This window comes from Elaeis guineensis, chromosome 13 (genome assembly GCF_000442705.2).
Source record: "Elaeis guineensis isolate ETL-2024a chromosome 13, EG11, whole genome shotgun sequence".
NCBI classification, from domain to species: Eukaryota; Viridiplantae; Streptophyta; class Magnoliopsida; order Arecales; family Arecaceae; genus Elaeis; species Elaeis guineensis.
This window is the reverse complement of record NC_026005.2, coordinates 44,334,020-44,406,108: the sequence shown is the minus strand read 5'-3', so window position 1 is coordinate 44,406,108 and position 72,089 is coordinate 44,334,020. Positions and strand designations below refer to the sequence as shown.

Here is a 72,089-nt window from a genome sequence, read left to right as displayed (position 1 = left end):
ACACCTCTTTCTTAGAGGCCAACCCAAAATCCAAAGCTTGTGCTGCCCTATGCCTCCCCCTTTGTTGGATGATTTTTCTATTCTCCTTAGACCCCTTTTTATAGCCTTCATAGTCTTTTCATATCAAATCTCCTTGTTACCCATGGAATACATTATGTTACAGGACTCCTGGCTGCTTCAAATCTCTCAAAATCGCATCCCAAATGCATCCAAGTGAAAACCCATTTTCTAGCTGTCAGATCTCGATCAAATGCCCCAGATCATGCTAAAAAATTGTTGCCCAATGCCCGATCAAATTCGGAATCAATGTTGGCCATTGGATCGTGCTAGATCATCATTCTAGACTGTTGGATGGTGCACAAGATTTCTTCTATTTAGTTCTCCCAGCTTGCAATAGGTTTCGATCGTCTGATCACGCATAAGATCTTTTCCAGCCATCCGATCATGCCAAATAAGTGGGCCACCATCGAAATATATGAGAAGGAGCTTTGCTGGCCGTTCAATCAGGTGTTCTGATCCATCTCGGCCATCGATCAGTGCAAAAACCTCTCCTGCCCCTATGCACCATGACGTGGATCGGATGAACTATTCTGTGGACCGCACCCCATTTTTATGGACCAACCAATCAGTCCATGGTATACTGAGCGGTTTGGTGGGCCAATTTGGACTTGGTTTATGGGTCATTTTGGGTTGATTTTAAGCTAGATTTGAGCCTATTTTTGCTTAGATTTGTACTTGCCTTTGGGTCTTCATTCAGGATCCATTTTGAGTCTGATTTGTTCCTAATTTTCTTTCTTTTGATCTGTAAATTGGGCTCTTTATATTGATGATCATCTTTTCTGCAAAAGATAAATAGAAGCATCAATTTCTAAAAAATCAAGATGAATTAATATATATTTTTATGCTTCTTATTAATATATTTTCAATACTTATCATACTCTCCAACTTGAACTTTGCTCGTCCTCGAGTAAAGAAAGGATTTAGGGCCAAGTACCATTTAACTTAGAGTTTCAAATTTTATCAAGCAATTTTTAAAAAAGTCAATGATATTTAGTAGAGCGTGAGTGAGTTATATCATTGGGATATTAGTACTAATCAATATAGGAGTTAAACCAAGAATACTAAATTTTTTTTAAATTTTTTCTAAATTGCCTCTTATTTTTATCTCAAAATCATCTATCTTTTATATGGACAAGTGTATTGTTACTTCCATTCTTCATTTATTGATTTTTTTATAAAATAATTTATTTTATAAAGAAATATATGATTACCCTATACAAGTCCATAAAAAGTAAACTCTTCTTTGATGGTGGTAGGAGGAATTAGAAGTACTCAAAAAAAAATATTTATATTCAAAACTTAACTATTGATTGAGTTTTCTTAATACTTGATCCCTTGATATCTCACAAATTCTCTAGTTTGTGCATCAATTTATTTTTTAAAAAATATGCTTGATTCAATTCAATTCTTAAGCGTAATTGGATGTCTAAATACTAAATACTAACTTATTCAAAGATTTATTAATTTTTTTATTATTATTCTCTCTCCTAACTTAATCGACATTATCCTTAATAGAGTAGAAAAAATAAAGTATGACAAACAAAAAGGAGGAAAAGGAGAGATGTCACCTGATCCAGATGTGTACTTGGTTTAGCCTAGCCTTCATAATTCTACTTGAAGTTAGTTCTCCCCTCAACTTAGTCCTAAAATTAAAAAGAAGGTAAGCTAAACATAAAAAAAAAATTCAAATATAAAAGCTGGATTACCTCCCAACAAGCACTAAGCTTAACGTCTTTAGCCAGACACAATGCAAATTCTCTCATCTACCTAGGATCAAATACTGGATTGAAAAATTTTAGTAATCTTTCAAGCAGGGCATTCACCTCCTAAACTTCGGTTTCTTCAACAGGCTCATCCAAAAAATCATCTTTCATCAAATCTATAAGGAGGAATCGACTCAACTATCTCATCTATCAGATCAAAATAGCTTTCCTCCTTTTGAACATTCTTCGAGGCATTAAAAATGTTGATTCTCACCTTTTGATCCCTAAAAAAATATTCATGGCTCCTATTTTACAATTGATGTTGGCATTGACAGTGACTAGGAATAGATGACCTAGAATTATGGGATTCTGATTCAGCTCTTGAGATGGTTTTATATCAGGTATGAGAAAGTCTATTGAAAAATAATATTTATTTACTCTAACTAGGACATCCTCAATCAGACCACATGGCATCTTTACAGATCTATCAGCTAGTTACAAAATAATCGATGCTAGCTCCTAAATCTAACGAGGCTCGATCAAAAGTGATGCCTCCTATAACATATGAAATCAAAGGAGCATCAAGATCTTTCATTTTCTGAGGCAATGGATTCAACAGGATTGTACTTACATCCTCAAACAGCATAATTCTCTTTGTGGTTCATGACTCATGCTTGTGGATGTAAAATTTTTTGAAAAATTTAGCATAAGCTGGAATGTGCTGAATCTCATCAAGGAGGGACAGACTAATATGAACTTACTTAAACAATTCCATTAGCTCCTCGTTGCATGCTCCTTGCTTTTTGTGGGAAAAACCAACGTCTAGGGCTGAAAGGAATGAGACTTTAGTTTTATATATCTTGGATAATTTATCTGCTCTCTTCTTTTCTTTATCTTTCTCACTCAAATTGGAACCAACATCAATACTAATTTCAAGCTCAGATTCTTCTATGTGGTTAATCTTAGTACTAACCTCTTCTTCTAAGTTTATATTTTGGCTAGCATCAGTACTAGCCTTTCTCACTTGATCTTGGTATAGATCCTTAAGAATCCTATCGCTTCTAAACTCAGAAATTGCTTTGACATTATCAAATTAGAGATTCTTAGGTGGGACATTAGATTGATGACTAGGTCCAGGTAGTTGGTGGACATTAAGTGGATTATTCCTGGGATTCGCTATCAGTTGGCTCAATAATTGACCTATTTTTCTTCTTATGGTGGGCTCAGCTAACTATCCTATTTGCACTTCTAGCCTAACAATGGATTGCTGTTGGATCATAATCAGTTGTTGAAGCTGAGTAAATCTATCGCCAGCTAGATTGATCTGTTGAAGAGGTGGGTATAATGATTGATTATGATATGATGGCTGGATAGGCTGACCTCTATTATAGGTATAATTCTAGTATTGAGGCTTATTTTGAAAGTTTTGTACAGAAAAAATTTGGATCTAAGTCTGAGTCTGTTGGGATTTTTAAGAAAAATTAGAATGGTTCCTTCAACCTGAGTTACATGTGTTTGAGAATGGATCATTAACCGACTTGGAGTAGCCTTGTGCAGCTTGGACTTGTTCTTAGATGAAAGATGAAAACTGTGCAGCAATGGGACATTCACTTATATAATGAGTTAGGCTAGCATAGATAGAACAAATCTCTTGATAATTAGAAGGTGATGTGTATTATACAGGAGATTGTTGACCTAGGGCTAGGATTTGATCTAACTTCTGAGCAAGAAGGTCAATTTTATCTAACTTCTAAGCTATCAGGTTCAAGTCAGTCTTAGAACTAGAGTCTGAATATTTGATCTTAAAGATTTCTATCCATTTTTGGTGAGGAATTGAGCTTTATAGGAAGATAATGAAGTATGATTGATCATGTTTTTACTCAAGATTTCAAACAAAGCATAGACTTCATCCTCACTCTTGCTCATGAATGCACCTCCATAAGATACATCCACCATCTATCTATATTGATCTCCTAAACTCTCATACAAAGTTTAAACATTTTGCCACTTAGATAGATCATGGTGTGGGCATTTTCTAAGAAGTTCCTTAAGTCTCTCCCATGACTCATGAATTTGTTCTTCTGGAAGCTGAGCAAATTCAATGATAGCTCATCTCATGATGTTGGTTCGATCTATAGGATAAAATTTCTTAAGAAACTCATGTTGCATTTCAGCCTATGTTTGGATTGGTCTCTCTATTGTGCCAAATCTATGCTTGGCGTTGTCCTTTAGTGAAAAAAAAAAGGTCAATCTAAGTACATCATCGATAAAATTTTGGATCTTCACTATAGAACATATTTTAAGAACTCATCTAGATGCTTGTAAGAATCTTCATTGGTATCTTTATAGAAAGATGGGAGTATCTAGATTATGGTCGACTTGATCTCATAATGACTTGCAGAAATATCAGATAAGTGGATACAAGTCGATGGATTATAGGTGGAAGAAATAAAGTATTCCTTCATCTACCTAGGTAGTTCTTCAGGATTTTCAGCTATTTGATTATCAGGTTGAACGTGAATCAACTGTTCAATTTCAGGATTGGGTTCAACTAGATAAAAAAAAAAGAGATCTCCTATCATGCATGTACCAGTGCAAACCCTAATGTGTGTGGTTCAGATTTTTTTTTTTAAAAAAAAAGGAGAGAGGAAGAAGAAGAGAAAAGGAAGAAAGAGAGAAGTTATAAAGAGGAGAACCCTAAGAGAGACCTAGACCTAGAGATAATAAATGAGAAGAATTAATTATGGTTAGATGTGAATTGCAATCAAGTTAGCACAAAGTGGACTATCTATCCTAAGGTTATCCTAAATCTTGATAGCTTCTAACTATTTCAAGTGCATTGTCCAGCACTCCATGTGTGAATCTAGCCAACTAACTAGCTAGGTAAGTGTAAGGTTGGTGGAGGTTCTCCTATTGCTTTTCTTAGATACTAACTAAGTTGGTCAGATCAGTGAATGGAACTAATTAAATAACCATCTTCCTTTGGGATGTAGTCCCTGAACCACTTTCCTAGATACCTATTGATCAACTAGGCCTAACCCAATTCAACTTTTGGGATCATTTGTCCTATTGAGCTCGAGTTCCTTAGGGGCTGATGTCTAGTTAGTTTTAATTTAGAGGCTTGGGTTAATGAGGGATGCCAGTTGATTATTTTTGAGCTAAGAAAAGGTGATGAAATTCCTATCTTATCTTGTTAATGGGTGTTGCCCTTAAGTTGATTTGAGATGAATATGCATAATCAATTTCAAACAAGGAGTTCTATGCAACTAAATTAGATGCATGAAACTAATTAAACTTAAAAGGCTCACCTTGTCTCCAGCAATCACCAAAAATTAAATTTAAATGATGGATAATCTAAGCAATTAAGGTTTCTACTCTTGTCATAAAATTTTGATTAGGTTTAAGTGGATTATTTTTAAGTTAATTTGAAAAGAAAGTAACTAATGCTAAAAAAAAAGGGTTAGGATTGATCTCACCAAGTAAAATTGAAAGCTTTTTTTCTCCCTTTTTTTTCTTCTCTCTTTTTTTTCTACAAGAAAAATAAGAAAAATTAGTAAGTTGTATTTACAAGAAATCAAAGAAATCAAAATTTTTAATATTTGTACCTTCTCCGACAATGGCATCAAAAACTTGATATTGCACAATGTTGTCGTTAGGATACCGTGATTATCAGTTTAAATTAATCTGACTTTTAAAAATTTAAAATATGTAGAAAATAATGAGTCGGTTAGATTCCATAGAGAAGATAGTACTTTTTTGAAAACTTTGATTTTATAAAAGAAAAAAAATATTTAAGAAAGTAATTAAAATCAAAAAATAAAAATTTAAAAGTATAAAAAAAATTTGGTACTAAGATCTACTATCTACATCTTAACTTCTACTTGCAATAAAAATAAAAAATAAAAATTTAAAGTGCATAAAAATAACTTTTACAGTAATTTAAATTCATAATTCAATTATAAAAAATTTAAAAGAATAAATAAATAAAATAAGATAAACTGTAACAGAAATTTAAAAGAACAAGTAAATAAAATAGAAACTATAATAAAGATTTGGAGTAGATTAGCACAGTCTCATTGAAAAAATGGTTGATGAACTCTTCTTTATTCAAATTTCTCAGAGCATGCTGGGCTTCCTCTTCTTCTTCCCCTTTGGATCCGATCTTCGAGATGGTGTAGGTGTGGAGATGGTGCAGAAAATAAAGCTCTCTTCTAAGCACCTCTTTCTTAGAAGCCAACCCAAAACCAAAAGCTCGTGCTACCCTATGCCTCCCCCTTTCTTAGATAATTTTTTTATTCTCCCTGGATCCCTTTTTATAGCCTTCATAGCCCCCTCATATCAAATCTCCTTATTAGCCACAGAATACATCATGTTATAGGACTCCTGACCGCTTCAAATCTCTCAAAATCATGTCCGAAATGCATTTGATGAAAACCCATTTTCTGGCTGTCGGATCTCGATCAAATGCCCTAGATCATGCTAAAAAATTGTTGCCCAATGCTTGATCAAAGTTGGAATCAATGTTGGCCATTAGATCATGATAAATCATCATTCTGGAGCATTGAATGGTGCATAAGATTACTTCTATTTAGTTCTCCCAATTGGCAATAAGTCTTGACCGTCCGATCATGCACAAGATCGCTTCCAACCGTCCGATTGTTAGGAATTATGTCCTAAAGTCAATTGACTTATTATAAATAATTAAATTTTGTATATAAATTATTGATCAATGAATAAAATTATTTTGGCATTTTCATCACAAGGTATACATCTTCGTTATTAGAACTCTTATGTTGTGATGAAGTCCTTAGAACTATATTATGATCGATAAAGGAAGATTTATCGAATAGTTCTTAAACAAGTTCATGACCAAATGATATGTCATTAATAGGATGATGATATTTATCGAGTGTACGTCATTGTGTGCTATATAGATTGATTGTTCTTGTAACCAAAAAGTATGAAGACACTAGTATGTCATACAGGTGAGATGTAGGAGTACATCATCACGGAATAAGTGACTCACCTGCTAAGTACTCTTCTGTCAAGAGCAGCTCACAAATCATATGGACATAAGTATTCCTTAGACTTAAGATCATCATAGTGACTTACAAGCAACTCATTGTACTTTGATGTCGGACTACCTATATTTCTAATACAGTGACGAAAGGCTACTGGGCACAGTCAAATGCTTGTGAAGTTTGTGTATGGATCAAAATGTAATTGATCTCTCCGAATTATAAGAGTTAATGCATCACTGTATTTTAATTTAGTAAAACTTTGGCCAGGATAATCCATGTGATGGATTTAAAAGATTGAAATATGATGTGGATGATTATTTCAAGATTAACAGTTAAACCCTAGGTCATTTTGAGTATTGGGGTCAAAGGGATAAATTATGCGGTAGCCATATATCGAGGTTCTTGAATATTATTTTGTAAATATTTGATTTAGCCGGACATTGGGTATCATTGCTAGATGATTACTTCGATTAGTATAGGAAGGAGTTCTTATGCTACCAGCTTAGTGTGTGAACCTATGGAGTCACGCACAAAAGTCAAATAATGTAGAAAAAAATTGATTGAATATTTATATATTCAATTTGAAAGTATGAGACTTGATTGAACATGTAAATTAATTTAATTAAAAATTAAGTTGTAGATCATACGGAATTAAACACTGACTATGTTCAGCTAGCACTGCGCCTGAGGTGTGGGTTTGATTCTAGGGATGAATTAAATCAAATCAATTATCCAAGCAATAATAAGAGATTTGATTTGAGTTCTAATTATTGTATATCAAATCTAACTTAATTGGACTTAATTTTATTAAGGCTTAATTGGGTTAATTATCCAAGATAAACTTGGATAAGAATCCTAATTGGATTAGGGTGAGCAGCTTTTTTGAAATTGATTCGAATCAGATTTGAATTGAATTCGAATTGATCCAAATCTGAACCAAATCTGATTTGGTCTACTTAGTCACATGCCTCAGCTATTCTCACCATATGGGCCGATCAAGGTGGTTGGGAAGGGGTTGGAAATAGCTCCCTCTCCTTGGGCATGCGGCATTATGAAGGGAGGCGCATGTTGGCGCCTCTCCTACTTGGATTAGGATTTCTTGTACTTTAGGGAGTTTGGATTTGATTCAAATATGAAGAGTCCTATTTCTACCACCTAAAGGAGTTTGATTTGATCTAGGACCTCTTGCCTATATAAGAAGGGGTGTGAAGAAGAGAAACAAGGAATCAATCAACCAATCTAGGCGTGAGAAAGGCTCAGGCATCCCCTCTTTTTGGGCATCACTTCTCCCTGGGTGTCTCTCTCCTTCTTAGCATCCTCCCTCCCTTTGTGACAGTGTGTGGGCTGTTCCAAAGTCTTGAGATCAGATCTCAAGGGTTCTTCTCCTTCCTTTCTGAAGAAGACATTCATCCCTCTTTTCTACAGAGTTTGCCGTGCATGCGAAGTAGAGGATCCACGCATCTGGATCTCACGAAGCATATTGATCGAGGAGCTTCTTCAACCTTGATCTTTTTCTACTGTAAATTAAGGTGAGAATTTATAAATACTATAAAAAATTTTATTTACTAATCTATTCTTTCCTCCCAGCATCCGATGCAATCGAACAATTTTTTTCTTCAACTGATATCAGAGCCAGCCCTATATGTCATGATCGCATAGTCAAATTTTAATTTTTTTTGATTTTTTTATCTAATTTTGAATCAAAATTTTTAATATAATTAAACCTTGGTCTCTTCTAATATCTCCTATATATTTTTTATCTAGTTTTGACCAGAATATCGAATCGAAATCAGTCCCTAAATTCGGACTACTAAAAATCTATTCTAGCAAAAATTTTCTATACAGATTTTTATGCTGATTTAATACCTGATTATGCATGGATTTAAATCTATTTTGATAGATTTTTTATGATATAATTCAATTAAAGAATTGATATTTGAATTAGACTCAGATCTGAATTTGTTTGACTAAGTTTCAGATCTGATTTCAGTATAAAATCAATACATGTTTGATCACATCTCTAACCAAAATTTTTCTATACAATCATATATATATTTGAAATAAATTTTTTATATTATTTTAGATCTAAATTAATTAATTTATATGTTGTATAAAAATAAATTTAGATCTGAAATAAACTTATGCATTGATCTAATAAGATTAGATGCACATCATATTTGTATGATTTTGTGCATGCATAGATTGTATGATAATTTATATGTTCATGTAATTAGTTTTTAAAATTAAATTTCAGATCTTAGTAGCTCAGTACTCGAATTGAGAAGATCACCAAGCCATCTGGTTAATAAGAGTAAGTAGGGTTTAAAAATTTTCTTTTCCTATTCGATGGGATACTCTTATGACATATAGGGGTGCCATTGTGATCAAGTCTTATGATGAAGAATAGTAAAAAAAATTTTAAAATTATTTTGATCATGAATATGTTTAGATTATATCTAAAGTAATTTATAGTTAATTATAATTTAATAAAATAAATTTAGTAATAAAAATTAGATTTTATGATCTAAATTGTATGTTGCATATGATGTAGAAATCTAAATTTTTATGATACATATGATGTATATATAAAATTGATACATGTTTAATTGTTAAACATAGAATTAAAAAAGTAGATTTGAAATATATGGTATACTTTACTTAAAATTCTAGTAGAATAGTTCTACAAAATGAAATACATATTTTACATACTTAATTTAAAATTAAATTTTAAAAGAATCTAAATTTGAGAATTAAAGATATTTAAATACCTCATAAATCGATGGGCAATGGGTTAGCATGAATTAGGTCATGTAACTGAATTAGACTTAGGATTAGAAATAAATATAGATTAAATAAAAAAATTGATTAAATCTAATAAAAAATTGTATTAGATTAGATCAGAATTTCTCTAGATCAATCTCAACATTGTAGCTTGATCAAGTTCATATTTTTAACCATACCAATTGGACCATGATCATGGCTCAATGGTTTAGTCCTAGTCTTTTGGTTGATTGAATTGAAATAAATCTACCAATTGATGTCTAAGGCAAGTTTGGTAATATTACAGGGCAATTTGATTGGTGATTTTTAATTGGAAGTCTGCTTACTTGGCCATTTTGATGGTGTTTAAGACAAACTGAAGCTGACCCTCCCACCGATCTCATTTATCTGACCAATTCGGTAGATCATGTTTTGATTAGATCACTGATTGATTCGAGCTGATCCATGCCATTAAGGTAAATCAGTGTGACTGATTTAGATGTCTCTAGACCAGCTTGTATCAAGTCCTCTTCATGACTTGATGAAGTCAGTGAGAGGATTTATGACTCACAGGTTAATCTCTTCTCTTATTCTTAAATCATTAAATCAAATCCTCTAAATTATTAGATCCTTAAAATGATATAGTTATAGGGATAACTAGTTCATAGCCTTCCATTAAGGTGAATGATAATACATCCAATATTCTAAATAGGCATTGAAGGCACCACACATCTGGTGTCTATTGGGTATTGAAATTATCATTCATCATATGATCACCTTGTTGTGTCCTTCAGATTAATGGTTAGGTTGGCCGAGCCACACTCAAGTTTGGGCTTCATTTGTTAGATGCAGTTGGTGTAGTCATGTTTATGGTTGAATCTAACCAAGATTTTTAATGGAGGTGCCACACACATACTGAAGAGATGTCAAGGGTAAAACCTAATTGCTAGAAATTATTTAATGAAATAATTGGTTAAAAATATATCCATGGATGTAATAGGGTTGGCCAAGCAACATTCGAGCCCGAATGCAATCTGTGTGGATTTTAGTATCTGCTAAGAAATTAATATAATTTTTTGAATTGGAGGTAGAGGCTATCAATTCGTATAAAATAGTGGAAGGACCTTTAGACTAAAGTCCATATCTTTAGGATCAAAATAATTCATATACTAATAGATTTTTTATTTTTTTTTCAATTATGGCCAACACATTATCGCTCTGATCGCTGTTAGACAACGACAAGCTTACTGAATCAAATTTTGATAGCTATTATCGAAAGCTAAATATCGTCTTAGAGCACGAAAGGATCCTGTACATGCTTACGGATCCTACACCCAAAGAATCTATTGCCAATGCACCTCATGCTGCAAGAGACACTTATATGAAGTGGCTCAATGACTGCATTACAGTGTGTTGCATCATAAGGGTAGCTATGAACGATAAACTTAGCCATAAGTTCGAGGATGTGCAATCCAAGGAGATGATTCAATTGTTGAATAAGTCCTTCGACATCCTTGAGGATGCTGAGAGATATAAGACCTCTTATGCTATGTTTAATACCCATATGCGAGAAGGAGCATCAGTCACAGATCATGTATTGTACATGATCGAGCAGATTGAATGTTTGAATAAATTTGACTTTTCATTGCATGAACAGTTGGGCAAGGATGCTATCCTTAATCTGCTACCGAAGTCCTACCTATCCTTCTTGAGTCATTATAGAATGATTAAGCCTACAGTGAACTATCATTGTTTGCTATTATTGGTGCAGACATTCGAGAAGGACCATCAGCTCCAAAAGGACACTACAACAAAATAGGTTATTAGCGATAAAAATTTTTCGTCGCTAATAATCTATTTTTATCACTAATAGTTATTAGCGACTAAATTTTTATCGCTAATATTTCATCGTAAATAATCACATCGTTGATAATATTTTACAATAAAAAAAATTTCATCACAAATAATCGATTATTTACGATGAAAAATTTTCATCGTTAAAAAAATTTATTTTTTGAAAAACTATTTATGATGAAAAATTTTAATCATAAAAAAGAATATTTGTGACAAAATTTAACATCGCTAATAAATGATAGATTTATAGTGATGAAAATATTTTCATCACTATTAATTTAATTAAAATTTTTTATGAAAATCAAATTTTTAAAAATTTTTAGTGATAAAAATTTTTTATTGCAAATATGATTTTTTACAATAAAAATTTTTCATCGCTAATTTACAAAAACATTAGTGATGCAAATTTTTTGTCGTAAATGTAATTATTAGCGACAAAAAATTTTCATCTCTATAATGTTAATAATAATTTTTTTTAAAAATTAAATTTAAACAATATTAGCGATGTAAAGCTTATATCATAGATACAACAATTTTTGATATAAATTTTTGTCACCAATAAATATCAATTATTTATGATAAAAATATTTTTATCGCTATTAATTTTATATAAAATTTTAATATTTTTAAATTTATTAAAAATTTTATTTACGACCAATTTTTCATCATAGTAAAATATTTTTAGTGACCAATATTTCATCAAAAATAATTTTATCACTAATAATTTATACATATTTTTTTAAAAAATAATTTATAAATTTATATTTTTAATTTATATTTTTAATATTTTTTATAAATTAAAAATAAAAAATAAAAATAAATAATTTACATAATAAATCTATAAATAAATTTTATTATTTTATTATATTAAATTAAGATTATAAAAAATTTAAAATAAAAATAAAAAACTACATAAAGAGGCTGTCAAGTGTCAGCATCTGCAGAAGGAGAACGAGCTGAGAAAGGAAAGTGCTCGAAAGAGCTCGGATCGGCCTACTGCTACCTCATCAGCTGTATCATCCGCTCCATCTGTGCCATCTGCTCCATCATCTGGATTTGGAGCCGCTGATGCTCATCAACGCATGTAGCCAACTCATGAGCTCACTGTCGATCTTTAGTAGCCTGCCTCTGCACCTCCATCAACCGAGCATCACAGACAGCATGGATGTCAGCCCTAGATGAGTATGAGGATGAGGAAGCAGTGATTCCATATCCTAGACCCCTAACATAACAAGATCTCATACCAAGTACTTGATCACAGATCTCGTCATCTGTGGGTGCGGTTGAGCCCTTAGGAGTAGGCTGGGATTCATATATGTCATATGGTCCTAAAAATTAAAGTTATAGCTATTTTAATTTTGTAATAAAAATTAGACTGTGAATGAAAAAAATAATTGAAAAAACTAACAAAGAGCTCTTGGCTCCCCATCGTCCACTCTCTTGTCCGTTGCTGGTGGGTCTGTTGGTAGATATCGATCCTACTAGGAAGCTCGCCACTCTCAGCATCTCTCTGTAATTTGAGAATAATTAATTAAAATTTTTTTAAATAGCTAAAGAATTATATACTAATTAAAAATTACTTACCATCTGCTCCATGTGACGAGCGAACGATCTTGAATCCCCATATTGCGGTACAGTCTGTCTCGTCTGATTTGCGGCATTCTGGATACATCTTCTCTATACAGTTACCAGTCAAATTAGTAGATAATAAATTTAATTTAAGAATAAATGATTCAATCATTAAACTCTAAAAAAAAAAAGAAGTTTGGATGTGTAATTTGATATGCCGGATCTTCGTAATGTTGGCATCTGACAGTCCAATCATCCATAGTGATGCTGTCATAGGGCCGCTGCCACACTGCCTCCTCCCTATGATCCTGCATCATATGGTATCAAGCTGATGGATGCAATGGCAATAATCCTGGAAATGTAAAGATAAATGAGCGTCCATGGCTCGCCGAACGCGATCCTCCTCAAAATCAATGATGTCAAATATACCCTGCCAATAACAAATATTAGAAGAATACTATGTAAATTAAATATTCACAGTATAATTTATTTTACCTGTAAGTAAGTGTAGAAAATCTCTCTCTAAGTCGGTACAATGTGACGCCAATCAAAAAGCATCACGGGGGCATAGCTGCGGCATATGATGTCCAGCTTGATCTGCCATAGCTCACACCATCCCCTAATGGGCCTAGTGTAGTTTGGTGGTATCTCGATACGAAGATGCTGTCTCGGGTGCTCACATCTCCAATGCTCTAGAGCAAGGTTCTTCGATGGACCTCGCTCTCACCTCACTACCGATGAAGACTGGCCTAAAATAATAATAAATAAATATTAGTATGATAGCTAGCCAAATAAAAAAATCAAATTTTATTATATAAAAAATATAATAATATCACTCAGACCCGTCTCACTCGAATCCACCTCACTTGGACCCGCCTCACTGGGACCTGCTAGTGCAGGATCCTCTGACAATGGAGTCGGTGCGACAATGAAAATCGATGAAGGCACCTCAGCCTCTGGGGTAGACTGTGAACGCCAACATCGTCGTTTATCTCCTGATGCCATATCTGTAATTCTTGACATATAAATGAATATAATATTGAACAATAATAACAAAAAATAAATTACATTCTAATGAATAGAATTATATCGCATACCATTATTACAGGAGAAGATTGAACAAAAAATATAGATCTACTCATCAATATTCGTATCTTCCTCGATGTGTAGATTCTCCTCCGAATTATAATAATCGATATATGTGTCGTCTTCTATCTCATCATCATTTATGAACTGATCGTCGTCTTCTGACTCATCAAGATTCAATACAAAATCAACTTCAACTTCATTGGACAGCAGATCAGCCCTATTCAAAAGTGCCGTTACAAGTTCTTCATTAACAAGAAGCTCAGTTAATGTTTGTTCTTCTAGCTAAAAAACTTTCTCTTCATGTAAATCCGAATTTTCATCTATCTCTAATCGGGTTGGTATGTCATATACACCTCTAGATATTATTTTTTATACAACATGTCAATTACCTCGATACTTTAGATCCTTCAAATATATTACTTATTTCGCTTGAGTTGCTAATATATATGGCTCATTCTGGTATCATGTTCGTGCAAAATTTACACTGATAAAGTGTGGATCGATATGAATACCAATCTTTTTATTATTAATATACCACCATTCACACTGAAATAAGAATACAGAATTACTGGACCCATACTTCAGTTCTATGATATCTATCAGTACACCATAATATTCAATCTCTTCTTCTCCTTCATATCCTATTGTAGCAATCCCACTATTCTGAGTCCGTCGTTGCATCTCAAGCTTCTTTGTGTAAAATCTCATTCCTCTAATGATACATGATGCGTAGTGATTAATCCTTCGATCGGGATCACATGCTAAATCGTATAACTCATCGATCGTACCTATTTTTTTATTGAAATACTTATATTTCATTTACACTATAACATAAAAAATTATGTTGATTTAAATAATAATTTTTATAATTATTATAAATAATGTATTACTAATGCAACTTACAAAATCATCAAACCATTTTGCAAATTTTCTCCTATATCGATTATCAGCATGCGTATTATTCTCTCTACATAGTATACTCTTGTGCTCACTACAACAAGTCATAATTTTTAATTTTACATCGATATGAAAAAATTACTTAGAATATTAAATAGTATGCTAAGATGATACTTACTCAATAAAATTTTTAATTTCTTCATAATTATTTAGAACATAAAAGTATGTCTTGGATAGCTCGTTCACGTCCATAAATTCATATCTCCTTGCACCAATAGGTCGAATCGTTTGTTTAAATATAGACAATGTCAGTTTATTGTCACCCCATTCATGATCTGCATTATGATCTGTATGATTGAATCTTATTTCCATATCATCAAGATAGATCGAGCAGAGTGTGACACACTCCATAGTTACATATGCTTCCGTTAAAGACCCTTCAAGCCATGATTTATTGCGCACATATTTTTTTAAGGCACATAAAAATCTATAAATAAAAATAAATTTAAATTTTAGAATTGTATTTATATCTTATAATTGATATGATAAAGTATGTATAATTTTTTTACCTTTCAATAGGATACATCCATCGATAATGTACCGATCCAACCAAAAGAGCTTTCTTTGAAAGATGTACAACCAGATGCACCATAACATCAAAAAATAATAGTGAAATTTTTTTTTATAACTTATAAAGAATGAGTACGATATCCTTCTCAAATCTCTCAAACAAGTTAATCTTCAATTTTTGACAATATAATTCTCGAAAGAACACTCCCAGCTCAATCAATACAGTTTGAACATCACCATCCAAATAGCCATGCATGACCATAGGAAGCAAACATTGCATCATCACATGAGAGTCATAACTTTTTATGCCAGAGATATTGCCATCATTGTTGTCAACACACCGCGATACATTTGAAGCATATGCGTCAAAAAAATTTATGATTTTGAACCATCCATAAAAATTCTTTTTTTCCTCACCAAACAGTGAATAACATGCAGGTAGTAAAAAAAATCTATCACCTCAATGAACTAAATGCAACTCCGATCGAATTCCCATTTCTTATAAATCAAGATGAGCTTTTGTATCATCTTTTATTTTTTCTGAGATATTCAATACAGTACCGATGATATTATCATAAATATTCTTCTTAATGCGCATTACATCCAGATTATAATGAAGTAGTAGCTGCTTCCAATATGATAGTTCGAAAAAGATACTTCGCTTCGTCCAATTCAGCTCAGCTTCAGTATGCTTCCGCTTGCGAGTACTCAATATTTTTTCAAATTGGATGTTTTCAATGACTTCAAGTTGTTCTAAAATTTTTGCTCCACTTAACTCCTTAGGTGACGGACATCGGTCGGACTTACCATCAAAATATTGATTATAATGGATCCTCCAAGAATGATTACTAGGGAGAAACCGCCGATGACCTATGAAGCATATTTTTTGTCCATACTTTAAATATAAGGAGGATGCATCCTTGTTGCATATTGGACATGCCAGATATCCTTTGGTACTTTATCCAGATAAGTTTTCATATGCAGAAAAATCATTTATGGTCTATAAAATCAAAGCATGTAATTTAAAATTTTTTTAACTCACAGAATCATATGTCTGTACTCTATTTTCTCATAGCTCCTTCAGATCATCGATTAACGGTCGTAGATATACATCAATTTCATTATCTGGTGCTTTTAGACCCAAAATTAATAGTGATATAAAAATAAATGGTTCTTTCATGTACTTTCAAAGTGACACATTATATATAACTAACATCATAGGCCACATATTGTAAGAGGTATTTCGATTGCCAAAGGGATTAAATCCATCTGTCGCTAGATCAAGCTGGATATTACGTGGGTTACTTGCAAAGTACGGATGCTTTGCATCAAAATTTTTCTACACTACAAAGTCAGCCAGATGGCTAAATATGTTCTCCTCCAAAACCCACTGCTCATGATGCCATCTCATTTCTTCAGCTATCTTTGTAGACATATACAACCTTTGAAGTCTTGGAATCAATGGAAAATACCTCAAAATCTTTTGAGATATCTTCTTTCTTTTCTTATTATCGATTTTGTACCTACGCTGACTGTATTTTGGATATTTAGTTGCCTATTCGTTATCCTTATGAAATAATATACAGTTATTTTTGCATGCATGTATAGGAATATAGCCAAATCTCAATTTTTGCATGTATATTTTTGCTTCAGAATATGATTTCAAAAGTCTCTCTCCATCGAAAAGAGCTGCTTTAATCGATATCAAATTTTGATCAAATGACTTCTGACTCCATCGGTTCATGATTTTAATATGAAGTAATTTTATCAAAAATTTTAATTTGGAGAATTTAATACAATTTGGATAGAGTGGCTCTCGTGCATCCATTATAAGCTTTGCAAACTATTTAAAAGTCTTTTCTACCTCAAGTCGGATATTGTGTTCATGATTAGAATTGCTTTCAGATGCAGTAGTATGATGCATACATTTGAACAAGCACCCTGATGTAAATCATCCAATAGTTCTCCTATACCACTATGTTCGACAGGTCCAGCAGCATCACTATCATTTTCAGTATTATTATCATCGTGCACCACTTCATTCGGATCATCCTCCCCATGCCATATCCAACAAGTATACTTTTTATCCATACCATAATATAGCAGATGTTCCTCAACAAGTGTTATGTGATGATATACCATATTGACATATCTCTTGCATGGATACTTTATCCGACTAGTACTGTTAGCCTTATGTCGTGCAAACTCAATAAAATCTCGAACTCTTTTTCGATATTCAGGCAAAAAAATATCTATAGCACTCATCCAACTTTTGTTGATATCCATCTAATAACAAACATGAAAATTATTAATAATAAAAAAATTTTTAGTGGTATTCATCCGAACCGAATCCTGATCCGAATTTCGGATTGAATCACTATCCGAATTTCAGACGAAATCCCGATCCGGATCTAGACACGATCATTTTATGCAAAACAACACATATTAAAAAATACAAACTGAACAGTAACACAGAAAATCTCCTTTCACCAATTTAATGAAGCAAAAATGCATGATCTTATCCATTTCAAATCATTACTAATAGATGTGGCCCTATCCCTTTCAGAAAAATAATAATCTTATTATTATTATTAGTAGATATTTTATCTCATTATTATGAAAATTTTGACAGCATCTCTCCATGATTTTCCAAGTATACGACGTGAATATGGTACCTACGCACCTTATCTACCATATATCTGAAGAATGGTGGATAGATAACTACTGAATATCACATAATGAAACAAAATATCAACTATTAACAATAATAAGATTATTATTTTTTAAAAAAATCTAAATACGGAACATCCAATAGTCGATCTCGATAAAGATTGACTCTTGAACAAAAATCTACGGCTCAATGTAATTAAACTACCATCTCTGAACATACATTCGAAGATGAATTTCTAATTTATCAAAAAAGAGTAACTCTACATTGAAATTTTTTCATCAAAAATATCAATAGAATTTTTTCTAAAATTAAAATATTTTTTATATTTAATTATAATAAATAAAAGTATATAAAATAGCATATAAAATAATTAAATTGTAATAAGCAACAGCAATGTGCATTGTGCTAGTAGAACAAAAAATTATTTATAAATTTCGACAGTAACACTAAAAAAATTATGCAACAAATATAATTAATCAAATAATTAAATAATTTTATTAATATTTTATTTTTTTTATTTTTTTACCTTTTTTTCTTTTTTCTTCTTTTTTTCCTTCTTTTTTTTTTTTTTCCTTTTCTTTTTTCTTTTCCCCCTCCTTTCTCTCTTCCCTTCCTCCCTCCCCATCGCCGCCCCCTCCCCGACCTCATCTTCGCTGATCGACACCCTCCCCGACCCCATCTCCATCACTGCAGGTCGCCCCTTCCCCGACCGCATCCCCCCCGACCCCATCCTGCCCATCTCTGGCCCCAGACCCCCTCCCCGCTGGCCGACAACCTCCTTGTCGGCCGACCCCCTCCCCAGCCCCGTCTCCTTCGCCGCCATCCCCCCCTCTGGCCCCATCCTCCCCCTTCGGCCCCATCCCGCCCCGCCCCCATTTCCATCCCGCCCCCTCCTCACCGGCCGACCATGCCTCCTCGTCGGTCGACCCCTCTCCGGCCCCATGGCATCGCCGACTGCCCATGGCACCCCCCCGCAGATGGCTCCACCCCCTGGTGGCCCGATCAACACAAAAAAAAAAGGTTGAAAACCTTACCTCCGACATCTGATGGATGGTAAACGGCGGGCGGCACAGACGGCAGATGGCGGGTGGTGCGGACGGTGGACAGTGGATGATGGCGGTGGAGAGGGGCTTACCGACGGGAAGAGATGGAGGGGAGAGGGAGAAATGTGAGCTCGGGAGAGGGAGAGAGATCAAGAAAAGGAGAGAGGGGGAGGGGGGAGAAAAAAGGGTTTCGCATGGTTTCACCTGAAGAGACATCGATGTGATGTTGACTGAAAGCAGAATTATTAACGATGCAAATTTTCATCATTAATAATATTATTAGGGATGAAAATTTGATTTTTGTCACTAATAACTTCAAAAAAAAAATCTTCGCTAAAAAATTTTATCATCAAAAAAATTATTTGCAATGAAAAAAATTTTCATCATTAATTACGTTATTAGTGATGGAAAAATAATTTTCATCCCTAATAATTTCCATCAAAAAAACTTTTTTTCCTATTTTTTCACTAAAAAAATTATTTGCAATGAAAATAAAATATTTCATCATTAATTATCTCATTAGCAATAGAACATAAATTCATCGCCAATAATTTTCATGAAAAAAATAAAAAAATTATTTAGAATGAAAAAATTTTATCATTAATAATGTTATTAGCAATGAAAATTAAAATTTTATCACCAATAATTCTACCAAACAAATAAAAAATCCTCCACTAAAAAATATTTTCCTTTTAAAAAATTTTGCAAAAAAAATTATTTACAATAAAAACTAAATTTTAGTCGTTAATAATCTTATTAGTAACGTAAATATAATTTTCATCAGAAATAATTTTTGTAAAAAAAATTTCCCAATAATAATTTCATAAAAATTTAATTTTAGATTTTTTTCACTAAGAAAATTTTCTATCAAAAAAATTTAACAACAAAAAATGACATTAAAAAAATATTCATGGTAAAAAGTAAAATATTAATAAAAAATTTATATAAATAGTTAATTTATGATTTTTTTAAAAAAAATTACATACATAAAAGATTATGTACTACATAATCATGTACTGTTGGATGAGAATCATTTTTCTACTGATACGCTACAGATGTTAACTAACAATCTTTGTTACACGTGAATTAAATTTTGATCTTGTTGTTATGCTTTGATAGATATCTTGTTTGGACTAATTTTTAGGGTGATCTATTGGCCTCAGTTTCTATATAGAGTCTGATCTTTCTGATGGGGGATCAACATCAATTGGTGGATCCAGAGATCGACTGCTGTAGTGCATCATCTACCGTAGATTAAGGATAGTATTCAAGAAGTTATATTTTTCTGTTAAAGATGTTATAGAATTTTATTGTCACAAGGGATTGTTGGTCAAACTTTTTTTAGATGATTTAGAAGTAAATGATATAATTTAGTTAATCAAATAGTTGATAAAGTTTTATTCTTTTTACAATTGAAAGTTGATATTTTTCTTGAATCAAATTTCTTGCATTAAATTTTCTGAGGTGGTTTGCTCCTGAATCTTATAGACGGTTGATTCAGTTGTGGGTGAAGAATTTTATTGCATCATCCAATAAAGTCTGGATATTGAGAGTGTGATTCTTTTTCAATATCGAAAGTGATTTTTTAATTATTATGATATTTTTTTTGTTTCATCATAAATAATATATAATTTTTATATTTTTTAAATTTCTCATTTTTTTCATAATATTAGCGATAAAAATATTTTTATCATAAATAATTGACTATTTATGATGAAAAATATATTTTCATTGCAAACACTGTATTATTTATGATAAAACTTTTCATCAAAAATAATCTTTAATTTTTGTATTTTTAAAATTTTTGAATTAATTTCAAAATATTAGTGATAAAAATATTTTCATCATAAATAATCTACTATTTATGATCAAAATATATTTTTATCATAAATAAATTTTAATTTTTAAATTTTTAATATTTTTTATATTTTTTTAACTATTAGCGATGAAAATTTTTTATCATAAATAATAAGGTATTTATGATAGAAAAAGATTTTCATTGTGAATACATAATTATTTATGATATAAAATTTTTATTGTAAATAATCTATAATTTTTAAATTTTTTAAATTTTTGATTTTTTTAAAATATTAGCAATGAAAATTTTTCATCATAAATAATAAGTATTTATGATCAAAAATATTTTTCATCATGAATAAGAAATTATTTATGATATAAAATTTTTATCATAAATAATCTATAATTTTTAAATTTTTAAAATTTTTGATTTTTTTTTGAAATATTAGTGACGATACATTTTCATTATAAATAATTTAGTATTCATGATAGAAATGGTTTTACATTGTGAGAACTAAATTATTTATGACATAAAATTTTCATCACAAATAATCTATAATTTTTAAATTTTTATTTTTTTAAAATATTAACAATGATATATTTTCATCATAAATATTTAGTATTCATAATGAAAATAATTTTATGTCATAAATACTAAATTATTTACATTATAAAATTTTTATTACAAATAATTTGTAATTTTAAATTTTTAAATTTTTTGATTTATTTTTGAAATATTAACGATGATACATTTTCATCATAAATAATTCAGTATTCATGATGTAAATAGTTTTACATCGTGAATACTGAATTATTTATGTTGTAAAATTTTTATCACAAATAATCTATATTTTTAAATTTGTAATTTTTTTAATTTTTTTAAATATTATCAATGAAAACTTTTTATTGAAAATAATGTTATTTTCAAAAAAAAATATTTTCTATCATAAATAATTAAATAATTTTATCATTTATAATCTTTTTAGCAATGTAAATTTAAATTTTATCATAAATAATTTTTATAAAAAAATATTTCTCCACTAAAAGTACCTTCTCAGGTATATTTATAAATTCTAGCAGCCTTGGGATATGTTCATGCTAAACAGGATTTATAAAGATTGTAGATCTGTGCAGAAGAATGAGATGAATATGAGACAACCATGATATGGATCAATTTGATTTTCTTTGATCACAAAAATAAAGCAAATTCTCTAATATTCTACTCCAATCAAAAATAATTTATAATTAAAAAATTTAACTAATTAGATTTATTTTTTTTAATGGCAACACTGTCATGAGTTGATCGAAAGATTTGAATGGACACCCAAACTCAAATTTAATCTGCGAGCGGCTAAGACCCTTGAGATCTGATGCAAAAGGAGAATCTTTAGGTGATATGTTGGCCTTAGTTTCTATATAGAGTCTGATCTTTTTTATGGAGGATCGACATCAATTAGTAGTTTCAGGGATCGAACTGCTGTGGTCATCATCTGCCGCAGATTAAGGACAGCGTTCAAGAAGTTATATTTTTCTCTTAAAGATGTTATAGGATTTTGTTATCACAAAGAATTATTAGCCAAACCTTTTTAGGATGGTTTAGAAGTAAATGATATAATTTAGTCCATCGAATAGTTAATAAAATTTTATTCTTTATACAGTGAGAAGTTGATATTTTTTTTAATCAAATTTTTTGTGTTTAATTTTTTGAGATGGTTTACTCTTAGATCTTAAAGACGGTTGATTCGAATGTAGGTAAAAAATTTTGTTGCATCATCCAACAAAGTCTAGATACTGAAAGAATAATTTTTTTCAGTATCGAAAGTCATTTTTTTTTAATTTTTAATTTTTTTAATTATTAGCGATGAAATTATTTTATCATAAATAATGAAGTATTTACAATAACAATTATTTTTCATCATAAATAGCCAATTATTTATGATAAAAAATAAATTTTTATCACAAACACTAGGTTATTTGCAATGTAATATTTTCATCATAAATAATCTATAATTTTTATATTTTTTATATTTTATTATTTTAGAAATATTTTTGATGAAAATATTTTTATCATAACTAATTGAATATTTATGATAAAAAATAATTTTTTATCATAAATAATTTGTAATTTTTGAATTTTTAAAGTTTTTATATTTTTTTCAAATATTAGCGATGAAAACTTTTTAATGTAAATAATTGAGTATTTACAATGAAAATTTTTTTTATCATAAATACCCTATTATTTTTGATGTAATATTTTTATCATAAATAATCTATACTTTTTAAAATTTCTTATTTTTTAAATATTAGTGATAAAAATTTTTCATCATAAATAACTAGTATTTGTGATGAAAATTTTTTTTCATCATAAATATTAAATTATTTATGACATAATATTTTCATCATAAATAATCTATAATTTTTAAATTTTTAAATTTTTTAAATTTTTTATTTTTTTTAAATATTAGCAATAAAAATTTTTCATCATAACTAATAGAGTATTTATGATGGAAATCTATTTTTACCATAAATACTTAATTATTTATAATATAATATTTTTATCATAAATAATCTATAATTTTTAAATTTTTTATTTTTTTTAAAATATTAGTAATGAAAACTTTTCATCATAAATAATTGAGTATTTATGATTGAAATATATTTTTATCATAGATATTTAATTATTTATGATGTAATATTCTTATCATAAATAATCTATAATTTTAAAATTTTTAAAATTTTTTATTTTTTTAAAATATTAATGATGAAAAGTTTTTATCATAACTAATAGAGTATTTGCAATGAAAATATATTTTCATCATAAATATTTAATTATTTATGATGTAATATTTTTATCATAAATAATCTATAATTTTTAAAATTTTAAAATTTCTTATTTTTTTAAATATTAGCAATAAAATTTTTTTATCATAAATAATTGAGTATTTATGATTAAAAATATTTTTCATCATAATTTCTTGATTATTTATGATGAAAAATTTTTATCATAAATAATCTATAATTTTTTAATTTTAAAATTTTTTTATTTTTTTAAATATTAATGATGAAATGTTTTCATTGAGAATAATATTGTTTTTGATGAAAAAATATTTTTTATCATAAATACTTAAATTATTTATGATAAAAATATTTTCATCATGAATATTTGAAAATTTAAAATTAAAATAAATATTTTATTATTTATGATAAAAATAATCATCATAAATAATAATTATTTATGATGAAATTCTTTTTCCATCACTAATATAAAACTATTTATGATAAAAAATTATTTTTATCATAAATAATTTATTATTTATGATAAATTTTACTTTACATCATAAATACTAATTATTTATGATAAAAATATTTTTATCATAAATAATTTCATCATAAAAACTTTCTTTTCTTGTAGTGGGAGTTAGTGCATATTTTAGGAGGATCATCTGCAGATCGTCATTCTTTTAAGAGAAGAAAGAAGAAGAAGATGCAAAAGATTCATGCCACCGATCCAAAGTCAAAATAGAGCAAAAAGTCAAAAATCAACAAGAGCTAGGTAGAATGCTTTTTCTACAAAAAGCTGAATCATTAGAAGAAAAAGTGTCTTTCTTATATAGCTTCTTTTAACCCAAACAGACTAAAGAATAAGAGAAGCAAGCAATCTGTTGCTTCACAAAGTACTTATATGATAACTCCTTGTAATTTCTCTGTCTGTGATACTATTACCTGGGTATTGGATACTGAAAGTCTAATTAATATTTATAATTTATTATAGGGACTATAGGTTAGTAGGATGTTTAGAAAAAATGAGCAGTTTCTGAACATTGGAGATAGAAGCCTTATTCTAGTTCTAGCCTTAGGAACTATGCAGCTTGTTTTCGAGTCTAGTAGTGTCATGATAGATGGTGTCATTATTATTATTTTTTTTATGATGAATGTTATCTCTATAGGCTTTTTGGCCAAACTCAATTTTAAATTTTTAATAAAAGATGATTTTAATGATATCATTATGAATGATACTAAAATCATACGAGAATAATTGAAACATGGCATATACTTACTATCACAGGTATAATGTACATATCGAACAAACACCCTCGGATAGATAATATCAGTGATTCCTATATTTGACATTATAGGTTGGGTCATGTGAATAAGAACAAGATAGATAGATTAATCAAGGAGGATGTCTTTGAAATTAATGATTATGAATTATTACCGACCTGTGAATCCTGTCTTCTAGGTAAGATAACCAAATCATTTTTTAAGAAAAAAGGTGAGCGAGCCAGTGATGTTCTAGGTCTAGTACATACTGATATATATGGACCTATGAACATAGGTGTCAGAGGAGAATATAATTACTTCATTATATTTACTGATGACCTATCAAGGTATGGGTACATCTACCTTATGAAAATTTCTATCTATAAGATTAAGCATCGATAAATTGAGAAAAAGTCAACTTGATTATGTAGAACTATCTTGGATAAATTTAGTTAAGGCTAACTGCTGGCAACTATTTATTGTCTTTTGGCTCATAACTTTCCTACCCTAGATGCTATACCATGTCAATGATATTTCATGATGAAATCATGCAAGGATGTGAATCAGTTGGCTGCTTTTTCTTGTTGCTACTACTACTCTTCCTATGATACTCTGCTGATACTCATCTAAAACTATCCTTAAATCCTAGGTTTCCATCATAGAAAACTTATTTCTTGCATTTAGTTATATATACCATCCATAATAAAAGGAGATACATAACAAAAGAAGGGATTTTAGGTTGCAGTATCAGGGGAACTAGTTTAAGATAGGGTTTAGTTTCAACCAGGTTGCATCCTCTTTAGCCCCTATAGTGTGCCAGGCCAAACATAGCATGCCAATGACTCTTTTCCACAAATAACTATGTACCATATTAATTTAATTATGTGTCATATTAATTTAACTATATACCATATTAATTTAACTATGTACCATATTTAATTAGCTATATATCATATTTAGTTAACTATGTATCATATTAAATTAACTATATACTATGTTAATTTAACTGTATGCAATATTAATTTAGCTATGTGCAGAGTTTATTTAACTATATGCAGTGTTAAATTAACTGTATGCGATATTAATTTAATCATGTATAGGATTAATTTAACTATGTATCATATTGATTTAACTATGTACCATATTTAGTTAACTGTATATTATGTTAATTTAATTGTATACCATATTAATTTAACTATGTACACTATTAATTTAACTGTATATAGAGTTTATTTAACTATGTACAATATTAAATTAACTATGTATGATATTAATTTAACAATATACAGGGTTAATTTAACTATGTATCATATTTAGTTAACTATGTACCATGTTAAATTAACGGTATACCGTGTTAGTTTAACTATATACAGTATTAATTTAATTATGTGTAGAGTTTATTTAACTATGTATAATATTAATTTAACTATGTGCAAAGTTAATTTAATTGTATACCATGTTAATTTAACTGTGTATCATATTTAGTTAACTATGTACTATATTAAATTAACTATGTACCATATTAATTTAATTATATGCAGTATTAATTTAACTATATATAAAATTTATTTAACTGTATATCATATTAAATTAACTATATATGATGTTAATTTAACTACGCATAGGATTAATTTAATTATATACCATAATTAGTTAACTACATATCATATTAAATTAACTATATACCATCTTAATTTGACTATATGTAGTATTAATTTAACTGTGTGTGGAGTTCATTTAACTATGTACAATATTAAATTAACTATATATGATGTTAATTTAACTGTGTATAGGATTAATTTAGCTGTATACCATGTTAATTTAACTATGTATCAAGTTTGGTTAACTGTGTATCATGTTAAATTAATTGTGTACTATGTTAGTTTAACTATATGCAGAGTTCATTTAACTGTATGCAAGGTTCACTTAATTGTGTGTAGTGTTAAATTAACTGTATATAATGTTAATTTAATTATGTATAGAATTTATTTAACTGTGTATCATGTTAATTTAACTGTATACCATGTTAATGATATTTCATGATGAAAATTATGCAAGGATGTAAATCACTTGGCTGCTTTCTTCTACTGCTACTACTACTCTTCCCATGATACTTTATTGATACTATACGATGTTAATTTAACTGTGTATATGATTCATTTAACTGTATATTATGTTAATTTAACTATATACTATATTAATGATATTTCATGATGAAAATCTTGCAAGGATGTGAATCACTTGGCTGCTTTCTCCTGCTGCTACTACTACTCTTCCCATGATACTCTGCTGATACTCATCGGAAACTCTCCCGAAATCTTAGGTTTTCATTGTAAAAAACTTATTTCTTGCATTTAGTTATATATACCATCCATAATAAAAGGAGATACATAACAAAGAAGGGATCTTAGGTTGCATTCTCAGGGGAACTAGTTTAAGATAGGGTTTAGTTTCAGTCAGGTTGCATTCTCTTTAACCCTTATAGTATTCCAAGCCAAACATAGCATGCCAATAACTCTTTTTCAAAAATAACTAAGTACCATAGTAATTAAACTATGTGTCATATTAATTTAACTGTATACTATATTAATTTAACTGTGTATCATATTTAGTTAACTGTATATCATATTAAATTAACTGTGCATCATATTTAGTTAACTGTATATCATATTAAATTAACTATATATTATGTTAATTTAATTGTATATAATATTAATTTTACTATGTGCAAAATTTATTTAACTATGTACAATATTAATTTAACTGTGTGCAGAGTTCATTTAACTGTGTACAGTGTTAAATTAACTATGTACGATGTTAATTTAATTGTGTATAGAATTTATTTAATTGTGTATCATATTTGAAAGAATCAATATATGTTTGGAAGAATCAATACATTTTTTGTTATAGATACCTTGTTATTTCAAGATATTCAAGAATTTTTGAATTGATAAAAATGCTTGGAGAAGGCCAAAGTTATAATTTCATCAAGTTGGAGATCAAGATAATATTTTTCGAAAGCCTCAAGAGCATTAAAGAAGACTTCAAAATATGTGGAGGTAATTACAGAAGTTTCGAAAGCTAAAATTTTGGAGAGAAATCTATCTGGGTAAAATAGGACGGCCCCTACGTCGACCCTTTTAGAAAAGGGGTACTGGCACGCTGTTTTTGGGCTGGCACACAAAAGGGGGCAACCCATGGGTTGACCCCTGCTGTGCCGCAAGCCAAAGATAGAAAGTTGTTGTTTTTGTTCTATCATAGGGGCCGACCCATAGGATGACCCTTGTGCATAGGTCGATCTTTGAGATGAAAATATGCATAACAGCTAGTTTTCTAGCTCATTTTTTGTGTAATAATGAGCGAAATGAGTTGACCACCTCTCCAAAGTGCATTCAACTCTCCATTCCATCTGTGTGCAGTATTCATTTAACTGTATATTATGTTAATTTAATTGTGTACAGTATTCATTTAACTATATATCATGTTAATTTAATTATGTACAGAGTTTATTTTACTGTGTATAGTATCTATTTAACTATATATTTCAGCCATTTAAGTGTGTACAGTTGCAAGTTTCCAAATGTATTTCAGAATGTCTTTGCTCAATAAAATGCAAGTTCCCAAAATATAAGTTCATAACAAAATGCAAGTTTCCAAAATGCCTTTTCTCACAACACAACTGCATTCCAAAATAGTTACTCAATAATCTCATTACAAGTTTTTCTATTGTGTGCTTCTTTCCCACATCATCCATTTTTCAGAATTCTTGATGAATCCACCTATGAAGCTCTTCTCTTCTTCCTAGGCCTGCCAGGATGAGTCTTGGTGATAGGAGGTAAAATATGTATCTCGTCTGAGACACTCTGGGTCATCTCAATATCTAAAATTGGGTTGATAGATTCTGCATATGCTGCTCTATATATATCGGCCTCAAAATAATTATCAGTGGAGTGATACAAAGATCTATCAGCCATCTCAATGCATGCACATGCATGCTTACATGGCATCCAAAAGATTCGCCATTCGCTACAAGAGCAAGTGCATTCCTATAGGTCAACCTTACATAAGTACTTTATATCCTTTACATTGTAAATCATGATGCTCGATGTAAAGATGGATAACTTTTGACCTTCTTCTATATTTTCTGCAACACCTTTTTCGGATCGGGGCAAAGATGGGTTTACATATTGTAACCTCGAATCTATCGATCGTACATCAATTTTATAATTTGGAGTCTTATATGGTCAACCATCTCAGGAATAGAAAGATACTGAGCCTTCAGAATTGAAATGTTGAAACACTCTGCCACATTAGATGTAATGATACCCCAACGCGGACCTGGAAAGACTGCATTTGTCCAGTGCTCCGACTTTGCATGCATCATAAAGTAACTTGTTCTTGGAGTTGCTACTATAAGTTTGTTGATTAGTTTTTGAAAAATATTCAGGTTTGGAATATATGCAGTAGTATTTAATAAATCAACCAATCTCTTCCTTTCAGCTACACAATAATGGACAAGCACCTACATGTACAATAATGAAAAGATAGCAACGACTTAATAAAATCAGATATTTTGAAGATGTAACTTAAAAATTTAGAAGAATATGATGCATACCTAATTTTTATAATTATCTTTGACATGGTGAATGCAATATGAGTAATAGCTATCAATAAAATATTTCGGCACTACTTTTATAAGTCTCTGATGTCTATCTATCATAATAGTAAAATGATGCCCATGATAGTCAACACAAGACTCTAAGACTTCTTTCAATATTCAATAAAAATCAATCCCAATTATCATCATTTTTATATAAACAATAGCATATGTAATGAAGAATATATCATTATTCACATCTTTGCCTGTAGCACCAAGTAAAACTCCTCCATCCTTATGCTTAACAAATGTTGCACCATGAATATCAGAGGTCTACAACCTCTTATGAAACTATTGATTGAGGCTTTAAATGAAATGAATAGCCATCTAAATCGATCTTTAATGATTTCATACATCGCTATACTGTCGGAGTTAGTCTAAAGAATGGCATCACAATACCACCATATCCTTTCATAAGATATTGACCTCTCTCCATAGATCTCCTTGATAGCAACCTCTTTTTCATGCCATGCTTGATGATATGGCAATTCCACACCATATTCATGATGAATATCTTTTATAATATCAATCAGCCTATATAAAGGCATATCTTGAAGTTTTTCCTTGACAATATTTGAAATCCAATGTTTTGAAGCCTTGGGATGCTATCGGTTTTGCAACCCTACTCTGCATGTATGTTCGTTGTTCATGGTTTTAATTGCAAACCTATCTTAATTCCGAAGGTGAGAAGTATGAATATTCCATCCACATCTATTATATGCATACTCGATGGTCACACGCACACAATGATTCTTGACAAACACAAAATTCCTACAATTTGCAATGCAAAACTTGCAAATTGCAGCATGAAGATTTTCAACATCCTTAAATTCTTAACCTACACCCTCTATGCAGCTCTTCCAAGCATCCAACATATTTTTTTGACTTGGTTCATCTTTAATCATAGCTCTTGTTTCTTTGACAACTCAAATAAAATTACTCGTGCTAGCAAATGATGATAAGCGAGATGAATCAACTATTTGTTCATTTTTACAACAACTTGTATGTGCAGCATTATGGATTGGATGGCTATCTCTACAATATAAGAGGATTATTCTTTCATTATATTATCAATCAATTTTGAACTATTACATACATCATAAGTACTATATTCATGCTACAACTACATATAAATGTGCAAAATAACTAATTAAAAATAAAAATAGATATATAACTTGCAATTAAATTTTGCATTATCTCATATTGATTACTACTTGAGGAGATTCAATCGAGGATACACAATGAGATACAACCATCTTAATTATCGTAGCTTTTAACTTCAAATATATTTTATATATATTCCTAACATCCTTATCCACTATGAGCTTAACAAGCATTCTTGAATTGCTAGCAATATAGAATTTGATTTCTATCATTGCAGGGGATAGATGCTTCCATCTCTCTACTATTTTATTGACAATGTAATCGAGGGCTGAGTCTTATGAAATTAAAATAACATGGCCCTCACTACCATAAGAGCATATAGTCATGAAAACTAGATTTTGATGTTTTTAGAATCCATGACTATTAGAAAGCTAGATGAGGTTGTTTAAAATGCTAGATGAGCTCCTTTAAATCTTTTCGACAATAATGAAGAATAAAATATCTGAAAAACCAGAATAAAATTCCTTAAAACCTGATGTTTGTATCAGAATATTTTGATATGAGAATAATAAAATTTGGAAAGGCCAAAATGAGCAGAAAAACCCTCAAAACCTAACTTGCATTTGAAGCAATTTGAGAAGGTCATAATAGATAGAAAATCCCTCAAAAAGTGAATATCCATATCAAAATATTTAGACTTGAGTTTTGTCAAATTTGGAAGGGCGAGGATGGACAAGAAATCCCTCAAAAAATGGCCTTCTACTATTTTTTCTAAAAAAAATAGAGGAATGTATTGTAAAGTATGGAATCAGGATCGTTTTGTAAAATAGACATGAAAGGATACTTTTGGCATTTTTTAAAGTCATCTTGTGCCAAAACTGATGTGTTACGCTAAATAGAGACCAAAAATTATAGTTTTGATTAATAGAGAGTTTTTGTTAGAGTGGTGTCAATCGGAGGATTGGTAATTAAATACCCATAAAAATTAAGCTTTGGATGGAGAACCCTTCGATAGATGAGAGCATGCTAAAGTAGAAGTGGAAACTGGGTTCTCTTGTTAAGAAAAGATACTGTAGCACAAAAATGTATTGGGAGAGATATAAAACAAATAAAAGTTATCTATAAGTGTCATAGAAAAAATCATAGGGAAAATCCAAGCCCATACGAAACCTAAGAAAGTTAGGAGTCTATTTAGAAGGTGAAGGTTGGATGATATACAAGTTCATGGAGTTTAAATTTTAAAGTGTGGCATGTTTTCATGTATGAAATTATTCAACTTCTTACAACTTCTGGTAATTTTCAGCCCATAGACTTCCCTATAGCTATAAGATATAATATGTTTAATTAGTGTGTTGTTAGATTTATCTATTATTATAACTATTATGGAAATTATCTACCATTTGAACTGACCTTCCTCTCCTCGATCATGATCGAGCACTCAGCAACAATTCAACATAATCATCACCTTGGATGTCGGAGAGAGAAATCCAAGAAATTAAGTTGGAGTCATGACTTTATATCATCGACTTTTGTCCGACCATTGGCTCGGACATTTACTGATCTCAGGATTGGGATCACACTGACGACAAGAGATGAGGTCCCATGACTGATATAGGGGAAGATAAAAAATATCCTAAAATCTTGGGCATGAGTACTGATACATCAAGGGTGGAACTCTAGCTCTGTACCAATATTAAGCTACCAGCCTATTTAGCCATGAGGGTGATTCGTTGGAATCTCCCAACAACTTCTAGAATGTGAATAAAACTAACAACTGACATCTATGACTAACAACCCTGATTTGCAGGATAGTAGGTAGATCTCTTATCCTAATAGCCTATCAGATCAAGGCCTAACAACCTAGAGAACTAGGGCCTAACGGCCTACCAGATTCAAGCATAATAGTCTACCGCTCCTTCTCTATAAAGAGGTAACAAGGGACCCTCTAGATAAATTCTGCTCTAGAGAAAGAACCACCCACTCTCTTGCTCTCCCTCTCTCTTTTCTTTACTATTCTCAATTTTCAACTGACTTAAGCATCGGAGAGTCTCCTGCTAAAAAATTTTCGATGAGAGTAGACTTACCCTGCAGGTTATCCTTGGTGCTCCAGTCCTTGGGTTGAAACCGAGCTCCTGAGTCAAAAGGAGTTCGACCTCAACTACATCTCAGACTGGAGTCTTATTGCAATAGTTTGGCACTAGAGGAAAGGCCTAACTCTATTCAAAGAGGAAAGAGAATATAACAAGAATAAGAGTGCATAACTTTGCCATCTCATGCCGGCAATCCTCTTACTGTATCCAAGGTGGCACTACCCGAATGTCTGTTGCTGCATAACCCCTTGTCTCGATAGATGCACAGTAGTTTGATGCCTTGGTCCAATAGATCTAGACATTGACCAACATCATGTAGTAGCTCCAGCAAAAGACGGAGTGGCAGTAGTCTTAGAAACCAAATCCACAGGTGGCTCCTTCTTGATATAGCTATCGGTCTCACCCAAGGAGCCCAGAATCAAGCCCCCGATGAATCCTTCACCATGCTCCCACTCCTGCTCTCCATTGATCACCTTCTCATTGGAGCCAAAGGAAGAAAGACTGATGATAGTGATCTCCCACCTCCTTTAGTGGAGACTTGACTGTGGATTATTTCCCATGGCCCAAAAGGTCTCATCAAGAAGATCTCAAGCAAAAATTCAAGAATTTGAGAGCCATCTTAGTGAGATCCAAAGCAGGAGATAGAAGAATGATGATGACCTTAGCTTCAACTCTCAGCTTTCCTTTTCCTATGCCATTTTGAGGGAATGAATTCCAAACTAATTCAAGATGCCTTAGATAGATCCATACGATGGCTCTTCAGACCACCTCGACCGCTTGAAGGGCTACAAGGCCCTCATGATGCTCCAAGGTACTTCAGATGCCCTTCTTTTCCTCACTTTTCATGCCATCCTCAAGAAATCAATGCAAATGTGGTATTCAAGATTCTAGCCATAGTTCATGCATTTGTTCGAATAGTTCAAAAGGCTATTCGTCATTTACTTTGGCAACAATCAAGCTCAGCCGAAGAACATTGATAGCCTCTTCTCAATCCAGCAAGATGATGGTGAGTTACTGCATAGCTATGTGGTGTGCTTCAATGTCACCATGCTTGAAATACATAATTTTGATGCATCAATGGTAATGTCGGTGCTCAAGTGAGGACTATAGAATAATTACCTCATCTTCTCCCTCGATAAAATATTTTCAAGGAACTATGCTGACCTGCTGGTGCAAGCTTAGAAGCATGCATATGTAAAAGAAGCCCAGATTGCATGAAGTAGGTTGAGGAGAAAAAGATCCCAGCAAAAAGTGGGGTTGGAAGGAACCTTGCATGGCCTGGATGGAAGGAGAGTCCTCCCAACCACCAAAGAACTCCAGGTCAAGGAGCCCACCTCAACAATTCAACAATTACACCCTCATGTCTACTCCTTAGGCCCAAATTCTGATGAAAAATTAAGGACCAAGGGTATCTTCATCAGCCTCAACTGGTGAAGGCTCCACTGCTAAAGAGTAAGAGAAAGTACTATTACTTCCATCATGACCATGATTGCAGTATCGAGGAATGCTTTTAGCTCAAGGATGAGATTGATGTCTTAATTTGAAGAGGCTACCTCGATAAGTATGTTCGGAAGTGACAGGATCAAGCACTCGAAGAGCTACCTTGGCACCAACTCAACAAAGAGAACAACAATGATCAACCAATAGCTAGTATCATCAATATGATCTCTGGCTTTGTAGGCGGTAGGGGGCAGAAAACTAAGCAGAGGGGGTGAAGAGACAATGCACAGGGGATGTTGTTTCTTTTTTCGATGATGATCTCCAAGGAGTATAAACTCCTCGTGATGATGTTGTCGCCGTATCTATAACAATAGCAAATTATAATATAAAAAAAAATTTATTAATAATGAAAGCTTGGCTGACGTGTTGTTTTATGATGCCTTCCAAAGAATGAAATTGCCTAGTAACCAACTTAGAAAAGTTAGTACTCCCCTGTTCGGATTCTCTAGAGACTCAGCAATTCTAGAAGGAGAGATAACCTTACTTATGACCATCTGGTAGGAGCCTCAGAGCAAGACCATGCAACTCGCATTCCTTATTGTTCGGATCCCCATCGCTTACAATGCGATCTCAGATACCCTAAATTAAATGCCTTGTGAGCTATAGTCTCCATATATCACTTGCTTGTGAGGTTTCTAACTAGGAACGGGATTGCGAAAGTCCAAGGTGACCAAGTGCTTGCTCATCAGTATTTTTTGACAATAATAAAGGAGAAGTGACCAGTGGAAATCCTATCGATTGGAGACCACACAGAGAAGACAAAAGAAGCATGAGGTTAGCCAGCCAAGCAATTTGCTGCAATTCCATTTGGGGATGATCCAAGCAAAATAATTCAGCTCAGAGTGCAGCTGACATCGAACTTTCAAGATTGGTTGATGATGTTTCTATAGGCCAATAAAGACATCTTCATTTGGTCAGCATCTGATATGTCAGGTATACCTTCTGACATCATTGTTCATTGGTTGAATGTGGATTAGAACCATCGCCCACTATGACAGAAGAAGAGGAGCTTTGTCCTAGAGTGACAATGGCCAATTGAGAAGGAAGTCAATGAATTCTAAATAGCAGGATTTATCCAAGAAGCCCATTATTTGGAATGGATTGCCAACATCATCATTGTGAAGAAGGTGAATGGTAAATAAAGAATCTACATCAATTATATCGACCGCAATAAAATATATCCAATGATAGCTTCTCCCTCCCAAGGATCAATCAGCTCGTGGATGCCACCTTAGAACACAAACTCTTAAGCTTCATAGACACCTCAAGTTACAACCAGATTCGAATGGCACCCGAGGAAAAGGAGAAGATTGCATTCATAACCTATAAAGGTTTGTGCTGTTATAACATGATGTCTTTTGGATTAAAAAATGTAGGAGCCACATACCAACACCTCGTCAACAATATGTTTAAATATCAGATTGGGTGCAATATGAAACTCTACATCGACGACATGTTGGTCAAGGGCACGAGGTTGATTGACAGATCGTCGACCTAGAGAAAGCATTCAATAAGCTGCAATGCGACCAAATAAAGCTCAACCCAAATAAATATGCCTTCAATATGATCTTGGGTAGGTTTCTAGGGTTCATGGTTACTTAATGCGATATCGAAGCAAACTTAAAGAAAATCTAAGCATTAGTGGAGATGAAGCACCCGAGCATGAAGAAGGATGTGCAACAACTGGCGGGTTGTGTTGCTGCCCTCAGTCGATTTATTTTGAGATCAACCAAGAAGTGCCTCCCATTAAGGGCTTCGAGTGGTCAAAGGAATGTCGAGCTACATTCAAAGAGCTCAAGCAATACCTCGGATCACCCTTGCTACTCTACAAGCTAATGACAAGTGAGAACTTATATTTATTGGTCTCACCTACTATTGCTAGTTTGGTGCTCGTCTGAGAGGATGTTGGTATCCAAAGGCCTATTTACTACACCAGTAGGCTCCTCTAGGATGCAAAAATGGATACTCAAAATCTGAAAAGATGATCTATGTGTTCATTACCACTGCACAGTAGCTCCAACCATATTTTTAAGCCCATTCGATGATCATCTTGACAGATTAGCCCCTAAAGAAAATTCTTCAAAGGCTCGACATCTCTAGACAGATGGTGAAATGGACAAATGAGCTCGGGGAATACAATGTCTACTATCATCCTCGACTAGCAATGAAAGCTTAGGTTCTGATCGATTTTCTCATGGAATGTACTATATCGGATAAGAAATTGACTTTGGTACTATCTAAGAAGATAGAACCTCCTTGTTTGATCCTTTATGTAGATAGAGCCTCAAATTCTCAAGAATGTGAAGCTAAGCTCATTCTTGCAAGTCTTAAAGGAGCTAGATAGAGTATGCACTTCGATTCGACTTCGGCATCTCTAATAATGAGGCCAAATATGAAGCATTGATTACAGACCTCAGCACTGTCAAAGAGCTCAGGATAAAAGATCTAAGGGCTTCACCAACTCACAGCTTGTCGTCAGACAAATTCGAGGAGAATATGAGGCCTGAGGATCGAAGATGGCTCGATACTTGCAAAAGCTCGAGCTCTCGATGACTTTTTAGAATCTAAAGGTGCAACAGATACTAACATCAAAGAATGCTTAAGCAGATGCATTGTTTCACTTTGCCAGCTTGGGATACCCTGATCTCAATAGATGAGTCTTTAATGAACATCTACAAAAGCCAAGAATCAAGGAAGAAGCAACTGTCCTGTAAGTCGGCCACAAACTAAGCTAGATGGATCCTTTGATTAGTACCTCCTCGATGATATTTTGCCGACCAACCTTGTTGAGACTTTGGGGATCAAGCATCAAGCCTCTAAGTATGTCTATTTAGAAGGGAAGGTTTACAAAAAGTCATTCTCACTGCTTCTGCTTCAGTGTCTATGGCTAATTGAGATAGATTTATGTGCTTCAGGAAGTCCACAAAAAAATTTGTAGTAATCACTTTAGGGGCAAGTTATTAGCTTACAAAGTAATTTAACAAGAATATTTTTAGCTGACCTTACAATAGGATATTGTTGGAATTCGTATGTTGGGAAATGCATGTGTATTTCAAAATTTTATTTTCTAAATATTACAGTGGAATAGTAGATTAAAATATTTTTAATCTATATCATGCATGTATAAAACTATAAATCACAAGAATCTACTTCATATGCTGAAATTGTACATATGTTGAAATTTAACATATGATTGAATCACATATCTGTTTCATAATTTTTTCTTCAAATCTGGATCTGAAAGATAAAAGACTCTCTTTTAGCCGTGCAAGTATCCAGCCTCTACGGATATCCACCTAGGATCAACTTGGAATAGTCCTCTTAAGATTGAATTTTTTTCTCTAAGAAAATTCAGTCTGTGAATATAAACGAAGCCTAGATCGTAATCAACTCTTTGATCTCTTTTCTTGATCTTCTTCTTCTTTTCTTCTCTAGTCTTTCCCTCCTTAATTTATGCTGCTACCAGGGACTAGAAACTAGCAAAGGAGGTGGATGCCCAAGGCCCTTGTGGGCGTGGAGAGGTGGGACACCCAAAGGAGGGGTGTGTGGGATGCCCAAGGGAGAAGAGAGGGGAGGAGAAGAGAGGGCATGGAGGGTTCCTTTGTGGCGTGTGGACTGCTGGTTTGGATGCCTAGAGACCTTAGAGGAGGTTCCTTTAAATAGAAATAAGGATTGAATCCTATTCAATCTCATAATACAAGTCCTACTTGCATTAGGTTTCCTAATAACTTAAGTTATTCAACTTTCTTTAGGAATCCTTTTAGGCACCAACTCTTGGAGCCCTTGCACCCACATAAACACACCCCAAAGTGCACCTAAGGGACGCTCTATAAAAGGTCTACACGCCCTCTAAAGATGGGACATGCCTAATTTGATCCAATCAAGGTGGCGCCCCAACTAAACTATCAAGGAATATTAATTAAGGACTTGCACCCTTAATTCAATTGATCCAAAACTTTAGACACCCAACAATTGGAGTCTAATAAATCTAATTCATTTAGATTATTAATAGATAATTAAATTTAAATTTTTTTATCAAATAAAAAATCCAAACGTAAAGAAAAAATTAGATCCAACCATGTGCTGGCAAGGTTACCTTGAACTCAATCGAGTTTTTCTAAACCCAATTGACACTTTGTAAGTTCAATTGCTAATTCCAAGCCTAATCTCTTTATTGTGTGACCTCATAAGTTTAATTCTATCTGGTAGTGAAATATACAATGATCTCTATCAAAGTATCATTCAAACTCTTTTCAATAGATCAGAACAATTTCACTCTAACTCATCAAGGATTATCGATCCAGAACAATCCTAGTGAGCTCTCACAATCCACCATTGACACCTAGCAGTATGTAGTGACAATCCAGTAGAATCAAAAATGAACCTCAAGGTGTAGTTAACATGTGATTCAGTTTCTCTATCATGAGTCCTGATTAGATGACAAGTCATGGATAAATCATCAAACCTCAACATTAGTCATATGATAGATTCGATCAGCTCAAGTTCAATTATGATTTCTATGGAAACTCTTTTCCATCAATCACACTGCTGTGGCCACAGACTCTCAAACTTAGCTTTTCAAATTTCATAGGACTACTCCTCTATATCAAAGTCGATAAATTCCATCTTGATGCACATCCTACTTCTACAGTGGATCAACTATCACCAACATTCACTATAAGAGCTCATTGAGATCCATATTTTTGTGTCAGTCAAACTTCAACAATCTTACTGCAAGCAGTAGTACCATCTCAGGTCAAAGGATCATTCACACAACTATAGCATTGAGACAATCACTGACGATCGAATAGAAATCCAAGTGATCTCTCATATGGTCACGTTCAGTACTAGTTATTCTCTAATAACTACCCACACTCATCGTCTAGTATCTCTACACTGTAGATCAGAGACTCATCTATCCCATAGAAAGCGATCTGTGCACCAGTCTATCTGGATCAATCATCGTCCTCATATTGATACTCTGATCGGGAGTATTTAGGAATTAAATACATATCTCTAATTCTCAACTCTTTGAGAATATGTATCAAAAGTTAATTCCATGGATGATTCAAGAACACATCACATTTAAATAAAAAATAAACTTATCTTTTTATTAATCAAATCAATATATTAAGTATAAAATTGTGTCTTAGATTTATTATAATGTGTCAGTCATATTGACTTCTAGGACATACATCTAACAATCTCCCACTTGGACTAAAACCAATTGGCCACTAATCTAAGTCCCATCTTCTCAAGATGGACTTTCATTTTCAGCTAGCTCAATTGTTTTGTCAGCGATCTGCCACGTTGTCCGTGGAGTCTACTCTTCGCACCTCGATAATTTTTTTTGAGGTAGTCGTGTATGATATGATACCGTCGCTCGATGTGCTTTGATTTCTAATGAGACTTCGGCTCTTTAGCAAGTGCTATGGCTCCATTGTTGTCACAGTAAAGTGGTATGGCATCCGATATCATAACCTCAAGTTTCGTGATGAACTTCTTGAACCAGAAGCTTTCCTTTGCAGCATCTGAAGTAGCGACATATTTAGCCTCTGTGGTCAAATCCGCTATGATGGATTACTTAGAACTCTTTTAGCTGATTGTGCCACTATTGTAAATGAACACATATCCTGACGTAGACTTTTTATCATCAGGATCAGACATGAAGTTTGAATCAGTATACCCTTCGACTCGCAACTCAGAACCTCCTCCAAAGATCAAAAATAAATTCTTAGTCCTTCTTAAGTACTTAAGGATGTTCTTCACAACTATCCAGTGCTCTTCATCTGAATTCGACTGATACCTACTCGTGACACTCACAGTAAAGACTATATTAGGTCGAGTACGCAGTATGACATCATGAGGCTTCCTATGGCTGAGGCATAAGGAATCCTACTCATATGCTGAACTTCCTCAGATGTGGTCGGACACATCATCTTGAAAAGATTAATACTATGCCTAAGAGGCAAAAATCTTCTTTTAGAGTTTTTCATGTTGAACCTCTTCAGCACCTTCTCTATATATAGCTTTTGTGACAGACCTAGCATCCGTTTAGGTCTATCCTTACAGACCTTTATTCTGAAAATATAGGATGCTTCCCGTAGATCTTTCATAGAGAATTTCTTGGACAACCATCTTTTGACTATGATCGACATGGGAATATCATTTTCAATGAGAACAATATCATCCACGTACAATACGAGAAATGTTATTGCACTCCCACTGATCTTTTTGTATACACATAGTTTCTCTTTATTTTTGATGAAATCAAACGATTTGATCGCTTCATCAAAATGATGGTTTCAACTTTGAGAAGCTTGTTTTAATCCATATATGGACCTTTGTAGCTTGGAGACTCTGTGATTACCATCACCAGATCTGAAACCCAAAAGCTGTTCCATATAGATATCTTTCTCACGATATCTATTTAGAAAAGTAATTTTTACATTCATCTACTAGATTTCATAATCATAATAAGCTGCAATAGCAAGCAGAGTGTAGATAGATTTCAGCATGGCTACGGACAGAAAGGTTTCTTGATAGTCAATGCCCTCGTGCTGACTGTAACCTTTTGCCACAAGCCTAGCTTTATAGATCTCTACCTTATCATTGGTATCTATTTTTTTTTTGTAGATCTATTTATACATAATGGGTACAATACCCTCAGGTGGATCCATAAAGATCCATACTTGGTTCGAGTGCATCGAGTTAATTTTTGACTTCATCACATCTAACTATTTCTTAGAATCAATGTCAGACATCACCTTGTCAAAGGTATTAGGATCATCACCATAACCCTATCTTCCATAAGAAATATTTTTTTTACTTCCTCTGTAAGCATACCCATGTACCTTTCAGGAGGTCGAAAGATCTTGCTAGATCTACAAGGTGGTAAAGGAACGTCAACTACTGGCTTATGAATAATGAGTTCCTGAGGATTTATAGCTCTTTGCTCTTCAGAGACCTTCTCTTCGAGCATAACTAACCACCCATTGCCACCATCCTAGATAAACTATTTTTTTAGAAATATGACGTTCTGACTCACAATCACATTGTGATCTTGTGGAAAGTAAAAGTAGTATCCCATAAATTTTTTAGATACCGTATAAAATGAGCTATTACAGATCTATCCTCTAATTTATCAGCCATCTATCTTTTGACATAGGCTGGATATCCTCAAATCTTAAGATAATCTAGATTCGACTTTTTATCGTACCATATCTTATATGGTGTGGTAGGAATGAATTTTGATAGAATCCTATTCAATAGATGAATAGCGGTTAATAAGGCATGTCCCCAAAGATATAACTGTAGATCAGTGAAGCTCATCATGGACCTGACCATATCTAATAGGATCCTATTCCTCCTTTCGGATACTCCGTTAAGCTAAGATATTTCGAGAGAAATCCATTGAGAGACTATGCCGCTGTCCTTAAGATATCTTAAAATTTTTTGACTAAGATATTCACCTCCTTGATTGAATTGAAGAATCTTATGGGCTTGTCTATTTATTTTTCTACTTCACTTTTGAATTCTTTAAACTTTTCAAAGACTTTAGACTTATGTTTCATTAGATACACGTATCTATACCTAGACAGATCACTGATAAAGACAATGAAGTAGCTATAACCATCCCTGGTCTGCATATCAAATGGGCCACACACATTATGTATACCAGGATAAGTAACTCAGTGGCCCTTTTCCCATATCCTACAAAGTGTAACTTGGTCATTTTTCTTCGAAGGCAAGATTCGCAAACTAGATACGACTTTAAGTTAAGAGAGCCAATGATCCTATCTTTTTTCAGTTTATTTATCCTGTCCTCTCCAATATGGCCTAGTTTATGATGCCATAAGTACTTCTGGTTAATTTTATTTTTGGATCTCTTTTGACCTACGACACTCATTATTTGCTCATTTAAATTCATATTCGCATCAACATGAAAGTGATATAGACTGTCAATAAAAAGATCTCATGCAATCAATTTATTTCATAAATAAATGAAATAAAAGTTTTTATTGAAACTAATTTTAAAACCTTCTTATGCTAGCACAGACATGAAAATCAAATTCTGACTAGCTATAGGAATAACATAAAAATCCTTTTAATCTAATCTAAAATAAGATGGTAATCGAAGAGGATAAGTATCAACGGTCTCTGCAGCAACTTTTGCTCAATTATCGACTCGAATGATCATGTTACCTTCCCTCAACCTTCTACTTTTTATTAGATCCTACATTGAGATACATATATGAGCACTCGAGTCAGAGTTTAATACCCAACTAGAAGTAAAAAAAATTATAAGGTTAGATTCAATTACAAGCATACCTTCTGAAGGTTTATCATCTTTTTTGGTCTTTAGACTCTCCAAATAGATTAAGGGAGCAAAATGAGAAGTCATTTCAGATTAGAGTGAGCTATATTGCACATCAAAAAGAAAGAAAAAAGAGAAGATATTGATTTTTGAGGGCATTCAAGAGCTATCTTCCTCAACATCTCAAGCATTCTCTCAACCTTCAAAGAAGAGAAAGCCAAGCTGAAAAAGAGCCATTTTTCAGCCTTTTATTTGCACCCAAAAGAGTCCAATTTTTTATTTTTATTCTTTAAGCTGAAAATTTATTCTTATATTTTTGTTTCTTTATAAGTTTCTTTGAGAGAAAGAAACTTGGGGATTAGGCCCATCCAAACCCAGTTGGACATTGTAGATTTTGATTGGTGAGCCAAAAAAATCAACTAGATTGATAGTGAGCTAAAAAAACTATCGATATAAGATTTTGATTGGTAAGCCAGAAAAATCAACTGGATTGATAGTGAATCCGAAAAATTATCAGTGTAAGATTTTAGTTGGTGATTCTGAAAAACTATCTGATTTTATTTGTGAGTCTGAAAAAATAAACATACTGTAATCAGAGAGATTATAATAGAATTCTCAAAAAAAGCTTGGAGAGTGGATGTAGGTGCGAGATTACACTGAACCACTATAAAATTCTTATGTATTTATGTTGTGCTTTCTCTCATTTATTTTTTTTGCATTCAATACTTACTTTGTTTAGTTATAGTTCTTGAATAGCAATTTTTATATCTTATTTTCATTGCTGAATTGCATCCACTTTACCAACAGTTAGTTAGCTCAATTAATTGCACATACTTGTTTAGATCTCAAATTTGATTAAATTTTATAAGAACCCAATTCATACCCCCCCTCTTGGGTTGCTATCTCTGGGCAACAATAATTGATTTTGATGATTACTAAATTTTGAGTAATTATAATTTTAATCATGTATTTCAAAGATGGATGTAAGATTTTTCGGATGCTCAAAATAAAGAATTCAACCCTGACACAAACCCCCTCAAGGAAGCTAAGTCAAGTAATTCAAAGAAGAAACCAGAAGTTTTTGGCTTAGTGGAGTCAACCTTAGAAGGATAGAAGCCAATCCTAAAACTAAAATAGGCAAAAAATCGAAGATTCAGAAAGTTTAAGAGTTGACCTCAAAAAAAGAGGAGTCAACTTTGGCATGTTGGAATGGGCTGGCATGGATGGCGAGTCGACTCATGGGGATGAAGAGTTAACTCTCTCAGTGAAGATAGAAAGCTGCATTATTAGGATCCTACCTAGGTCGACCTCTGGACAGATCGAGTCAGCTTATGAAGATGGCAAGTCGACTCTCTCAGAAAAGACAGAACACAGATTTTTTGGATCTTGAGGCTAAGTCAACTCCTGAAGAGGTCGAATCAACTCATGGGCAACTTGGGTCGACACCTGAGGAATTCAAGTCGACTCCTGACGCAGAGAAGCAATAATGGTTAATTTTTCTATACTTCTCCAACTAGCATTTCTTCGCTCCAATGTCTAGTTCAAGCATCCCAACAGTTTAAACTCACCCTCCAACCACTTTCAAGCTTAAAAAAGATTAGAAAATTATTTGGAAAGCAAGATCAAGGGGATTAAAGAGTGAAATTTTTATGAGAGATCATCGAATATCCTTGAGTAGAGGAAAAAGAGAAAAAAGTTGTGCACAAAATTCAGTGAGCCTTCAAGAATGATCTTTTCCATCATCAACAACATCGTCCCAAGCATCAAGAAGAGAAGTTCAAGCTTTAAAAGAGCAACTCATTAGCAACTTCTTCTCATCTAAAAGAGTTCTACTTTTCCATTTTTCAGTTGTGCTAAATTTTTGTATCTTGTATTTTGGGTTTTCTTTTCAAGTTTCTTTGTGGTGAAAGAAACTTGGGTTGGACCTGTCCAAGTCTAGAATTAGACAGTACAATTTTGGTTGGTTAGCCCATAAAATCAATTGAATTGATTGTGAATTCAAAAAATAATTGATGTAAAGATTTTGATTGGTGATCTCAAAAAATCAATTAGATTTGTTTATGATCTCGCATAAAATAAATATATTATAATTAGGCTAATTATAGTAAAATTTCTAGAGATAGCCTGGGGAGTAAACGTAGGTGTGGAATTGTACCAACCATTATAGATTTGTATGTTTGTGTTATGCTTTTCCTTACTCTCCTTTGCTTTTAATTTTTACTTTACATTCTACTACTACACATTGCATACACTTCACCTACACTTAAGCAAATTTATTTAAATTAAGGCACATAATTGTTTAGATCTTAGTTTTGGCAAAAGTTTTTAAAGAATCCAATTCATTCCCCTCTTGGGTTGCAAATCTTTCTGGGCAATAAGAAATATGTAATTGAGATTTGAGAGAGTATGAAAGCTTACAAGCAGTAAATGTGTCACTTTGATAACTACCAAGATGAGGTCATGTAGTTGAAGAAATCATTATTTGGACTGAATATGATCATCCCATAATTATGAAAGCCTGGAAGGTGTATAATGCCAGATATGAGTTCTCTAAGAGATACATTGTTAGATAGGCTTAGAGGGAACTCTAGGTAGACATAAAGAAAATATCTAGATCGAGATTTGTGTGGTGTTGATATAAGACTTGACATACGTTCCTTAAAGGAGAAAGTTTACCATAGCACATGTTTCACACCACATGTGCATATGTGACGTATGAGGAAAGTGAGAATCATTAAAGATTGAATTCAATGAATCCATGCTTTCTCATTATGTGATTTCCTCGAGGCTTAATAATTAACAAAGCCTCATTGATGCCAAGGTTTTTGGAACTAGTAATTAGACTTGGACCAATTTTGGAGCAGTACAGTATGATATCGATACCATACCATATCGACACTCGGTACAGTCAGGCATGTCGGTCCGTACTGACATGTAATTTTTTTTAATATTTTTAATTTCTTTTCAATCCAATCAATTTTTTTATTTTTGAATTATTTTAGATCCAAATTAATTTATGTTATATAAAAGTTTTATCACTTCAAAATAAAATTAAAAAATTAAAAAATATATTAAATATATTTAAAGTATAAATTATAAAGAATAATGTAGTAACCTCAAGATCTCTACTGATTTAATTTCTCATCGAGTGTCTATGATACTCATAGATAACTAGATCATCTGTATAGTTATGAGGAACATCAACTCATCTCTTGTTAGAAATTGTATCCCAAAGCCAATCGTCAGTCTATTGACGGTTGTGCTTATCATTATAATTGTATATCAATTATTGAATTAATAAATATTATTTAGTTTTCTCATCACTATGTACATCTCATTTTAAATTTCTGTTATGTGATAAAGTTCTTGGGACTATTTGATTCGATATAGGAGGATATATTGTTTAGTCCTTAAATCTTAAGTTCATGACCAAATGATATACTATTATTAAGATGATAGCTATATCAAGTATAGGTCATTGTGTACCATGTATGTTGGTTGTCCTCTTAATCAAAGAGTGTGGAGACACTAGCATGGTATGTAAGTAAGACATAGGAGTACATCTCACTGAACGTGACCAATTACTGAGCACTCTACTGTTAAGAATAGCTCGCGAAGGATATAGGTATAAGTGTCCCTCCGACTTGAGATCATCATGGTGACTTGCAAGAAACTCACAATATTTTGATGTCGGACTATCTGAATTTTTAATTCAGTGATGAAAGATTTTTGGATATAGTCAAGTATTTACGAAGTCGGTGTATGAGTCAAGATGGAATTGATCCCTCCGAATAAGTATGAGTTAATGTATCAGTGTGTTTCAATTCAGTAAAATCTTGGTCGGGGTAATCCATGTAATAAATTTTAAAAATTAAAATACAATGTGGATGACCATATCAAGGTTGGCAGTTAAACCTTAGGCAACCTTGAGCATTTGGGTCAAAGAAATAAATTATACGGTAACCATATGCCAATAGGTTCTGAAATAATGCTTTGCAATCTTTCGACCTATCCGAACGTTGGGTATCATGGCTAGATGGTCTCTTTGATTGGTATAGAAAGATTATTCTCATACTATTAATTTAGGTTTGAACCTATGGGATCACACTTAAAAAAAAATTTTAACTGATCATATGGCTGATCAACGATTAAGAATCATTCTAGGATAAAACAGTCAATTCGATTGATAATTAACCCTGTGCAAAAGCTACAATAAATCAATTCATTAATTATTGATAAATTATGAAAAGATTCATTAGTAATTAGATTACTAATTAACTCAATTTGGTTGAGCATTGAGGTTTGGATTAAATCTAATTGAATTGGATTCAATTTGGTTTGACTCGATTAGGTTGTGAGATGACCTAATCGCTAAGGGTGTTCGATTCCTGATATGATCAGGATTTGAGCTTGATTAATTTTTGATTTGATTAAAATTTAATCAAAACTATTTGCTATCCAATTAGATTGAGTTTAATAGTTTAATTGGGTTTAACCTAATTTGGTTGGGTTAAGAATCTAATTGGATGAGAAAAATAATTCGAATTTGAATCTCTTACACCTTCTTTATCTGCACCCTCTTATTCTTCACATGAAAAATATTTTACATGATTTGTTTTATGCCCAAAAGTTTTTTCCACATCCTGATCTAAGTCCTTTTGAATTAGAAATTGGTTGTGTTGGGTATAAAATACCCCCTGGCTGAAGTTTGTAAAAGACCGACCCTTTCAGGGCTCTTCCGGCTTCTGACCTTGTGTATGGCGTCTCTCCAAACCCCCTCAACCGTCCGGACTTCTCTGATAGTGAACTTCTGCATTCGTCTACCGGGCCACCCCAAAAGCTCTCTAGACCTCACCACCAGCCGACCTTCTACAGTGATCAACTATTCTCCAAACTTCTACTACGGGCGGTCTACTCTGAACTTCTACTACGGGCGGTCTACTCCGAACTTCTAATACGGACGGTCTACTCCGAACTTCTACTATGAGCAGTCTACTCCGAACTCCTACAGCAAGCGGTCTACTCCAAACTCCTATGGCGGGCGATCAACTCTGGATATCTCTGTAAGCAAATTCCATTCGAGCCTCTGCTGTAAACAAATTTCTTCCGAACTTCCATTACAGGTAGACTTCAGCCGAGCTTCTTCATAGTCGGATCCCAGACAAGCTTCTACCATGGGGCAGGATCCACCGGCCAGGTCGTTACTCCGAGCTCCCACGACACCAAGCTTTACCGATCTTCGACGGGACCTCGGATCCGGTTGACCACCTGGAGGCCTTCCGGACAATGATGCTGCTCCATGGCGCACCAGACACCATCCTGTATCGAGCTTTCCCATCCACTCTGAAGGGAGCAGCAAGGAACTGGTACTCAACGTTGAAGTCGGGTACCATCTTCTCCTTTGACCAGATGAGCCACCAGTTTGCGGCTCATTTTGTTAGCAGCTGGCATCTTCGGAGAGGCTCGGAGTCCCTCATCAACATCAACCAAAGGGAGGGAGAATCCATCCGAGCTTACGTCAACCGTTTCAACATCGCCGCATTGGAGGTCCGAAACTTGGACCAATCGATTGCGATGGCCACCCTGAAGGGCGGTCTTCAGAAGAACGATCTTTTATTTTCCCTGGAAAAGAAGTATCCCAGGGACTTTGCTGATTTGCTGGCTCGAGCTGAAGGATATGTTTGAGCAGAAGAAGCCTTCAAGATGAAGGATGAGGAGACTGTGAAGGAGCGGCAGGTGGGAGACTCAAGCAAGCCCGCAGTTGAAAAAGGATCGAGTGAAGCTCGATCGCATTCTCGAACTCCTCCCGGACACAGGCGTGTTCAGAATCCTCCCCGAGCTCATAAGCAGAGAAGCCCGGACCGTAGAGTTTGGCGGAGCTCTCCCCCCGGAAGATTCCACAGTTACGTCCCTCTCAACACATCGAAAACTCAAGTGCTGATGGAGGTTAGGAAGCAGCTGCCAAGGCCGGAAAGGATGCACTCGCACCTTGAAAAGTGCAACCCGAACAAATTCTACCTCTATCACCGTGACCACGGCCACGACACAAAAGAATGCATTCAGCTTCGAGACAAAATCGAGGAGCTCATCAGGCAAGGTCGGCTCGACAGATTTATTCGACGTCGACCTGAAGGTAGGGAAGACCGGCCTAGGGCCCTGCCGCAGCCGGAGCCGCCAAGGAGGGAGGGGCAACCTGAAGATCAGCCTCCGATTGGGATTATCAACTCCATCTCAGGAGGACCCCGACGGAGAGCAGACCTTCCGCAGCTATAGGGTTCGAGAAATCTATGAATGTATTACCAACAACTTTATCCTAAATAAAAATTTCTTTCATATTCGCGTATTTTTTCTTCTGGCATAAGCTTATAACGACAGGAAGTAACTCCCCCATACGAACGAAATTAAGCATGTTAGGAACAGGAGGAGAACCTCATCCTAACATGATCAAAGATGAAGGCCCGATTTCTTAAAGATCGGATGGGGGGAGAGGCCCTTGCAACGGCCCTTATGTGCCCCCACAACCTTGTTAGGAACAGGAGGAGAATCTCGTCCTAACATGAGCAAAGTCGAATGCCCAGTCTCTCAAAGATCGGATGGGGGGAGAGGCCCTTGCAACGGCCCTTATGTGCCCCCACAGTCTTGTTAGGAACAGGAGGAGAACCTCATCTTAATATGAGCAAAGTCGAAGGCCCGGTCTCTCAAAGATCGGATGAAGGGAGAGGCCCTTGCAACGGCCCTTATGTGCCCCCACAGCCTTGTTAGGAACAGGAGGAGAACCTCATCCTAACATGAGCAAAGTCGAAGGCCCGATTTCTTAAAGACCGGATGGAGGGAGAGGCCCTTGCAACGGCCCTTATGTGCCCCCACAGTCTTATTAGGAACAGGAGGAGAACCTCATCCTAAGATGAGCAAAGATGAAGGTCCGATTTCTTAAAGATCGGATGGAGGGAGAGGCCCTTGCAATGGCCCTTATGTGCCCCCACAGCCTTGTTAGGAACAGGAGGAGAACCTCATCCTAATATGAGCAAAGTCGAAGGCCCGATTACTTAAAGATCGGATGGGGGGAGAGGCCCTAGCAGCAGCCCTTGCGTGCCCCCCCAACCCTATTAGGAAAAGAAGAAGAACCTCATCCTAACATGAGCTGAAACTGACCGTCGGAAACAAAAAGAAGAACCTTGTCCTAACATGAGCTGAAACTGACCGTCGGGAACAAGAGGAGAACCTCATCCTGACACGAACAAAAGCTCGGTCGATCAAGATCGGACAAGGAGGAAAGCCTCCTTAACGGCCCTCCTACACTCTTACGACCCCGTTAAGAACAGAGGGAAGACCCTCACTCGAACACAGAAGAAAAAGGGGAGATGAAAAAAGAAAATGACGAACTATGTCAGTGATAAGTGAAAAATGAACTACATCAAAGGCACAGGGGACCTCATCTCAACGAGGAAGAAGATCCTTATCGAAAATCTCCGATCCCAAAGGGTGAATCAGCACAGCGACGACTAGGAATCTTCAAACAACGTCGACGTCCAACAGGACGAAAGACAAAAGAAGCTCAGTAAACAACGACTCAAAGCAAGAATAGACTAGGTAATGAGAAAAATTTTATTTCATTTCATTAGTAAAGCGTGCGTTACGAAGCCTTTGAAGGCCGAGACTCAGAGGACCTCGCCTCAACGAAGAAGAAGACTCTTGTCGAAAATCTTTGGTCCCAAAGGGCGAATCAGCACAGCGACGACCAGGAATCTTCAAACAACGTCGATGTCAAATGGGATGAAAGACAAAAGAAGTTCGGTAAATGACAACTCAATGCCAAAATGGACAAGGTAATAGACAACTTCATTTTCATTTCATTGGTGAAGTACACATTACAAAGCCCTGAAGGCCAAAAATAAAAAGGGAAATGACCAGAGGAAAAAAAAAGGGGATACATAAAAAGAGAAGAAAGGAGCTCTAAGGAAGCCCGGCTTCTTTCGACTTCGAGCTCTCGATCTCAGTCCTTATCTGGGATCGCTGTAAGTTTTCAACTTCTTCCTCTAGTTCCATCTTTCTCAGTAGCATATCCTGATACATCTGGTGGAACCGCCGGCTCTCACCCTCTGGCTCTTGAAGCCTCTTTCTCAGGACCTCAGACTCCGTCTCGGCATCTTTGACCGCCTGCTGCTCGTGGACCAGCTGAATCTTCAGCCACTGCAGTTCAGCCTCCCCCCGCCCAAGGGCCATGGATAATTCTGCCATGGTTTCCCTCAAGGAGTGGAGCTCGTCAGAGCCTTGTGCAGAGGCAAGCTGGGCTCTCTCAGATAGCTGCCTCCGAAGGTGGGCAACTTCTTCGATCACCGTCTGGAGCTTCCTTCAGTAGTCCTCTACTTGCCCGCTCCAGCCGACTCGATAGACGTCGTAGTTCTCCTCAGCATCCTGCAGCTGCTTTTGGAGGTCGGAGAGCTTCTGCGATCAGTCTCGATCATGATCGGCTTGGACTGTGAGCCAGGATGAGCTCCCTTCCAACTGGCTGATCTTCTCCTGTGCGATCGTCAGTTCGACTTCAAGGGAGCTGATCTTGGAAGTCTGAGCCCAAGATCGATCGCTGGCACTTCTCCGAAGTTCCTCGAGCTCCGTAATGAAGTCGGCCTTCTTCTGAGTGAATTCCATGAGCTCCTTTTTATAGAGGTCCTAAAGACGAACAGCCTCTGCAGTGACTTCTGAATGGCTCTTCCTCAGCCGGTGAAGTTCATCTTCCAGCTTCTTGGATTTCTTCGTCAACTGACGAACTTTCCTTCTGAGGTCTCGGATCATCAACTTCAGAGAAATCTCCTATGGCAGGGGGAGAGCTTCGGTAGGGCACTGTCGTTGAGAGACAAGAGCACCATGACTCAGATTAGTTCAAGAAGATAAAAGAGAAGGAAAAGAATACAGAAAAAAAAAGAGGGGGGCCCTCTATAAAGAAGAATCCGATTTCATTGATTAAATAATTTTCAAGTACAAGAGAATGAAGAAAAATTACCACAAAGAAAAAATATAAAGCTAGAGGTTTCGGATCTCTGGGGCAGAGGTAGAGGGGCTCGGCATCCCCGAAAGATTGTCAGCGACAGCCACGACGGTCGATGAGGTCCGAGCTGGGGGAGGACCTGCAGTGGCTTCGGATGGTCTGGCTTCATCATCGGACACCTCGTTTAGGATGTCGAGATCCAATTCGAGAAACCTCCCAGCCACCTTCTCTTGACAGAGTTCGAAACCCTTGATGAAGGCATCCTGGCCGAATTGGACCTTTAGATCCTCCATCTCGGAAGAGGCTTTGAACTCCTCCACTGCTCGGGCCCCTGCCTCCGAAATCAAGGATGAAATTCGTGCTTTCAGCTCGAAAACCTGCGCCTTCAACTCGAAAGCCTGCACCCTCAGTTCGAAGATTTTGGCCTTAGCCTTCTCTCTCTCCTCCTCCAAGGCAATCCTCAGATCGGACAAAGTTTGTCCCTCCTTTTCCAGTGCCTCCTGAAGATTAAGGATCTCGGCAATCTTCTCCTCGAGGCGGGCGGCCCCAGCTAGGCGATCCTCCTCTGCCCGAGCTGCCTCCCTCTTGGCGATCTTCACCGCCTCGACGTTGGCGATGAGCTGGTGCCCAATCTGTAAGAAAGGTCGGAGAGTCAATATAAAGGCTGAAGAATAAATTAAGAAGTAGGAAGGAGGAAAAAGATGAGTTAGCTTACTTCGAAGAAAGATCCCAGAGAGTCCCAGACTCGCAGCTTGGGATCGGCTAGGATGATCCTCTCGACAACCTCGGGCAGAATGCACCCTTCGACCAGCCTCTTTATTAAGTCCCTGTTGTTGAAGAGATTTTCCCCCAGGTCTTCCTCGGAGCCGCCGGCCCCCTCGATGGCAACCTTGCGACTGCGGCTCCTCCAGACCAGGGTCTTCTTTCTCCTCCTCCCTTCGGCCCTGGGTGCCCCCTCGAGATAAACCTCGAGAGTGGGATCCTCGGTCGGGGGGCTCATTGAAAGGGCTCAGGGGACTTCGGGTTCGGCGTCGGAAGGGACTTCAACGGCGACGGCCACCAGAGCAGGCACGGCCGAGCTTGTTCCTTCTATCCTGGCTTTCTTCACCGACCCCGAAGTCAAGGCGTCTTTCCTCTTATGGGTCTTGAGACCCTGGGCTAACCTCTGAGCCACGCTTGCGTCCATGTCTGCGATAAAAGAAAATCAACACGACTTAGAGATGGAATAAGAGAAAGGAGAAGAAAAGAAAAAAAAAAATATAATAATGGTACTGACAGGATTAAGAGGACTCAGGCCGACATTGAACAAAAGTTGTTCCTTCAGAAGTTCGGGGAGGAGGGGGGCTCGATAGACCTCGAGCTTTTTGGAGGCTTCGAGGTCGTCCCTTTCCAAGCTAGAAGCTCGATGGACGGAATCCCTTAGAGAGCCCCAAGGGGGTAATCCTAGCTCCAAAGTCGGGCATTGGACATAGAAGTACCTCTCCTTCCAGTTGTGGATAGAAGAAGGGGCGCCTTTCAGCAATCTCTTTCTACCGAACTGAGGGGAGAAGTACCACCAATCCTTTGCCGAGGGATGACGCTTGAAGGTGTAAAAATTTCTAAACAAAGAAAGCGTCGGCCGAACTTCAGCCAAACTACAAAGAGAAAGAAATCCTATCAAAAATCTAAAGGAGTTCGGCACGATGGAAGCTAGAGAAATGTTCAGAAAATGGAAGAGAGCAACGATAAAGGACGGCAGTGGAAGTCAAAGTCCGGTGCGGAAGGCCTCCTGATACAGACAGAAGCGGCCGGGAGGAGGGGCGCTAGCCCGGTCAGTTGGCCTAGGAAGCTCTAGCTCGTACTCTGAGGAAACTCCATACTGAATCCTTATCAGTGAGAGTTCATCCGGAGTTAAGGAGCCGGGGATGGTGTCCGGCACAAAGGCCAGACAAGCTTCGATCCTAGCTACGGGTTCTTTTATGGTACCAAAATTTTGGGGAACTGGGGCTGACGAACTCCTAGAACTGCTAGAAGATGAGATATCAGAAGATATTTTGGATCAAACGGAAGCCACAAAATCTCGAAAAAATCAGAAAAAATAGCAAACAGGCCCTCAAGGAAGCTAAACGAACAGAGTACGAAGAAGAAAGGATAGAAAAATGACAAGAAATTTCAGAACTAACCTAGATCGGCCCCAGGAGTGCAGGAAGACGGTGAGAACGATGGAAGTCGACCCGGAGGATGCCTAAGGTCGAGAAGGATGCTAGAGGAAGCTGGAACTCTCGGGGAAGAGGAGGGGAACTAAGGGATTCTCTCAGGCAAAGTGAGACCCCTGAAGGAGGAGAACGTGTTTAAATAGACCCCGAGATCTGACGCAATAATGATTGCGGATCTCCTCTGGCCGGCCTGCACTCGCCGCGTGTCCCACTCACCTTGATAGACTGTTGAAAATGGCTGGCAGCTGACAAAGCCATTATTATGCTGTACCTAGAGCCACGCTCCGGCAGGAATTCCAAAAAGAAGAAATCTTTTTCGAAAAGCCTCTAGTACCAGCATGCCGAACGTCAAAATATCTGGCAACCACCGAGTGCGAAAATCGAGGGAAGTAACTTCGGTCGTGAGAATTTTTTTGTACTTCCTTCATTCGAAACCCAAACTCGGAAGTAGGGGGACTGGTGTTGGGTATAAAATACCCTCCGATCGAAGTTTGTAAAAGACCGACCCTTCCAGGGCTCTTCCGGCTTCCGACCTTGTGTGTGGCATCTCTCTAAACCCCCTCGACCGTCCGGACTTCTTCGATAGTGAACTTTTGCATTCGTCTACCGGGCCGCCCCAAAAGCTCTCTGGGCCTCACCACCAGCCGACTTTCTACAGTGATCAACTATTCTCCAAACTTCTACTACAGGCAGTTTACTCTGAACTTCTACTACGGGCGGTATACTCCGAACTTCTACTACGAGCAATCTACTCCAAACTCCTACAGCGAGCGGTCTACTCCGAACTCCTACGACGGACGGTCTACTCTGGATATCTACTGTAAGCAAATTCCATTCGAGCCTCTGCTGTAAATAAATTTCTTTCAAACTTCCATTACAGGTAGACTTCAGCCGAGCTTCTTCGTAGCCGGATCCCAGACGAGCTTCTACCATGGGGTGGGATCCACCGGCCAGGTCGTTACTCCGAGCTCCCACGATAATCGATCTTCGATCGAGCTCCAACAATAAGCAGCCTCCTTTCGGCCTCCCACAAGAATCGAACTCCGTCCGAGCCTCCACAGTGGATGGATTCCGGACGAGCTTTCACAATGGATGGACTCCGGCAGCTGGATTCTTATAACGATCGATCGCCTCCGACGTCTGCCGAACCTCCCCAGCACCATCCGAAGTCCATCGTCGGCCGACCCCCTGCTAGATCCTTCATGAAATCGAACTTCTTCGATGGATCATCTTCGGACGAGCTTCCACATCAGGCGAATCCCAGACGGACTTCTCTAGCAATCAGATTTCTATCAGACTTCATCAATGGAAAGTCTCCATCCGAGCTTCTACAGCAGATGACTCCCACCTGTAGTATCAGTGCCTAAGGTATCCGACAATAGTAGACTCGTTAGCAGCCTCAGAGACATTCGAGCTTCTCTCAGATCGATGGGATAGAGAGCCATCCCGCTCCATCAGATGTTCCAACCAAGCTCCAGCCGACAGATCCGAACTCTTTGACAAGTCACGATAATGGCTACTACCCTGCTCCACTCTCTATAATGGATTCCATGTGGCTCCACTACTCTCTGGCAAGTCGCGACAACGGACACCACTCTACTCTCTGTAACAAACTCTGGGCGGCTCTGAACAGCCCACTACCAGGCGGTTACAGAGTTGCTGTCAATTAGTTACGTACTCCGTCTATAAAAAGGGACCCCCAGATACGTTCTTCTCTAAGCTCAAAAAACTCTATCTCAAAATTTTGCTAAATTTCTCACTTGAGCACTCCATTCCTGTGGAAGCAGAGTACTGACTTGAGCATCAGAGGGTCTTGCCAGAGCACCCCCAACTCCAGTTTAGACTTCCCTTGTAGGTCCTGACGGCGGCCACGATCATCTCGACTCCAGCAACTCTGGCTTCGATAGAATTCTGCACCAACAGGTTGGTTTAAATTTGAGTTCAAATTGGTTTGAATTTGAATAAAAACCTAGAGTCCAAATTGAGTTGGACTCTCCTCTTCATGCCACTACATTTCTCCATGCATAAAATATTTTTGTGTGAGATTTTTTGTACTATCCTGATGTTGGTCAATCTCTCTCTGAGTTTATAAGATAAGGATAAAGTTTGGTTCAAATTTTAATTTAAATTTGATTTGAATTGATGATAAGGATCAACCAACACTTGGATTTGAGCCGAAACTACCTTATTCTTTTCCATATCTTCCATGGGTTGCCAACCTTAAAAGAGGTTCAGTTTTATATGAGATTAGAAGTGATTTTTGGTATCAAAAATTTGAGAGAGGGGATGTAAAAAGTTGAGAGTGGTTTGGACTTTCGTGCATGAGAAACAGAGGAAGCGTTCTTCCTCTCGGGCGTGAGCTGTGGGTTCTAGGGTTTCATCTCTAGGTTTTGTGAGAAGAAAAATACAAGAGTGAGTCTTGTCCAATCTTTCACACCACCACCTCCTCGTAAAGCTTCATCTTCTAATCCAGAGAAGTCTGAGAGATCTGAAGAAAGGAGCTTGGATCAGCCATCTAGAGCCTTCGACGCGAGCTAGTACTCCCACGAAGAAAGATCTGATCAGAGCTTCGAGTGGACGATCTGTAGAAGTCGGATGATCTGTGCAGCTATTCGATATTAGCGAGAGCTTCATACCATACTTACCATCAGTACAGATCATCGATCCATGAAAAGGTGATGAGTTCTGAACTCTATCGACATAATCTAAGAGTTAGATCAGATTCAGGATATCGATGTGATCGATGTAGTTTTCTATTTTATATCAGATTTTATATGTAAATTTTTTATATCTTAGATCCTTAATGATAGTTTAGATCTAATCTAAGATATGTTTAGAAGATTAAAATATTTAATCTTTTATTATTTCACTGTAAAATTTTAAAAATATATGCTTTGAACTATCCATTTTTCCATCAGATGGTATCAGAGCCAGATTTCTTATGACATAAATTTTTGTATATAATCTAATTTTAATTATTTAGATTAGATCTAAATAGTTAATTTTGAATCTGAGTAGTATAGTAATCTGATTGGATAGATCCTCATAGCCATCCGATCATAGGAGAAATCAAGATTTCACTATCCTATTTAGCCATTCGATGGGATCTCCTATGGCGTGTAGGGGTGCTGCGTGGTCTTTTCCATGATGATGAACAATGAAAAAAATTTTAAAATTTTATTTTAGATCTGAAATAATGTATATTAGATTTGAAATTAGAGTCTTGATCATTAGATGATTGATTGTAAAAATATTTTATAAAATTAAAAATTATTTTCAAACATCAAATCTGAACCATATCAGCCCAAAACTTAATTGAGAATTAAGTGATCTAGATTTGAGAATCAAAGATCTAAGGCATTAATTTCATAACTCATAGGTTAATGGGTTAGCTCAAGTCAAGTCTATTTAACCGGATTAGACCTAGGGTTAGAAATCATTGATAATGGATTATATTAGTAATTGATCAAATCTAATTAAAAGTTAATTCTAATTGGATCAATTTTTTCTCTTGATCAATTTCAATAGATGTAGTTAGTTAAGTCCATATCTTTGATTAGACCAATATGAACTTTGATCGTAGCTCCATGGTCGAATCCAAATCTATAAGTTGATCAAATTGAAAATGACTAACCAATTGGTGTCTAAGAAAAATATGACAGCTTTGATCGATAGTCATTAATTGGAAGCTACTCGCATAGATTGAGTCTATGTCAAGTTAATGGCATATCCCTCCCATCGATCTCACTTATCTGTCCAATATGGTGAATCATATTTTGATTAGATCACTTAATGATTGAAGTTGACACATGCTAACTAAAAAATCAGTGTGATTGATTTAGATGCACTTAGTTCGAGTTGTTTTGAGTCCTCTTCATGACTTGGTGAAGTCAGTGGGAGGATTTATGACTGGTTGGCTAAACCAGCTTTTACCTAATCTTCTTTAATCTGACTTGATGAAGTCAGTGGGAGGATTAAGATTAACTGATCAAGTCTTTTCTTATCTCTCAATTCAACTAATTAAATCTTCTAAAATTGTTAGGTCCCTAAAAATGAAATAGTTATGATGATAACTAAATCATAGCCTCCCATTAAGTTGGGTGATAATGAGTCCAATGATTTAGATGATCATTGGAGGTGCCACATGTTCGGTGCTCATCTCACTGTCGAAATTATCATTCATAATATATTATTTTAGTTGTATCTTTCTGATGATGGTCAGGTTGGCCGAGCCACACTCGGGCCTGCTCACTCGTTTAATAGATACACTAAATTCTAGCATGTTAATGGTTGAACCTAACCAGAACTTTCAGTGGAGGTGCCACACGCCTGCTGAAGAGGTGTCTGAGGTAAAATTGAATACTAAAAATTATTTGATGAAACAATTGATTAAGAACCTATCCATGCGTACACAAGGGTTGGCTGAGCCACACTCAGGCCAATGTGCAGTCATGTGGATTCTAGTACCCACTAAAAAATTAGTGTAATTTCTTGAATTGAAGGTAAAAGCTATCAATTCAAATAAAATAGTGGAAGAATCTTTAGACTAAAATTTATGTCTTTACGCTTAATCAATTCACATACTAATTAAGTTTTAATTTTTTTTTTTGCAGTTATGGCCACCACCTTGTCACTCTGATCACTATTAGATAGTGATAAATTGATGGGATCAAATTTTGATAGCTGTTATCGAAAGCTCAAAATTGTCCTAGAGCACGAATGGATCTTGTATGTGTTAACTGATCCGACACTTGAGGAGCCAGCTCCAAACGCACGTAGCTCGATCAAAGATATTTATCAAAAGTGGCTCAATGATCGGACTATAATTCGTTGTATTATGCTGGCAGTGATGAATGATGAGTTTAGCCATCATTTCGAGAATGCTCGACCACAAGACATGTTGCAAATATTGAACGAGTCTTTTGGCACACCCGATGACATTGAGAGACATAAGACTAGTTGTGCCATCTTCAACGCTCGAATGAGGGAAGGAGCATCAGTCACTGATCATGTATTGTACATGATCGAGATGATTGAGCGCCTAAGCCAGCTCGACTTTTCTTTACATGAGTAGTTGGGAAAAGATGCTATTCTGAACTCTCTATCCAAGTTTTACCTCCCTTTTCTTACTTATTTTCGAATGACAAAGTCTGTAGTTAACTACCATGATTTGCTGGGGTTGCTGCAAAACTTTGAGAAGGATCACCAGCTCCAAAAAGTCGGTGAATGTAATGGGAGGGTCTTCTTCTGGATGTTGACCCTTTAAGAAAGGAAAGAAGAACAAGAAAAGGATGCAAAGTGCTGGGGTACCCAAGCTCAATCAGATCAAGAAATCGAAGTCCGACCAGAATTAGACAGAATACTTCTATTGCAAGAAGCAGGGATACTGAAAAAAGAATTATCCTCAATACATTGCCTTCCTGAATCCGAACAGGTCGAGAAAGAAGCAAGTTGTTGCTGGACAATATAATTATATGATAACACCTTGTAATTTCTCAATTTATGATTCTACTACCAGGGTATTAGATACCGAAAGTCCTTTTAATATTTGTAATTCGTTGCAAAGTCTGCAGATCAGTAGGAGATTTTAAGAAGGTGAAAGGTTCCTTAATGTTGGAGATGGAAGATCAGTTCCAGTTCTAACGTTAGGGACTATTAAGCTTGTATTCAAGTCTAATATAATTGTTCTAAGTGAATGTCACTTTTGTCCTTCCTCTTTATTGAATATTAATTCTGTAGGTCTTTTGACCATGTACGGTTATGAAATTTTAATTAAAAAAATAATTTTAATATCATTATGAATGGTGTTAATACGAAGAATAGATAGCTGAACCATAGTATTTACATATTTTCACAACCTGTTAGTATAATGTACACATCCAACAAACGTCCTAAAATTAGTGATGTCTCCGATATCTACCTTTGGCATTGTAGGTTAGATCATGTTAACAAAAATAGAATAAATAGGTTGACACAAGAGAAAATTTTCGAAGTCAATGATTGTGAATCACTCCCAACCTGTGAGTCTTGTCTTGAAAAAATGACCAAATCACCTTTTACTGAAAAAGGTGAGCGAGCTAGTAAAGTTCTAGGTCTGATATATACTGATGTATGTGGATCGATGAACACTAATACCAAAGGTGGATATTATTATTTTATTATATTTACAAACGATCTATCGAGATATGGGCACGTCTACTTAATGACACATAAATCAAAATCATTTGAAATGTTCAAATGATTCCATAATGAAGTAGAGAAACAAACTAGAAAGAGTATTAAAACTCTTCGATTTGATCGAGGAGGAGAATACCTCTCCAGTGAGTTTCTGACATACTTAGAAAGAGAATGAGATTCTCTCACAATGAATCCCTCTTGGAACACCATAGCATAATGGTGTATTGAAAAGGAGGAATCGAACTCTGTTAGACATGGTTCGGTCCATGATGGGCTTTGCAAGTCTGTCGATTTTTTTTTTAGGGATACGCACTCGAGTTGGCTTGTTATATTTTAAATAAAATTTCGAGTAAGTTTATAAGTAAAACATCACATGAGATGTGGACAGGACGTAAGCCAGCACTCTTTCACCTTAGGATTTGGGGATGTCCGGTTTATATCAAATATTTGAAAACTAACAAGCTTGGACCTAGGTCTGACAAATATCTATTTGTAGGGTACCCAAAAGAGACTAAGAGATATTACTTTTATCTTGCAAATGAATAGAAGGTGTTCGTCAGCAATAGGATAATCTTTTTAGAAAAAGAATTCCTTGGTGAAAAAACTAATACCTCAAATATTGGACTTGATGAAGTTCGATTGGTAGAAGAACTGACACAATCTAATAAACCTATAAAGTCAGACTTGATTAGATCAAATCCAAAATCTATTGTAGAAACATCTTTAAGGAGATCTGATAGAGTACCACATCAATCAGATAGATACTACAGTTTCTTAGTCTGGGATGGAGATCCAGTTGAACTCGATGAGAATAATGAGGATCCGATCACCTATATGGATGCGATGCAGAGGTCTGACTCCGATAAGTGACTGAAAGCCATGAAATTCAAAATGAAGTCCACAAAAATCAACAATGTATGGATATTAGTTGACCCACCTGAAGGGGTAAAACCCATAGAATATAAGTGGATCTTCAAAAAGAAGAGGGGTGCAGACAGGAAGGTGGAGACCTATAAAGCCCGTCTGGTTGTCAAGAATTACCGTCAGCATTATGGTATTGACTATGATGAGATATTTTCTCCTGTGGCAATGCTCAAGTCTATTCAGATTATGCTTGCAATAGTAGCACATCGGACTATAAAATCTGGCAAATGGATGTGAAAACAGTCTTCCTAAATGAAGAGCTAGAAGAAGAGGTGTATATAATACAATCTGAAGGTTTCATATCCACAGATGAGTCTAAGGTGTGCAAGCTTCAAAGGTCCATCTATGGACTTAAGCAGGCATCTCGAAGTTGGAATATGCATTTTGATAAAGTGATCAGAATGTACGGCTTCATTAAGAATAGAGAGGAACCCTGCATATACAAATAGGTTAATAACTCTATGGTAATATTTTTTATTTTGTATGTTGATGACATTCTCTTAATCAGAAATGATATCTCTGCATTACAGAGAATAAAAGTTTGGTTATTATCACAGTTTTCCATGAAAGATTTGGGAGAAGCATCCTTCATCCTTGGGATGAAGATCTATAGAGATAGATCCAAAAGGTTGCTTGGATTATCCCAGTCGACATACATTGATACTGTGCTGAAAAGGTTCAGCATGGAGAATTTCAAGAAAGACTATCTTCCGATAGGTCAAGAAATTTTTCTCTCGAAGAGTGATTGTCCGACAACTCCTTAAAAGAGAGAGCGTATGAGTAGAATTCCATATGCTTCAACAGTGAGATCTATTATGCATGCCATGACATGTACGCGATCGAACATAGCATACTCATTAGGAGTAGTGAGCAGATACCAGTCCAATCCAGGTGAGAATCACTACAAGGTCGTAAAGACCATCCTTAAGTATTTAAGAAATACTAAGGATCAGTGGCTTATCTATGAAGAATCTGACTTAAAACTTATGGGGTTTACAGACTTCAATTTTCAGTCGGATCATGATGACAGCAAGAGCATGTCAGGATATATTTATATCCTGAATGGTAGAGCAATCTTCTGAAAAAGTTCCAAACAACACACTATGGCTGACTTTACTTGTGAGGCGGAATATATCATGGCATCCGATGCTGCGAAGGAAGCTGTGTGGTTACGAAAGTTTATCAATGAGCTCGAAGTGGCACCCTCCCTTGATAGCTCCATCTTATTATATTGCGACAGTACTAGTGCCATTGCTCAAGCGAAGGAATCGAAGTCACATCAACGAATCAAGCACATTCTGCATCGCTACTACCTGGTTCGAGAGATCGTGAATCCAGATGACGTCGAGCTTCAGAAGATCGACAGAAAAGAGAATCTGATTGATCCATTTACTAAAGCCCTCGGCATCAAGGAGTTCGAAGACTACAAATCAAAGATGGATATACGATACTGCATCGATTGGCTTTAGTCCAAGTGGGAGTTGTTGAGAATTATGTCCCAAAGTCAATCGTCAGTCTATTAACGGTTGTGCTTATCATTGTAATTGTATATAAATTATTAAATTAATAAATATTATTTAATTTTTTCATCACTGTATACATCTCATTTTGAACTCCTGTTATGTGATGAAGTCCTTAGGACTATTTGATTCGATATAGAAGGATATATCGTTTAGTCCTTAAACTTTAAGTTCATGACCAAATGATATACTATTATTAAGACAATAGCTATATCAGGTATAGGTTATTGTATGCCATGTATGTTTGTTGTTCTTTTAACCAAAGAGTGTAGAGATACTAGCATGGTATGCAAGTGAGACGTCGGAGTACATCTCATTGAATGTGACCAATTACTGAGCACTCTGCTGTCAAGAGTAGCTCATGAAGGATATGGGTATAAGTGTTTCTCCGACCTGAGATCACCATGATGACTTGCAAGCAACTCACAATGCTTTTATGTCGGACTATCTGAATTTTTAATTCAGTGAAGAAAGATTTTTGAGCATAATCAAGTACTTACGAAGTCGGTGTGTGAGTTAAGATAGAATTGACCCCTCCAAATAAGTAAGAGTTAATATATCAGTGTGTTTCAATTCAGTAAAATCTTGACCGGAGTAATCTATATGATAGATTTTAAAAATTAAAATATAATATAAATGACCATATCAGGGTTGGCAGTTAAACCCTAGGTCACTGTTGGGTATAAAGTGCCCCCCGACCGAGGTTTACAGAGGACTGATCCTTCGGGGCTCTTTCGGTGCCCGACCTTCTACGTGACGCCTCTCCGAGCTCCCTAGGCCATCCGGACTGCTTCGACGATGGGCCTCTGCATTCACCCATTGAGCCGCCCCAAAGGCCCTCTGAGCCTCACTGATTAGCCATCCTTCTACAGCAATCCACTACCCCCAAACTTCTTTCGAGCTTCATCAGCATCTGAGCTTCCCCGACAACGAGATTTCTACAGTAACCAGGCTCCTTCCACATTTCTATGACGGTCGACTGCCTTCAGGATTCCAGTCGAGCTCCTGCGATAACTGAACTTCTACTGCGAGTGGCCTACTCCGAACTTCCACTACGAGTGGTCTGCCCCGAACTCCTGCTGCGAGCAGGCTACTCCGAACCCTTACAGCGGACGGCCTACCTCGGATCCCTACTGTAAGCAAATCCCATCCAAGCCTCTGCTGTAAACATATTCCTTCTGAACTTCCATTATAGGTAGACTTCAGCCGAGCTTCTTCGTAGTCGGGTCCCGCGATAACTGATCTTCGATCGAGCTTCTATAATGGGACAGGACTCATCAGCCAGGTCGCTACTCCGAGATCCCACGACAACTGACCTTCGATCGAACTTCCATAGTGGTTGGATATTGGATGAGCTTCTACGACGATCAGGCTCCAGCAGCTGGATTTCTACAACGACCGATCATCTTTGATATCTGTCGAACCTCCCCAATGCCATCCGAAGTCCATCACCGGTCGACCCTCCACCAGATCCTTCATAAAATCAAACTTTCCCAACGGATCATCTTCAGGCGAGTTTCCACATCGGGCGAATCCCAGACGGACTTCTCTAGCAATCGGATTCCTACCGGGCTTCGCCAACGAAAAGTCTCTATTCGAGCTTCTACAGCAGGTGACTCCCACCTGTAGTATCAGCGCCTAAGCTACCCGACAATAGTAGACTCGTCAGCAGCTTCGGGGACATCCGAGCTTCTCCCAGACCAACAATAGAGAGCCATTCCACTCCATCAAATGTCCCAGCCGAGCTCCAGCCGACGGATCCGAGCTCTCTGACAAGTCACGATAAGAGCCACCCTCCTGCTCCACTCCCTGCAATGGATTCCATGCATCTCCACCACTCTCTGATGAGTCGCGACAAGAGCCACCCTCCTGCTCCACTCCCTGCAATGGATTTCATGCAGCTCCACCACTCTCTGGCAAGTCCCGACAACGGACACCACTCCACTCTCCGCAACAAGCTCCACGTGGCCCTGAACGACCCCTGACGCCACTACTCTCCGTAACAAACTCCACGCGGCTCTGAGCGGTCCACTATCAGACGGTTACAGACGTCGCAGTCGGTTAGTTACACCCTCCGTCTACAAATAAGGAACCCCCAGACACATTCTTCTCTAAGCTGGTAATTCTATCTCGAAACTCTGCCAAAATTTTCGCTCGAGCACTCCATTTCTGTTGAAGCAGAGTACTGACTTGAGCATCGGAGGGTCTTGCCGGAGTACCCCCAACTCCGGTTCAGACTTTCTTTGCAGGTCCCGATGGCGACCGCGGTCATCCCAGCTCCAGCTTCTCTGACTTCGACAAAATTCTGCACCAACAGAATTGGCGCTAGAGGAAGGACAGTTGTGTCTTTGCAGTACCCTTGTTCTTAAAGGAGTGCTCAACGGGACTGATTCCGATCAACTTCTCCGGCATTCTCTTCTCCTTCTTCTACTAGATCTTCACCTGATGCCTCCCCACAGAGCATCCACCAGGCGATCCACGGCCTCTGCGGCTAGGTCTCAGGCTCCGACCTCATCTCCAATTTTTCAGGCTCCTCCTCCTCCTCCAATAATAGTGGTCGACAAATTCATCCGAGGTCGGCCTGAAGGTAGGGAGAATCGACCGAGGGCCCTGCCACGACCGGAGCCATCGAGGAGAGGAGAACAACCTGAAAATCAGCCTCCAATCGGGATCGTCTGCACCATCCCTGGAGAGCCTCGGAAGGGAGTGGCCAGCGGATCGATCGGACCGCCCAAGTGGCAAAGAATCGAAGGACCCATAACCTTTACTGAAGAAGATGTCCGAGAGATTCGGTTTTCCCATAATGATGTGGTTGTAGTTTCTTTAAATATTGCTGATTATGATATAAGTCGCATTCTTGTCGACAGTGGGAGCTCGACTGATATTTTATTTTACGACGCCTTCTCAAAAATATCCATCCCTGGCGATCGTTTGGGGCCAATTAGCTCCCCTTTAGTAGGGTTTACCGGTGATGCTATCCCAGTGGAGGGAGTAATAACCTTGACTGTGGTTGCAGGTCGATATCCAAGACAGTCCAGGGCTCTGGTGGATTTTCTGGTGGTGAAGGCGCCGTCAGTCTACAATGCAATTCTCGGCCGACCTGGCCTCAACGCTCTCCGGGCTGTAGTATCAACCTACCATCTGAAATTAAAATTTTCTACTGACCAGGGGGTTGGAGAAGTTAAGGGAGATCAGGCCCTGGCAAGACATTGCTATAATATAGTCCTGCAGGGAAGTGGTCAGCGTGACCCCTGTCCGGTTGATGAATTGGACACCCGCGATGACCTGACAGAAGAATGGGGTGGGCCAATAGAGGACCTCGTCTCAATTCCTTTGAATGATGGGAATGAAGAGCACGTGGTGAAGATCGGCTCCAACCTGGGGAAGGAGGTGCGAATGCAGCTTATCAATTTCCTGCAAAAGAATGCGGACGTTTTTGCTTGGACTCCGGCGGATATGCCAGGGATCGATGCTGAAGTCATACAACACCGCCTGGCTGCCGATCCCAGACACCGACCGACGAAGGAAAAAGTTCGAAGTCATGCACCGGAGAGGCAGGTGGCAATAGCTGAGGAGGTTGATAAACTCCTGAAAGCCGGGTTCATCAGAGAGGTCAACTATCCGAGCTGGATTTCCAATGTGGTCTTGGTTAAGAAGGCCAACGGCAAGTGGAGGATGTGTGTAGACTTAAAAAAATTGAATAAAGCCTACCCGAAGGACAGTTATCCTCTGTCCAGAATCAACCAACTAGTAGATGCAACCTCGGGCCATGAGCTTCTCACCTTCATGGATGCGTTCTCCGGCTACAATCAGATCAGGATGGCACTTGAGGATGAAGAAAAAATCACTTTTATAACTAATTGTGGCCTTTATTGTTACAGGGTCATGCCTTTTGGCCTTAAAAATGTGGGGGCGATATATCAACGGGTGGTGAATAAGATTTTTGAAGAGCAGATCGGTCACAATATGGAGGTCTACGTGGACGACATGCTCGTAAAGAGCAGATTCTCGATGAATCACGTCGCCGACCTTGAGGAGACCTTCGGTGCCCTTCAAAGATACAAGATGAAGCTGAACCCGGCCAAATGCGCTTTTGGAGTAACCTCAGAAAAATTTCTAGGCTTCATGGTATCGGGGCACGGGATCGAGGCAAATCCAGAAAAGATTCGCGCCATCCAGGAGATGACCGCCCCGAGGTCAATAAAGGAGGTTCAGCACCTCATCGAGAAAGTGGCGGCTCTAAATCGCTTCATCTCGAGATCGACCGAGCGATGCCTACCTTTCTTTCGGACCCTCAAGCACCCCAAGGACTTCTATTGGACCGACGGATGTCAGCAGGCATTCGAAGAGCTGAAGAACTACCTCGGCTCATCACCATTATTGGCAAAGCCCGAGCATGGAGAGGAATTGTTCCTATATCTGGCGGTTTTTCCTGTGGCCCTTGCTGCAGTTCTGATCAAGGAAGAAGCGAAGATCCAACGGCCGATCTACTACATAAGCCGAGTATTGAGGGACGCCGAAACTAGGTATACTAAGTTAGAGAAACTAACTTACACCTTGTTGATTGCAGCTCGAAGGCTCCGACCTTACTTTCAAGGACACACCGTAACGCTGCTCACCGACCAACCGATCAAGGCAGTTCTGCATCGAGCGGATGCCTCAGGGAGAATCGCGAAATGGGCAGTCGAGCTCATAAAGTTTGACATTAACTATCGACCGCAGCCAGCGATCAAAGCCCGGATATTAGCGGATTTCATGATGGAATGCACTATCCCAGAGGAAGCCGAACTTGGACAAGATGAAGCCGATAATCCCGGACTCCGACCGAACTCCCCCGAAGAAAGAGCCGATCTCCCTGATGGTTCTTGGGCCCTCTACGTGGATGGTTCCTCCAACATGTCAGGCACGAGCGCGGGCCTGATTTTGGTCTATCCAAATGGAATTGTCATGGAGTATGCACTGCGCTTTGAGTTCCCCGCAATGAATAACGGAGCCGAATATGAAGCTCTGATTGCAGGGCTGAAGGTTGCCAAAGAATTAGAAGTAGATTGGCTTCAAGCCTACAGTGATTCTCAATTAGTAGTAGGACAAGTCAGTGAAAATTATGAAACTCGGGAGGACAGTATGGCTAAATATCTTGAAAGGATAAGGGAGATCATCCCTACCTTCGGCAGCTTCGACATCAGGCAGATCCCGAGATCGAAAAACACCAGAGCCGACCTTCTCTCCAAGTTGGCTACACTGGCTCCAGCCGAAATGCCTAAGGAAGTCTTCTTCGAGGTTCTGAAGCACCCAAGTATGGAAGAATCACCGTCTGTGATGGAGGTCAGCTACGAATCCAGTTGGGTCGACCCACTAGTTACATACCTCAAGGACGGGGTTCTTCCTCCTGATGCAAAAGAAGCTCGGAAGCTTAAGAACCAGGCCTCCCGATATATCCTCTACGAAGGCAAGCTATACAAAAGGTCATACTCCTTGCCCCTCTTGAAATGTCTCCGGCCTTTCGAAGCTGATTTCGCCTTGAGGGAGGTACATGAGGGAGTCTGTGGAAGTCATATGGGGGCCAGGTCTTTATCCCATAAGCTGCTCCGACAAGGTTATTACTGGCCTACCATGTACCATGACTCCATCGAATATGTCCGAAGATGTGATCAGTGTCAGAGATATGCCAATATACAAAGGCAACCTGCCTCTGAACTGGCACCATTAAGTGCTCCGTGGCCGTTCGCGCAGTGGGGGATGGATATCCTCGGACCCTTTCCTATGGCATCAGGGCAGCGAAAGTTCTTCCTGGTGGCAATAGACTATTTCACCAAGTGGGTCGAAGCTGAACCCTTGGCAAAAATCACGGAAGCCAAAGTGCAGGACTTCGTCTGGAAATTGATTATCTGCAGGTTCGGCTTACCCAGAACCCTCATCACTGATAATGGGCGACAATTTGCTGGAGTAAAGTTTGCTGAATTTTGTGAGGACCTAAACATCTCCCACAACTTCACTTCGGTGGCCCATCCTCAAGCAAATGGCGAGGCCGAGGTAACCAATCGGACTCTGTTCCAGGGCATCAAAGCGAGACTTGAAAAAGCAAAGAGAGCTTGGGCTGACGAGCTCTATCATGTGTTGTAAGCATACCAGACTACTCAGAGATTGCCCACGGGGAAGACCCCCTTTGCTTTAGCTTTCGGGACAAAGACCGTGATCCTAGTAGAACTCAAGCTTCCATCAGCATGAGTCATGGCGTTCGACGAACAGCGCAATCCATAGGATCTCAAGGCCAACCTCGACTTGTTAGAAGAAAAGCGAGAGACGGCTCGAGTTCGGATGGCGGCCTACAAATAGAAAGTAGCCCGCTACTACAACTTTCGGGTCAAAAGCAAAGTCTTCAGAGTGGGGGACCTGGTGTTACGGCGAGCCGCTGTCTCACAACCTCAGAATCAGGGGAAACTTGCCCCAAACTGGGAAGGCCCGTATGAAGTCAAAGAGGTAGTCTGGCCCGGAACATACTATTTAAAAGAGCTTGGAGGAGCAGAGCTCCCACGACCGTGGAACTCAAAAAACCTACGAATGTATTACCAATAGCTTCGTCTTAAATAAAAGTTTCATATTCGCATATTTTTCTTTTAGCATGAGTTTATAACAATTGGGAAAAACTCTCCCATGCAATCGGAGTTAAGCCTGTTAGGAACAGGAGGAGAACCTCATCCTAACATGAGCAAAGTCGAAGGCCCAATTTTTTAAAGATCGGATGGGGGGAGAGGCCCTCACAACGGCCCTTATGTGCCCCCACAGCCTTGTTAGAAACAGGAGGAGAACCTCATCCTAACATGAGCAAAGTCGAAGGCCCGGTTTCCTAAAGATCGGATTGGGGGAGAGGCTCTCACAACGGCCCTTATGTGCCCCCACAACCTTGTTAGGAATAGGAGGAGAACCTCGTCCTAACATGAGCAAAGTCGAAGGCCCGATTTCCTAAAGATCGGATGAGGGGAAAGGCCCTCACAATGGCCCTTAGTGCCCCCACAGTCTTGTTAGGAACAGGAGGAGAACCTCATCCTAACATGAGCAAAGTCGAAGGCCTGATTTTCTAAAGATCGAATGGGGGGAGAGGCCCTCGCAACGGCCCTTATGTGCCCCCACAGCCTTGTTAGAAACAGGAGGAGAACCTCATCCTAATATGAGCAAAGTCGAAGGCCCAATTTTCTAAAGACCAGATGGGGAGAGAGGCCCTCACAACGGCCCTTATGTGCCCCCACAGCCATGTTAGGAACAGGAGGAGAACCTCATCCTAACATGAGCAAAGTCGAAGGCCCGATTTCCTAAAAGATCGGATGGAGGGAGAGGCCCTCATAACGGCCCTGATGTGCCCCCACAGCCTTGCTAGGAATGGGAGGAGAACCTCATCCTAACACGAGCTGAATCCGACTGTCGAGAATACGGGGAAGACCTCATCCCGACGCAAACAAAGGCTTGGTTGATCGACAGGGAGGAGACCTTCCTCAACGATACCTCTACGCTTTCACGACCCCGTTAAGAGCAGGGGGAAAAACTCTCACTCAAATACGAAAAGAAAAGGGGAAGATAAAAGAGAAAGGCCGACGAACTACTTCTGCGACAGATAAGAACGAACTGCATCAAAGACATAAGGAACTTCATCCCAGCCGCTAAGAGGGAACCTGACATGGGCCGAGGATAAATCGACCTCTTCAAGGTAACGAGAAGTTCGGACCCCCGAGCTCGTGCACCGAGAGAAAACATCAAACTCAAATGGCCTTGAAAGAACCTACGGTCATAAACCAAAGGGCAAATCGACACTGCAATGATCGGGAACCCCCAAATAGCATCGGCATCGAACACGACGAAGGCCAAAAGGAGTCTGATAAATAACCGGTTAATACCAGAATGGGCGAGGTAATAAGCAATTTCATTCTCATTTCATTGGTGAAGTGTACATTGCAAAGCCTCGAAGGCCCAAAAAAGAAGGGGGGGGGGACGAGGTAACAGAAGATTCTCTTCTCATTCCATTGGCAAAGTGCATGCTACAAAGCTTTAAAAAAAAAATACAACAAAAACACATATACAAAATAAATAGCTCTAAGGAAGCTCGGCTCCATCAGACTTCGAACTCCCGGTTCCAGCCATCATCAAGAATTACTTCAAGTATTTGGCTTCTTCTTTCAGTCCCCCTTTCGGATCAGCAATTACTCCAACATTATCTTCGAAGTACACGTAGATGCCATGATGACGGCAGGCATGATCGGCGATTACTCCAGCATTATCTTTGAAGTACACGTAGATGCCATGATGATGGCGGGCATGATCGATAATTATTCCAGCATTATCTTCGAAGTACATGTAGACGCCGTCTTTGCTGCACCATGGCTTCTGTTGCCTCACGATAACGGCGGGCATGACCTTCTTTCTGAGGTCAGGTTTCCCCTCACAGTGACGGCGGGCATGACCTTCTTCCTGAGGTCAGGTTTCTCCTCACGGTGACGCGCACCAGGAAGCCCTCGCGGTCGAAGATGTGGCATAAGCGCGGGCTTTAGGCCGTCAAGGTGAAACACGGTCAGATCTGTCTCTTCTACCCTCACCTTCTTTGCCAACCCAAAAGTTGCAGCATCTTCCCGCTCGTGGACTTTCAGGCTCTGGGCTAACATCAGAGCCGCATCCGTGCCCATATCGGCAATGAAGGAAGGCCAGCGCCATCTACAAATGGGGCCACAGAAGTGGAGAAAGCTTTAAGGCTAACCCAAGCTGGTCTGAGGAATGCGAGGGTACAGAGATGAGGATGACTCGACGGATGCCTAAGGCAAGGAAGGGAAGACTGAAGAAGCTCCCATACAAAGTGAGATCCCAAAAGGGGGGAGAGGCCCTTACAACGGCCCTTATGTGCCCCCACAGCCTTGTTAGGAACAGGAGGAGAACCTCGTCCTAACATGAGTAAGGTCGAAGGCCCGATATTCTAAAGACCGGATGGAGGGAGAGGCCCTTACAATGGCCCTTATGTGCCCCCATAGCCTTGTTAGGAACAGGAGGAGAACCTCATCCTAACATGAGCAAAGTCGAAGGTCTGGTTTCCTAAAGACCGGATGGGGGGAGAGGCCCTAACAACGGTCCTTATGTAATCCCACAGCCTTGTTAGGAATAGGAGGAGAACCTCGTCCTAACATAAGCAAAGTCGAAGGCCCGATTTTCTAAAGATCGGATGGGGGGAGAGGCCCTTACAACGGCCCTTATGTGCCCCCACAGCCTTGTTAGGAACAGGAGGAGAACCTCATCCTAACATGAGCAAAGTCGAAGGTCCGATTTTTTAAAGATCGGATGGGGAGAGAGGCCCTCACAACGGCCCTTATGTGCTCCCACAGCCTTGTCAGAAACAAGAGGAGAACCTTGTCCTGACACGAGCTGAAACCGACTGTCGGGAACGAGGGGAGGACCTCATCCGGACGCAAACAAAGACTCAGTTGATCGACAAGGAGGAAAGCTTTCTCAATAGCTCCTCCACACTCTCACGGCCCCGTCAAGAGTGGAGGGAAGATCCTCACTCAAA

At 37.0% G+C, this 72,089-nt stretch overlaps 1 pseudogene; it reads right to left on the bottom strand.

Annotated features, from left to right (window-relative positions):
- Nucleotides 1-28,770: 28,770 nt before the first annotated feature.
- Nucleotides 28,771-31,222, bottom strand: LOC140853125 (uncharacterized; annotated as a pseudogene).
- Nucleotides 31,223-72,089: the final 40,867 nt, after the last annotated feature.